This window comes from Prosopis cineraria, unplaced genomic scaffold, assembly GCF_029017545.1.
Source record: "Prosopis cineraria cultivar Desert tree isolate PC_DT_omini unplaced genomic scaffold, ASM2901754v1 PC1, whole genome shotgun sequence".
Classification (NCBI taxonomy): domain Eukaryota; kingdom Viridiplantae; phylum Streptophyta; class Magnoliopsida; order Fabales; family Fabaceae; genus Prosopis; species Prosopis cineraria.
In genome coordinates this window covers 36,482,520-36,554,608 of record NW_026555332.1, presented here as the reverse complement: position 1 = coordinate 36,554,608, position 72,089 = coordinate 36,482,520, and the positions used below count along the sequence as shown (strand labels likewise).

General features: G+C 28.9%; 5 protein-coding genes across 11 annotated transcripts; 3 read left to right on the top strand and 2 right to left on the bottom strand.

The window, feature by feature from the left end:
* Positions 1 to 6,059: 6,059 nt before the first annotated feature.
* On the top strand, positions 6,060 to 14,524 carry LOC129321755 (uncharacterized). The gene is given in 18 exon segments (XM_054968014.1): positions 6,060 to 6,324; positions 7,244 to 7,358; positions 8,587 to 8,771; positions 8,947 to 9,026; positions 9,118 to 9,213; positions 9,331 to 9,454; positions 10,471 to 10,532; positions 10,632 to 10,694; positions 11,233 to 11,294; positions 11,427 to 11,523; positions 11,924 to 11,998; positions 12,483 to 12,581; positions 12,720 to 12,860; positions 12,949 to 12,978; positions 13,331 to 13,393; positions 14,098 to 14,107; positions 14,110 to 14,174; positions 14,264 to 14,524. Coding segments are annotated over 17 exon segments (1,410 nt in total). The 5' UTR covers positions 6,060 to 6,324; positions 7,244 to 7,257; the 3' UTR covers positions 14,321 to 14,524.
* Positions 14,525 to 32,831: 18,307 nt separating this feature from the next.
* On the top strand, positions 32,832 to 36,434 carry LOC129319842 (protein REVEILLE 7-like). 5 transcript variants are annotated; one of them, XM_054964925.1, is made up of 7 exons: positions 32,832 to 33,022; positions 33,202 to 33,280; positions 34,047 to 34,184; positions 34,286 to 34,397; positions 34,489 to 34,550; positions 34,779 to 35,204; positions 35,306 to 36,434. In XM_054964925.1, the coding sequence occupies exons 2-7, from the start codon at positions 33,269 to 33,271 to the stop codon at positions 35,849 to 35,851; spliced, it is 1,296 nt and encodes a 431-aa protein (XP_054820900.1). In that variant the 5' UTR covers positions 32,832 to 33,022; positions 33,202 to 33,268; the 3' UTR covers positions 35,852 to 36,434. The 5 variants fall into 5 exon arrangements, with proteins under 5 accessions (XP_054820900.1, XP_054820914.1, XP_054820907.1 ...); XM_054964939.1 differs by having other exon boundaries at positions 33,187 to 33,280; XM_054964932.1 differs by having other exon boundaries at positions 33,172 to 33,280.
* A 923-nt stretch (positions 36,435 to 37,357) lies between these two features.
* LOC129319867 (organelle RRM domain-containing protein 6, chloroplastic-like) lies at positions 37,358 to 39,836 on the bottom strand. Its single transcript, XM_054964966.1, has 4 exons — positions 39,527 to 39,836; positions 38,431 to 38,499; positions 38,135 to 38,241; positions 37,358 to 37,605 (listed from the first exon to the last, which is right to left on the bottom strand). Exons 1-4 carry the CDS (start codon positions 39,774 to 39,776, stop codon positions 37,522 to 37,524), a joined length of 510 nt encoding a protein of 169 aa, XP_054820941.1. The 5' UTR covers positions 39,777 to 39,836; the 3' UTR covers positions 37,358 to 37,521.
* Positions 39,837 to 60,655: 20,819 nt separating this feature from the next.
* On the top strand, positions 60,656 to 67,435 carry LOC129286636 (uncharacterized). 3 transcript variants are annotated; one of them, XR_008587495.1, is made up of 7 exons: positions 60,656 to 60,854; positions 60,958 to 61,496; positions 62,294 to 62,428; positions 62,716 to 62,801; positions 63,507 to 63,612; positions 63,704 to 63,896; positions 66,650 to 67,435. XR_008587495.1 is itself a non-coding variant. In XM_054922619.1 (7 exons), exons 1-7 carry the CDS (start codon positions 60,703 to 60,705, stop codon positions 63,779 to 63,781), a joined length of 987 nt encoding a protein of 328 aa, XP_054778594.1. In that variant the 5' UTR covers positions 60,656 to 60,702; the 3' UTR covers positions 63,782 to 64,165. The 3 variants fall into 3 exon arrangements, 2 of the variants coding, with proteins under 2 accessions (XP_054778594.1, XP_054778581.1); XM_054922619.1 differs by lacking the exon at positions 66,650 to 67,435 and having other exon boundaries at positions 60,958 to 61,059; positions 61,169 to 61,496; positions 63,704 to 64,165; XM_054922606.1 differs by lacking the exon at positions 66,650 to 67,435 and having other exon boundaries at positions 63,704 to 64,165.
* Positions 64,483 to 68,033, bottom strand: LOC129286652 (NAC domain-containing protein 54). Its single transcript, XM_054922631.1, has 3 exons — positions 67,789 to 68,033; positions 67,045 to 67,322; positions 64,483 to 65,064 (listed from the first exon to the last, which is right to left on the bottom strand). Exons 1-3 carry the CDS (start codon positions 68,021 to 68,023, stop codon positions 64,780 to 64,782), a joined length of 798 nt encoding a protein of 265 aa, XP_054778606.1. The 5' UTR covers positions 68,024 to 68,033; the 3' UTR covers positions 64,483 to 64,779.
* Between the last annotated feature and the right edge of the window lie 4,056 nt (positions 68,034 to 72,089).

Below are 72,089 nucleotides of genomic sequence, written 5' to 3'. Positions count from 1 at the left end.
ATATTTATCATATTAACAATTTTACCTTTGTTATTGACAACTTTAGTTAAGGTTTTAACAACTATGTTGTCTATTATTTTATAAAGGGTTACAAACATAATTACTAACAAAATTATTTCATTTCACAATACTGTTTTGTCATTTAATTATTTTAAAGAAATTTATTTGTCATTTTTCAAAAAATATATTTATGTATGTATGTTGTACTTATATTTTAAATTTTTTGGCTCCATCACTGGCAAAACTGAATTAGTTATTAACTTGATTTATGCACTAAAATCAAGACCAGCTAACTTGATATAAAATATAGGTTTTGTCTTCTTTTGAAAACATGATCATTATCAAACAAATTTAAAATAACAAATAAATTTTATATACTATCTCCGTCTAAAATTATTTTCTCTTAAAAAATAATATTTTTAAATTATAAAAACTCAATGATTATATATTATTTCAGAAAACAAATTAAAATTTTGAATTAAAATAATATATTTTTAATTTTTTATGATAATAACCAAGTAATTTATATTAGGTATGACACATGAAGAAAGATAATCTTATAAATTCAACTAATATTAATAAAAATTCTAAATAACACTCACCAACAACTTTTCTTCATTTGATTATTAATGTCTTAAACAAACCACTACATAATGGATATGATAACGATATTAAACATTATTAAATATTTTTTTAATTGCTAACAAGTATTTTTTTATTGGAGTCAATCTTATTTGTTGCATAGTTAGGCAATAAAATTGGACATCTCTCCTAGTTGAGATTTTAAATATAACACAACTACGATTATCTAATAATGAATCTATCAATTTTTTTTAACAGAATAAAAATCGATAGAAGAAGAAACGTTGAGGTAGACAAATGAAAGACTAAATAAATATTGGTAACATAAATACATGATGGGATTGAATGATAATTAGAAAATTAGGATACACCTATCTATACAATAAACTCATGAATGATATAATTAATTCAAGCTTGAATCGTGAAATAAAATCATAACCAAACTTATGTTTATTAATTTATAATTGGCATAGTATCTATGTTGGAGGAAATTTTGAATTTAAATTGTCAATTTAATTTAATTATCGGATATGCTTGGAATTTAAATATAAAGACATTTTCTTAAATAATAACATAATTCTTTTTTTCTTATTTTATTTCTTAAACATTAGAATAAAAAGTCAAAATTACCCCCACTGATTAATTGCATACTTTAGATTTTTAAAGTTTAAAATTAGTACCTACTGACAAATTGCATAGTTTAGATATTTAATTGCTCTTTTTACAATATTCAATGTCCTTCCATTTAATTATGAGATATTAGATATTATGGATCTCCATCCAAGTCTAAACAATTAAAATTTAAATCACAATACTTCATAATTATATAAAATAACTTGATAACATAAAATGAATTAGTGTTCAAATAGGATTGTTTGAATTAAGGAAAATAAAAAATTAAAGAACTTTAACAAAATAAAATAAGTGAAATAAAAAGCATAAAGTATAAAACCAAACTGATATATAATATATTAAATAGAAAAAATTTCATATGCCTTTTTACTTTCATATAATATAGTATACAACTATATATTGCATAGATATTATATGCATGGCATTAGATTAGAATTGTGTAATCTCACACCTTTTTTAAATGATGTTGTTATTACACTTGAATGATCATTTAAACTAATACGTTATTTCTTAATTATTAAAACTAGTGTTATTTAGAAGGTAGAATAATTATGACATTTTTAGTTTGTATGATTAATTTAATAAAATAAATTAGAAATGTAAAAAAAATAAGTATTTGTATTTGAGTTGATAACAATTTGAATTTAGTCTCAAGATATTTGAATTTAAAAGGCTTATTTATATTATGTAATTAAATGATGTTATTTATATGTGCTGATTAAATAAATATTTTTTTAATTTGAAACATGTCAGATTTATCAAAATAGATTAAAAGAAAACAAAATTAAAATTTAACATTTAATCCATTTTAAATTCGTTCAGAGATTATACGATTGATTAAAAAATTATTCTAACCATGCATTTTATTTTGATTATATGGTTTTTAAGTTAATAAGCTACCAATTTTAACTTTGGAAATGGCACACATAAATATTAAAATTTGATTATATTTAGCATAAATAATCATATATATTGGATATTATCGAACTTCATCCAAATTTTAACATTTGAAATTATTTCATAATTATATAAAATAAGTTGATAGCATATACTAAAGTGATGTTCGGTAAGAAGCTCATAAGAATATTCAAGTGACCGGATTTGAATCTCAAATATTCAAATTACATCATTAACAACTTTTTTTAGTTTATATAAATAATAATTAAAAAATCAATTTAAAAACTATACCCACCAATCAACAATCAAACTTAACTTTGAAGCATAGAATTGCATAAAAGACATTGCAAAACAAAGAATTTTGGGATGCATAGATAATTTTTTTTAAATATATCCTAATTTTTATAGTCTTTTCTTTTCTTTTTAATTTTTTTCATTAATTTTTTAATTTAGTGAAACGCTAATTCAATGCTATTTGAGTTCTCAAATGCATCTCTACTTAGCATTTTTCAAACACCAATCACTTAAACCATAATATTTCACTTTTTTTTCATTGTGTTGATAGTACAAATTGTGTGAATATCACATGTCAAAGCCACAAATAATATGAAAATTTAAGATACACATATTGCAAATAAGAAAATAGATAAATTAAACTCTAAACAATATCTAACAAAACAATTAGCTTAAAAAATAAATTGAAGAATACTTGGCAGCAAAATAAAATTAAAGAGGTTATAGCATTGGTTAGATTCAGGGACATATGAAACACAATATTAGCAAACTTAGTAACCTTAGTTATTTATAATTAGTATAATATAAATTAAATTTAAAAAATTAATTCAAATTAACGTAAAATAAACGAATAAGCTTTTGTGGAAATAAACATATATTAGTTATTAATAAAAATCACATTAACTAAATATCATATTATGGTTTGAAAATTTGAAATTACATAGAATAACATTCACATTAAGTATATCATATTATCAAAAAACTGTTATAAAAATAAACATATATTAAATATATCATATTTAAAATTCAAATTACATTAATAAAATATAAAATCCAAACCATATTTGATGAGCCCATGTTTTCATATGGAAGCATTGAGTATGCATATTTTAGTGAAAATAATACTGTAAAGTACAAATAGACTTGCTGTGATTATACATATTTATTTATTTAACTTTCATGTTTCCATCATATCCGCATCACTCCAACATAGCAAGTCTAACTTAACATGCTTCATATAAATAAAGTATAATGCTACGTATATATTTCATTAAATAAAGTAAAAAAAAATAAAGTTTAAGATAAGAAAAGTTTAAGATGAGATATTATTGTAATCTTGCTAAATAAAGTTTTTGAATAAAAAATTTTAGAAAGTTTAATAATATACCTACTAAGTAATTATCATTTATTGCCTCTTTATATACAATATATGAAATATTAACAAAATTGAACCTAAAACAATGGATGGAACTTGTCTTAGGATACAACTTCATAGTAGTCAAGCGTAAAGTTAATCTTTATACGAATGGTTTGTTGTTCAATATGATCCAAAGCACTAGGAGATCTCAAATTTTAAAATTTCACATATCTTAAATGACTGCAACCTATCTCTAAAACATTTAAAAAAAGTATGATATTATCTTAGTCTAGTAATTTATAATTGAATAAGGTTGAATTGAGAGGGAAAATGAAGGGGGGATTTTTTAACATTAAGATTATATATATTAAATATTAATTTTTGTGATGATAGATATCTAAAGTGATCCCAAATTAATTTAAATTCAAAAATCAATTATCACCTACCCCTCCCCCAAACACACACACATTGTAAATCCTAAACGGTGTTAATATCTTTAAACCATGCAATACTAAACACTAATATCAAACCATTGAAATTAATATTTTTAAACGTAAATAATTGATAATATATTGTTTGTAAACCTATAATTGCATATTAAATATTTTGATAGATTGATATTAATTTTATTATATTATACAAATTTTTTGAAATCATGAGAATAAATCTAAATATTCAAACACATTATTTTTTCAATATATATATAGATATATATATATATATTAATTTAAATTTGAATTCAAATAGATAAATACACATATACAATCATATGAGCCTTGAGTTTCGGCAAATCTTTAGGATAGATGGAAATTTTTTAAAATGATGATGACAGATGAAAATTTTAAATAGAGTTATTTTTTTAAATTTTAAAATAAATAGATATTAATTTGAATTCAAATATGATCATATTTGAATTTTAAAATAGGTAAAAATGAATTTTCTATATGCATATAAAAATTAATAATTTATCTCGCACCTAACTCTAAATTTGAATAATATATTTTACAGACATTAAAAAAAATAAATCATCCCGAACCTAACCTCAGACTTAATTCTGAAGTACATATTTGCAGGAAAGACACCTCAAAGTATAACATTGTAGCAAACCTAAAAATGGATACGTGATAAGCTTTTAACCCTATCTTTACATATATAATGATGTTTGAATAATTTTTTGCAAAATTATGATTTTGATTCCAAAATTAATTCAGTAATCCAAACAGGCTCTAACTGACTTCACTTTCTTTGTGTTTTTATTTTTATTTTTTTACCCTTTTCCATACGCAAAAAAAATATGTGACCCCTGAGGCGGAAAATGCATGACTCAACTGGATGGGAATTGAACAATCGATGCCCTGTGGCTTCTTTCTCATGCCGTTTGAACTTTGAACCTTATCATGAAAAAAGAAAAGTGGCTTAGTTCTTTTTGGGTGATGTGCTCAATTTAAATGCGTTTCATATTTTCACTGAAAAAATTTGTTGAAAAATAATTATCTATTTAATAGTAAGTTGTGTCATTTTTTTAACGAGGGGAAAGAACGTTAAGAAATAAGATTTGCTTAATAAAGATTGTATTTTTAAGATAACGTTTTTAAAAAAGTGGTCACCTTAACAAAAATGATTTTTCTTATTTAGTAATAATATTTTTCCATTTTAATTTATTTTCGAAGGTTCTGTAGTTTTTTCTTTTTGATTTTTTTTAAGCCATTGAAAATTTTAGATGAAATTAAAGGAACCGATTTTTTTATATATTTTTATCCATTTTTCTTCATTTCATTTCATTTTTTTAAAAAATTATTAACTTAATAAAAATCACATCAGTTTACTGTAGCATATTTGTCATATGTAAAATTAAATTGGGGGCAAATTTCCCAATAATATGTCAGCTAAGTCCTGGAGACTATATAATAATTATCACATTACAAAACAATTTTTCGTCGTTTGTATATTTTAAGAGTGTCGTTTTGTCATTTTCTTTATTTCTTCTATGTTTTATAATTAAATTTATAAAAATTATAATTTAAAAACATGTTTAGAAGAATCTAGAAAATCATATATAATAAATTTAAGGGATAACATAATTATTTATCCCTAGAGTTTTACCATTTCTATTATTGGTTTTTTACTTTATTTTTGTTGCCTTATGTGTATTGTTTTCCTTAATTTGTGGATCTCATTTCGCATAACTTATAGACTTTTGATTAAATCAAATCATATATTTTTTTCCTCATAAATAGATATTGATGTCAGGATACCTGTTGGGCAAAAAAAAAAAAATCATGATAACTTGCTGATCGAAAAAAAAAAAAGATATCATGATAATTTATATAAAGAAGATATTTTTACTCATAATGGTAAACAAATCAGTATTAATGCATTATATCAACTTCATAGACTTTTTTTTTTTTTTACTTGAACATAATCATATATTTAGCAGCTTACTAACCAAATAAATACAATGTTTTATGTTTTATTTTTATTTTTTTGCGAATATTTACTAAGTTATGGGTATGAGTGATATGATTACCGAGAACAAACAGCAAATCCTATAAAACAACTTTCATCGATCAAAAGCGAGACATTAGATATGATTTGAAATCGTATCTTCTAAACGATTAGACATCCCTCGTCCCAGTACAAGACTCGGACGCCCAATGTATCTACGTTGCGAACGGGAACACGAACCAGACGGCTTCAACGACGGTAACAGCGGCTGACGGAAAGAAAGGCGGACGGCAGACGAAAATCAGCGGAACCACGATCAAGGGCACTCACGGCATCGCAAGTTTTAGGAGGAAAAAGACGCTGGGGGTTTCAGAGTCGGAGCCACACTGTCAAAGGTATATTTGGTAGATTAAAATTGTGGCATATAATAATGGGTCCAACTATTATAGTCGACGATGCGAAACAGGTGAGATAAGCTTATGTCATAACGTAGTTCCAAGAGTAGAATCGATTCTTGAAAAATTTCGGAGCCTCCATTCTCCCCCTAGTCTCGTTCGTCGCTCTCTTCTCATTGAATCCCAACTCGCGCCGTCGTGCTCCTCCGTGATCCGTGAAGGCGCCGCCGTTAACCCATTCTTGTTTGCTCAACTTGCGGGTCGTTCTGTGGTTGCTCAGCTCTTCGGCGTCCAGTCCATGATCTGTCGTCCTTCACTCGTCTTCTCTCTTCTCTGCCTTCTTGTTAAAATATCTGATGCTCTGTTCTGTGTAACACGTTTATTCTCGCTCTTGCTCATCTCTTATTTTATATTATTATTTTATTATGTTGCTCACTTGCTTTGTTATGAAAGTTTGACTATTGTTTCATATTATTAATTTATTATGTTGTTCTCCGCAGAACCTGTCGCTCACTTGCTCCCCATTTTTGTATTATTAATATTTTGTGTTTTGTTGGATTGCTATTCACTTTTAATACTTCAATTGTTGCTTAAATTTATATAAAAATTTTATATATTCTCATATTCATATCCTAAAATTTTTAAAATTTGTTATATTGTCAGTTTGAGCCGTGTCATATCATAGATACTAAAACTTATAGGGATATATAAAAAAATTATAAATTCAATAGTCAATCTATATCATCAATATTTATTAGAAAAAAGGACCATTTACGGATTTATTAGACCCCACCTCGCTCTGAGCCTTCCTTATTAGTTATTAGTGAACCTCAGACTCACAGTCTTATTTCTCTCTACTAAATTTTTTAACTCACTCAATTTGGTTGACGTGCAGCTTTTGATTATTTTGATTTTGTAGCTGTGCCTGTAACGATGATTTCGGCCATTGCTTGGGTCCCTAAAGGGGCCTCAAAGTCCCAGCCTCTTATGGCTGACCTTCCTTCACAGCAGGAAATTGAGGAATTTATTAACAGGTATTTTTATTTTCGTTCTGTGTTCAGTTATATTCTTGATAAGTTATTGGATTCAATTCAATGATGGCCAGTTCTTTTGGCTGTTTCTGTTGTGTATATTCATGTTCTTCTGTGATAAACCTTGCATGGCATTGTTGACTTTTAAGTCTTCAGTTAACAAAGCCATGTCAATTGCTATTATCCTTCCCTTTGATTAGATTATTCTGTTATAGCAGAATCTTTCTTTTTGTGCATTATTTAATTCATATAGGAAGCATGTATAGAGTTATAAATATTTGGTTTGTGTATCACTGAATCAATAAGACTTTCTTTTGGACTATGTAACCCTTTCTTCGATTTGTATTCAAGTGTTTTTGTGGCAATGGGATAATGACAAGTAATGAGAAATTAGTGGTTCCTTTGTTTTTTTTTTTTTGAATACATCTTTAGTCCCTTATTTTATAGTTTCATTAGCGCGTCTTTTATTTAATAAAACACTTTTGTTATACAAAGTGAAAGTTCATTGATCTGCTTTTGAATTAAATTGACTAAAATTATTCTACCAAAAGAAAACACTTCATTTTTTAAAAAAAGATATTAAATTTACTTATTTTGAAGTTGGACAAATTGTACAGGTTCTTATGATTAAGTGTGACACGATGAACTGGGATCCTTTCAAATTCAATTGAGTTAATAAATTGTTGACATGGTAAAGTGCTTGTAAGTGGAAAGAGGGTTATGGATAGTGCATAATAGATTTATTTTTTCTCTTTCACTCATTTATGTACTGGACTCCCTCAGTTAATTGAGAGAATTAGTTGAGGAGAGAGAAGAGATAAGGGATGGAGCCTATCCTCTATCCCTTGCCTCTTCCAAACTATCCATTTCCTCTTCTCCCTTCTCTATGCCTTTCTTCATTTAGAAGACACTTTGATATTTACTTAGGGGGATCAAAATCCATTATAGTGAAGTGCAAGCAAAAAATTCAATAGCCATTAAGAGATTTTATTGATAGCTTGGAAGGTGCATGCCTTGTATAAATTGCTTTGGCTTGCACATGTACTTGTATATAGCATTTTAGATGTGGCGTCTAACCCCTAATATGCAATAGATTATATGAACTCAATTTTAGAAAGCACATATTTTGTTGGTTTTGTTGCATATACAAGTTGTGTCTTTGCATTTTGTTTGGTGAAGCTGATTATCACATATAAGTTACAAATACTTGAGGCCCTTTTGATTTATATAGTGGAGGCAGTGAGAATGAAGAAAATGATGAAGATATGGATGTTGGTGCTAACGAACAAGATGGTGACGTTGCTCAAGCGTTGTCTGTAGCTGATGCACTTGGAAAGACAGTAGGAGATAAATGTGATGATATAACCCTTGGCTTAGAGGAGCTTGACATGGACAATTATGATAAAGAGGATGAAGGTTTGCTGAATTGATTTGTTCAATTAATGCAGAGCTGATATTGGATGATCTCTTGTTTCTTCCTTTGTTTAACCTTTCTTCTGTGTCTTGGTGTTATATTGAACACTATATAATATTCCTAATTCATAATATATCTATTATTCCCTAAATGAGTTGTATATTCTTTTGAATATAGGAGTTGAGCTACTTACGTTAGGGATTGGTGATCTTTATTATCCAAGTAACGATATAGATCCATATCTCAATCATGAAAATGTAAGTTAAAAAACTTGTGCACATTGCTTTCTAGATTTCATGCCTTGCCTTTTGTTGATGCTTAGATATCATTTCCCTTTACATAATTCAGGATGATGACTCTGAAGAATTTGAAGACATGACAATTCATCCAACAGATTCCGTAGTTGTTTGTGCATGTATAAAGAAACATGACTGTCATCTTGAGGTAAGAAGAATGCTAGCCATGAAATAATCTTCTCTTCCTTCCCCCATCTCCAATCTTCCTTATCAGATGGTGTTAACAAATGGACCATTGAAAAGTCATTTGTATCTTCTATGGTAGGTTTTGATACTTGAGGACTCAAATTCCAGTGAGATAAACCAGTATATTCGCAATGATATCATGATTACAGCTTGTCCACTCTGCACGGCTTGGTCAGATTTCCCCCTAAAAGGGGGAGAAAGAGGTGAGATCTACTGACATTTTCATTGATACTTAAGGCTTGCATGTTAGTGTTTATCAAATGCATTTGTGTGGTGCAAATGGGATTTCTTGACAAGAATATAATGATAAACACTGCCTTAAAAAACTCTTATTTAGAACATAATGATGCAGTTTTTAATTAAAAGTTTTATCTTTCTAAGGTTCTTTGGGAGGAAATTACTTTTATGTTTTTCTTGATGATTTTAGTTTAGGTTCTTCCGGACAATGTTCCTCATAGATATACAAAGAAATTGCAAGTATATTTTGACTGAGGAGGATCTCTTTTCCTCTGCTTTTGTACTTATCTCTCTTCATTAAAAATTATGTTTCTGTCAAAAAAATATTTATTGTTGCTTTTATAATTACTTTAATATGCTCTTTTGTTTCAAATCACAACTACAATTGTGGTTGCATTTTGTAGTTTCAATGATTACCAAAATACATGACTGATATAGGCTGCAATTGTAGCACAGTGGTATTATTGTGGCTGCAGTTGTAGATGTCGCTCACTAATTCTTTGTTCATGGGGTCAATTTGACATCTTAAAAAATATATGCCTTCCCATTCCCTTCCTTTCCTCAATAAAAAATACATACAAAATCGAAGTACTGCGTACTTCTCACTCCGCACATTTATAAATCATTCCTCCCCCCTTCTGAAATATAATCTCAGGATCTATAGGGAAACAAACCTTCTAGAATCATGTTTTTTATAAGTGATAACCATTACTTTAGTAGGCTGCACAAGTGAGGAATTGAAGCAAAAAATTCAACTATAAATTCCATTCTACAAGCAACTGAATAAGTTTATATGTGCTTTTAATCAAAGTTGGTGCAGACCATTAAACAATTTTTTCAATAGTTTGGTAGTAATTGATGTGTTGGCATTACCTAAAATCACCATTATAGATAGCTTGCCATGCTCAAAAGTTGATTTGATGTCTACTTTATGGCTTTACTCTAACTGATTCTCTCATTTGTAACTACAATATGTTCATAGGGAACTTCATAGCTGTTGGCTTTGAGGATGAACCTTCCATCGAGATTTGGGACCTTGATATTGTGAGTAGATTGTATATATGAAATCACTATTGTCTACTAAACATGCTAAAACTTGGAGGTTCTTTTGCAGAGTCCCATTTAATTTTTTGTTATTCTTAGGTTGATGAAGTAAAGCCATCAATGATTTTAGGAGGCCTTGTCGACAAAAAGAAAAAGGGGAAGGTTTGTTTCAAATTTATGATAATTGCAGATTTTCAATCCCTATAAAATTGTAATTGCTTCCATGAATCCCCAAAATGCAACATAGCATTATAATTTAATATTAGGAAAAGGCATATAAAGGGAATTTAGGTGGGGGGAAAATGATTATGCTCTATAAGTGATCATTTTTCAAGTATAGAAACCATGTGATGACAGATAGCTCAGAAATACATGTTCAGATGATTGAATCTTCAAATGTTCCTTTGCCTAATTTTGCATGGTCCTGTTGAAATTAAGGTTTTGACACAAAACCACTTAATTGCTCATATACATTTGATGCTTTTGAGCTTCATAAAATGAACCTTTGGCCAATGCATATTATGAGATGCAAATCAAAATACATATGTCATAATGTGAGAAACTAATGAAATGAGTTTGAGTATTGATATTATACTTTTTTTGATTCTTTTCAATGTAAATTATTGTTCGGCAATTTAGTTTTTTTCAACATTGAATTTTATTTCTCTGATGTAGTTGAAATTTTTTATTTTGGTTGCAGAAATCCATTAAGTATAAGGATGGAAGTCATATTGACTCAGTACTTTCTCTTGCTTGGAACAAGTACTGCTTCATTAAATTTAAATTTAAATTCCACCGTTATTTCTTCTTTTGTATGCCTTCTTTAAGAAGGGAATTTTTTTTTCCTCACTGGGATCCCTCCTCTTCATCATGTTCCCAAAAATAATAATACAGGTATCTACTTGCAAGTGCTAGTGCTGACAAGCAAGTGAAGATTTGGGACGTGGCTGTTGAGAAGTGTGAAATTACAATGGAGCATCACTCAGACAAGGTAAGAACTGGAACTAAGCTTAAGTGGACTTGGTTTATTCTCTTAGCTCATTTTTTAGTTATTTTGAAGAGTTTTCCCCCTTCTCTGTAAGCATATTTGGAACAGTTTCATATGTAGAATATTTGTTAGTTTGTGGTTATCTTTACCTCACAATTTTCACACAAGTCCTCTATCATCATCTGAAATGTTACACAATATTCTTCATATCTATAGGTTTTCTTAAATCTGAACATGCAGATATGACTAACAGTTTTATAAAACTTTTTAGGGTGTTGTGGTCAAGTTCTAGATTATTAAGGAGGGGAAAATATTGCAATTTAACTTTCCATGATTGATTTAGATGACTTGTGTAGATATCCTGATGCCTTTCAAATTTAATCTGGTTGAACTATCCTATTAGGTTCAAGCAGTTGCATGGAATTATTATGCACCACAAGTTCTTCTTAGTGGGTCTTTTGATCAAACAGTGGTCATGGTAATGTTCTAATATCTCATGTTACTTCTATTTTGTCTTTTGATGATACAATGAAAATTTATCTTGTCCTGGTAAAATTTATTTCTATGTCTTATCTTCTAGGAGCCTGTCTCATCCTCCTTTCCTGTCTATTAATTGATTTGCACATGAGAAACTATAATGAGGAATTCAAATGCTTGACTTTCTATTTCATTTCAAATTGGAACTATTGATTCCTTGGTTTGAACTTTGAAGGATTATTTGAAGTTCAAAGTTCAAGGTCAAGAACTTCATTGTTATTTGCAGCTTTGTATCATTCAATTAGTTTACCATAGTTGTCTGTCTCATATTTCATCTTCTATATCAATTATATCATTGAATAAACAAAATGGTTTCTCAGTTATGTTAGCGAGTAAAATAGAAACATGATTTTCTGTACCATTATATATCATCCATTTTTTATTCCTATGAACTTGAACTTTCTAATGTTTGTTACACTTAGCAGAAGGACGTAAGGATACCATCACATTCTGGCTTCAAGTGGTCAGTTTCAGCTGACGTAGAGAGCTTGGCTTGGGATCCGCATGCTGAGCACTCATTTGTGGTTTGTTACTCAATTGTAGTTCCTCCTCCTATTATTATTAGTATTATAAATATTTTATTGGCTACAGATTTCATGTAGTTTTTATTTGATTGTTTTCGACAAATTTCTAGGTAATGTTGACTTGAAGTTTCATTTTAGGTGAGTCTTGAAGACGGCATTGTCAAGGGTATTGATGTTCGTGCCATCCAATCTAATTCAACATCTCAATCAACTATTTTTAATCTTCATGCTCATGATAAAGCCGTTACCTCAGTATCCTATAATTTGTCAGCAGCTAATGTATATATCTCTTGTTTTTTTTCTTTCATAATTCCAAATTCTTGAGTTCTCTATTGTAACTATGCCCTCTTGACATGACTTCTTGCAGCTTCTTGCAACTGCATCCATCGATGAGACGGTAATTGTGAAGTCATTTTGTTATTATCTTGCATATGTACTACACTTTTTTCTAAAATGTTATTTTAAAAAAAGTAAGGCATTTTGAGTCTTGCAAGCAAGATGTAATTAATTAATAAGGTTAATAAGGTTTTTCCAAAAAAATGCCCTTAATTAGAGGGTGTAATTACCAATTAATAAGGTTTTCTATATGAGACACTATTAAATAAGAATAAATATAGAAAGAATGTGCAACTTTAAATGCCACTAACTAATTAGGAGTGTAAATTAGTTAAAATGCCTTATAATTCTATATAGAGGGAATATCTCATATAATGGAACCTTATATAAGTGACACTCATTTTATTTTGCAGGTAAAAGTTTGGGATTTGTCAAACCAAAAACCATGTCATGTAACATCCTATAATCCTAAGACGGTAAGTTACTTGGTTTTTTCCCTCTCCATGCTATTGCCCTAAATGCCTTATCTTTTTGAAGTTTAGTCCAATAACTTGTATTGAAATTGAAATTCAAATTGTTATGTTATGTGCTGAGTGTGAAATGCATATTGAACAGGATATGGATAGATTATATAGTAAAAATCAATTGTTATAACATATTTAGGATTTAGATACTTCTTAAAAAATTAATTTAATATATTGAAATTTATTTTGATGATATAATTCAAAAAGCAAGTTTAGATATGTAATAATTGAAAAGGACATAAATTTTTGATATCTTTAAGGAAAAATATTAAATTTTAAATTAAATTTTTTAAAATAAAAGTAGTCCATATATAATTGAGAAGCATTATTTGTAAATTCTAAAAATCTGAAATAAACTGACAAATAAGCACAAAAGGCCAAAAGCCATAAAAACCAGCTTATACTCTAACCTTAAATTTGAATTAAAAGCCATTTTCCTACAATTTTTATCCAAACAAGAGTTTTTGTAGCCAATCTGACTTTTGAGAATGGAGAGCCAAACTTCAGTTTAGCACTTTGGGCCGTCTAATCCTACCCTTAATTAATGATGTTGCTTTATTGAAAAACTTCATTTGTTGCTTTACTGTGCCCAAAATAAATAATAATAATAATAATGTTGCTTTATGGCAATAACTTTTTTCACTTCTTGTTGTTAGGGACCCGTCTTCACATTTCTTTCTCAAAGGACGATCCTTTCTTGTTGGCAATAGGAGGCTGCAAGGGAAAATTGAAAGTGAGTGTAAAAGCATCTTATTATGTTTTATTTTTTTGATGACCGTTCATTAATGATAATAACTTTATTTAATACTTAAAAATTTGCAGGTCTGGAACACCTTGTGTGATACTGGTGTCTCTCGAATAGTGAAAGAAAATAAATAATGGGATATTAGAAAGGATATTTACTAATAAATAATTTAGGATATTAGGAAGGATAAATTGTGAAGGAAATTATTTAGGATTTTTTTTAGGAGAATTTTAGTAGTTTAGTTATCATGGCTGTATTTTGTTTATTTGTTATGATTTCTTTTACTTCAAGTTAGGTTTTATGTAATCTTATTTGTGATTGAGTTATTATTATTTTAATAATTATAATTAATGCTCTATAAATAGCATGATTATCATGCTTCATAATTATACTTGAAATTTAAGTTACATTGTTGATAATATTTTTTGGGCAAGCCTTTGTAACTCATACCACACCTCCAAGACAGCAGAAATTGCATTTTCTACAGTTAAAAGCTGTAACAAGTATATTACAATTTTGAAATTATGATGAATTACATTCAACGTAATTCAAAATTTTCATTTACAAAATCACAAAATTAACTTCAATGTTTAGATACAGGTCAACTTTTGACTTCCCTCTCTAAATTTTCAAATTATGCTAAATTTGGATTATACGCATATCAATCATATTGATTTGATTGAAATGAGTTGAACAAAAGTCTCATTGCAATTTGTTGATAAAAAAAAAAAGCTTTGAATATTTCTAATAAACAGGGTGGCCACAATGTCTCCAAGAAATTGTAAGGCACTTGTAAGTGAAAGTAAGTAACATTTTACGTCAAAGACTGCAGGATTTTGGCTTTGTAAGAACAATAACATCGGCGAAAACTTGTATTGCCTAAAATTATATTTTTTATTTTTAAATATAAGAAAAAATACCCTATGTTTTATTGTTTTTTCTTATAAGAAAAATTATAAATTCAAGAAGAATTAATTACTTTTTTCTCAAGCTGTCCCTCATAAATGAATAGTATTGTTAAATTAGAGGAACAATATTAATTACAAGAGCGTTTTAATCTAAATATTTTAATTTTAGATTATTAAAATTAATTAATTTTTTTATAAATTGTGTCAGTTAGTTAAAATTTTCTTAGATGGACGAAGATTAAAAAGATGCCTATTCAAGCATTATCAATTGTCCAACAAAACAGTTATTCTTAACCGAGAGGCTAGAGCTTAGAGCTACAACTTTTGAAAATTGTTGTATCTGCTATGAGAGTAGACAACACAACAGTTTTTACTGATCTTATAATTTGTTATGATGTCTTGATGTCTCCAACAATAAGAGAAGACATGAGGTACTAGGGACACATTGAAGAGAATCAGGGCGTTTGTTTAAATTTTTTTTTTAATGAAAAGAATTACTTTTTTAAAAAATATATTTTGAGCAATTACTTTGTGTTGGTTTAAAAATAATATAATATAATAAATGATAAAGAAAATCAAAAAAATATGAAGACATGTGAAGATTTAATAAAATTTTAGGGTAATTAAATAATCAATCATTTTTATGAACAAAGGTCCACGGCTGCCCATGAATATATCATAAAATTAAAAAATTACTCAATAATAATCACTTTTTTAATGCAACCAAATATACAATGTTTTCATCTTTTTACAAAATTTCTATAAAATAAATTTTTACTGTGAAGCGTTAGCTTTTCTCAATCAATGAGAATAGACAGGAATTAGGATTGAGAAAAATTCTGCCAACAAAACCACTTTATCAAACACAATAAAAAATATTTCTCACATTTTTTTTTCTTTCCCCATATATTATATCATAATCAATAATCATTATAGAATTGAAAATCACCTATAGTTAAGAGAGGTTCAAAATTCAAACTCTTCTATGATTTAAAAAAATTAATCAATTGCAAGGATCTTTCTTTATATAAAATTATAAATTATTTTTGGTAGAATATTTTCAATTTTCTTCTACTATTATTTTTCCTCGTTCAGTTCTCTTGGCACTCAACAGAGTCCATATGATTACGGATCCGGTTTTTGTTCAGGATAACCGGTTCATCATACCTGCCCGCCCAATACATGCAACACAAAGATATTATATCATATGGGCTTTATGTGGCAATTCTTTTCAACAGTTGTAGTCATACATTTTTTTCCTTTTCTTTTTGCCGACAACAACAATATTAAAGTTAGGTTGATTCAATTAATAATAATTTAAATCATAACTCATGAAAAGTTATGGATTTAAAATTTACTATTTATGTAAGAATTATAATTGAGAATAAGGACCAAGCCTGAAGAGTCAGGCTTGGAGACCCTGTTTAAATAAGAGTTTGAGTTTTAAAAATTAAATTTTTTTAAAGTAACCGAACTTGAGAGCCTGATATTAATGAACCTTGTGAAAAATGGCTCGAGTTCGGGTGGCCCTTTAAGCCTTAATAAATCTAGTTATCTTATACACACACATATTTGATTGATAATAATATAATTTAGTTAATATTATTGTAGGTGATGAAAAAGAAGAAGTTGTAAAGGTAATTGACATTGAATCTTCACCTCATTTTTAATAAGTAGATCTATTTCTGAAGATCTATTATTTTATTTTTAGATGATGATGGGGAGGATTTAGATTTACATTGATAAAATTGTAATGTTTATCTTAAATTTAAAATTTTAAATCTTTGTTGAATTTTATTTGAGATTTTAATTTGTTTCGAATTTTAAATATTTATTTAAATTAAAATGTTGAAGTTTTTTTTGGAAAGAGGATTTAGGGGCTCAGCCTTAAGTTTTTAAATAAGGGCTAGGCCTCAAAAATAGACAGGGCTAGACCTCAAAATTATGTCTAATTTGAGTAATCAAATTTTAGACCTAAGCCCTTAAGAGCCAGGCCAGCCTTGATTCCCACCTTTAGCAAGAATCTTGTTAGTGGACGTTTTATAAATACCTTTGTAAGTATTATCTGAATTTGGAGGTATATTATAATCTTAGTGAGTTATCCAAACTTAACTCACCAAAAATTTTCTTTACCAAACAAAACAAAAATAAATTATCCAAATTAAGCCTCTCCTATATCTGCCTCAGCCTCAACTAAAGACTTGATACAATCCTTTCATTTCATTTTCACTTCCCTTCTCAGATTTTAATGTATCCAAAAGTAGACCCACCCACCCACCCACACAATGCATGATTGATTGAGTTTTTGATAACTAGGCCCTAGGAGAGAGAGAGTGTGTGTGGAGATATTCTTGGGCCATCTTGTGGAGGTTGTGGCTGCTTCTTTTACACCAATCAGATATTTTCATCACAATTGTGGTTTTGGTTCACATTTCTCACCAATACTTTTGTCCAACATGAAAACTACTTGCACTTCTTCACACACCCAACAGGTTAGGTCGGTTGTTATGTTAAATCAATTTAATTATTTTGTTTTTCTGTGCTAATGTCTTTTTTTTTTTCAATTGTCTCATCAAAATAATTTTAAATACAATCAACCAACGTATGATTCACTGGGTATATATTATGTTAGTTTAATTAGTATTCTTGAATTTGAACTTTAGATATGCAGTGATGTTAAATATTCAGTTGAAAAAGTTTTATATCCTTGTGATCCTTCCCAACTCCACTTGAACTAGTTGGGGTTCAATGTGATGGCTTCAAAATGCCAAATTTTTTGATGCTAGAAATGCAGCTTTAATTATAATAGTATGTCACTATGATTTTTTTTTTTAAATGAGGAATTTGCTTTTAGTAACCAAATGGAATCCTATGCCTCACTTATAAGTAATCCCGCTTGCATAAAAAATGAATTGTGTAATGTTTTTATATCTTTGTCAAGGAATCTGTTTAGTCTGTTAAGTTTGAGACGAACCGAAGTATTTATTATTTATAAATAGTATATGACAAAACTTATCTAATTAAGATGTTTGTTTTTAATTAATTAATATTTGAGTTTTTTATATCTATAAACTTATTATAGAACAAACTTGTGTTATTAATATTTTTAATATTACAAGATTTAATTATTTTGATTTGATTAGAGAAAAGTATATTAAGCATATAAAATTAAGTACTTAAGTTTCTGTTGAAAATTTAAATTTAGTTAAGTAAACTATAGTTTAACTTATCATTTAAAAAATTATATATTATAATAAGAGAAGCATATTCAGAGCCCCTAGATGAGAAAAATAGCAATGAGAGCCCAGAACAACAAAAACTTCATCATGTACAACTAAATTGCTGAACATTATCTTGTGCATTGTTGAATCTTTTGTTGTTTTTAGTTCTCACTACTATTTAGAATATCTTGCCCACTTGATTTAGGTGACTTGAGTCTAAATTCATTGAGTGAGTTGGGTAAGTAAACTTGTTTAACACATCATGAAAAAGATAGAAAAAAATATAATTAAGCTCTAGTCACTTAAATAAGTGGTTGAGAGTTTAAATTTAACTCTTATATAATTCAACATTTAATATTACAAACATTCAAATTTAAAAAATACTAACCAACCTTCGAATTTCTGGAAAAAAAATAGAAAAATCATATTAATCACAAGCCAACTTTGGACTGAAAATGAAAATATCAAGAGACATAATTAGTATGGAGGGCCCCATGTTAGCAAACAGGAGGAGGTACAAAGGAGCTCAGAGTCAAAAACATGTTGGGATTCAATTCCTTTAAATGTATGAATGAAATGAAACGATAGAAAACAGTCTCAATCAATACATGCTCTCTAGAACATGATAATCTGTCAACTACATGTATTCTTCACTTTCAATTGTTGTTCCCTTCTCCCAATATTAATTCTTCATCAAAATATCTGGCTAGTTGTGTCCAATTTCAGGACTTCAATATGGTTAATTTCTTATAATGTGATGAACTAAAGTTTGAATTTTCATAAAAAAGATATTTATATTTAATATTTAACCATAAGGTCAATAGAGGGATCAAAGACAGATTGGGGGGTAAGCATCACAATTTTTAAAAAAAACTTTATTTTTATATGTAAAAATATCAAAACTAATTTTTGCCCTTATTATTATGTAATTTTATATTTTGCCCCCATAGAGTTGTTTTTAGATCTGTCCTTAAAAAGGATACTTGTATGATGTAAAAAAAGGAAAGAAATACTACTTTTAGTTTCTATATTTTGCTTGTGTTTTATTATTAATTTTTATATTTTTTTTTGGTTGTTTTAGATCTCTCTATTTTTTCTGTCTGCAACATTGGTCTCTATCATTTTAACAAAGATATTGACGTGGCATAAATAGTGTTATAAATGCTAATGTGAACTCTAACACCATTAATTATGAGTTGATGTGGATTGTTAATAACCAAAAAAAAAAAAAAATGCTTCAGCAAGCTGACTTGGACCCTCCTTAAACAAATATGTAGTTATAGGCATCTTCTCTTCGATGATATCTTCTCTGTAGTTTTATTGCAACTATTAGGGGTGTTCAACTTAGACCCGTCCCGATTGGCCCGATATCGTCCCGATCATATCGGGACGGGTCTTGTCCCGGCCCGAAAATAATCGGGATGGGACTTTACGGGACGAGACAGGAAAGGGGTTCGGGACGGGATGGGACACGAGATTACCATCGGGACGTCCCGTCCCGTCCCGTCCCGAATATTATATATATTATTTTTTATTTTAAATATATTAATTATATTAATATAATTTATACTTATATTAATTATATCAATTATAATTTTAATACTTGCAATTCTTATTTAAAACTAAAGTTTTTTTATATTGATAATTTTAATGGTATGGAGTAAATATGACGATATCTTTCTTTATAATATATTAATTATATTAATATAATTTATTCTTATATCTATCTATTTAATAACCTTTATTTATAACATATTTCTTGCTTATTTTTAGAAGAGTAATTAGTTTAGTACATGTTCACTAAAGTAGAAGAATAATGATTTGATATTTGTTTGACTTGCTTGTTGTTGCTAATCTTATAGCATAAAGATCACTTGTATTTGTTATTATAATATGTAGTTATGATTAATATAATTCAAAAATTGATTTTAAATTATTGTTATTTATGTGCTTGTGTTGTTTTGATTTTAAACTTATTAAATTATACGATTTAAAATTTTAATGAACGTTATTATCCAGATCTTTTTTCGATATTATTCAATTTATCGGGACGACGGGACGTCCCGATCTTGTCCCGGTCCCGTCCCGACTCTTAACGGGACGGGACGACTTTCGGGACGGGACGGGACACGGAACCAAAATTCAGTCCGATTTTTTTTTTCGGGACGGGACACGGGACGAGGGTGTCCCGATCCCCTTCCATCCCGTGAACACCCCTAGCAACTATGTTGATGCTCTCGATCACCGATAAATGTCATTTTTGCAACAATTGAAGGAAATGTCTTATTAAATACTGAGGCAGGCCTTACATACATGCATAGCGTCTCTTCCTATCAAATTATTCTTGCATTTTTTTGGGATAACTTTCATTTTAAGGCATCTCTATCCTTATGGTCGGTAATTTAAATAGATTAGGCTTATTTAAGTTTAGTTCAATTCAGATTGAACTTAGCTAAAATTATTAACTCTGTATGCATATAAAATCAAAAATTCTATTGGTAGAATTTATTCAAGTCAGGTTCGGGCTGTGTTTAAAATATCATACCTTTTTAAAAAAGTTCGTATAGTCAAGTCTGACTTTAATTTTTTTTAATTAATTCAAGTTTAGTCTTAAATTATCAATTCTATTTATCCTTGTCCCTCTCACTTTTTAATATATGAGCACTAAATATTTTTCGTACAGGTTATATTGGCTCACTTCTGTCCCTTCCAACAGAATTCCCTCTCTCGTCCAAGAGGTTATAATGGTCAGTTAAACTTTGGTGTTATCTCGTCTACCCACCGCTGTTGACTATTCCGACGTCGTCCATCAGTCTTTTCCTGTGGGCTTGTCAATCCTAATCAAGTTTTCTTTATTTGGACCTCCGCTGGTCGTTTAAGGAGGGTCCGAGTTAGGCTGCTGTTGTGTGTTTTTTTTTTTTTTTTTTTGTGTTACTAAAAAATCCACACGAGCACATAATTAATGGCGTTGGAGCCCACATAAGCATTTTTAACTTAGTTTGTGCCACTTGACCATTCTTCTGAAATTACAGATATCAATGTTACAAAGAAAGAAAAATATAAAAACCTGTAATAACAATAAAAAATATAAGAATTAATAACAAAATATGAGCAAAGTAAAAGAATTAAAAGTAGCATTTTTCTCAAAAAAAAAGAAGGAAAAAACACAAATGCATAATAACCATGAACCACAATTGGACTCAAAATGAAGGGAAAAAAATCCACACGACTAAGAATGGAAGGGCCACATGTTTGCAATATAAGGAGGCACATAAAGTAGAGCTTCAAGAATATGTCGGGACCTTCATTCAAATAGTGATAAATAAAATGACAGAAAACAGTCTGAACTCCGAGTGCATGTTAGCCCCATCAGCCACTAAAATATCTGGTTGGATCAAATTTTGTTGCTTCAATCAACAATTTATAATCATGTTAAAAGAAATTATACAAAAATTAAGGATACGTCTACTTCAGTGTGTGAAACGCTTGCTCATGATTTGTTTCAATCAAAATGTATATCCTCTATGATCCTATTTTTAAGAAATAATTAGGAGTATTTTTCTAAACCTAAAATATAAGAGGGCCTGGATGTGATGTTTGGTTTTCATGTGATTCTACATAGTACTCTAGAACTTTGGTTGATTCAGGAAAAGGAATGTGTGGATGTAAACAATCAAGTGTTGTGGTGTTAAGTCCAGCTTGTTATTTAAAAAGGAAAAAACAAAATCCCTTTATTTAATATTATAAGGCATTTTTTCAAAGTATCATGTTAAAAATATAAGATATTGAGTCTTTCATGATATAACTAATGAATTTTTTTTAAATTATTTCTAATTACGGGTGTAATTAATAATTTTTTTAATCAAAACACCCTATTAAAGGTAAACACGAAAAGATTATAAAATTTTAAATATAATTAATTAGCTCATTGGGTGGGTGGTGCAATTCGGTTAACAATATCTTATAATACTAAATGAAGAGAGTAATAATCCAAAATGGGAAAACAAAAATTTTTGTCCCTTAAATTTGTTTTGATTATTGATTTGGTTCTTTAAATTTAATTTTGATCAATTTAGTCCCCTTACATTTTCTTAAATTATTATGTTAGTTCTTTATATGTTAAAACACAAATTAATTATAAATTAATATAATATATAAAGTATATTATTAACCTGTCATATATATGTAGTTAAATGAGAATAAATGAATCCTTAAATCATATTAACTTTTATCAATTTAATCATTTTTATTGTGTTTTATTCTTTTGTTCCTAAAAATTTAAGTTTTTTTTTATTTCTACTTAAATAATTACATTTCTTTTCATTAATCTACATGATACCATCAATATTTCCTTATCTATATCAATAAATTTTAATTGTGTTATCTCTTCTTTAAATAATAAGAATCAAATTAATAATTGAGATAAACATAAAGAACTAAATTAAAAAAAATTAAATTTAAAGAATTAAATTGATAATTGAAATAAAGTTAAAAAACTAATCCCATAAAAAATAACAACCTGCTGTCTAATGTATTTATTAAAAATTGTTCACCCTCATTGAAGGAAATTGTGTCAAGGCACGATGCCTAAGTTGGTGTCATTAATGAACCACAATGTCAAACATTTAATATCAGCATTTTTGGAAAGAATTTTAAACCCGTAATTTGTAAGTTCAAAATTATAAAAGAAATAATATGTAATTTTTGATGATATTAATAATTCATTTAAGGAAGAGAGTTAATTAAAAATATATTATAATTTTAAAGGGAGTGAGTAACATATTGAAGAAATTTAATAATATTTTCTGGTCTTGACAAAACAATTTTGTATTTCTTATAAAAAAAAATAGAACTCGGAATATTAATATAGATTGAGTGATGGATTTAGCAAAGATATCTACAAATAATTCCAACGATGCGATTGATTGGCGAATGATAGATCTTTAGACATAGAAACATTAGAGTTGAGTTAGATCGATAGCTTTGTCAGCTCCATTTCGCTTTCAAGTTATTACATGATCATTAAATTTGATTTTGATCGTACCACGGCGGCGAAAATATCATTATAATTATGACCGATTAAAAGGAAAAATGTTATCTAATTTAGCTTATACATTTAAGCTACTCTATTATTCAAATAAAAATAGGATAATTAAATTTTATGCATCATTTATTCTAAAATAATTTTTATTATTAATATCATTATCTTATTCGAAATTCACATTTAAATTTGATTTTATAAATTTAAGTAGTATATAAGTCTTCCCACACTAAAAATTAGGAGAAACTAAACTATTCATAAACTATAAAAAATTACCTTATTTGTCTCAATTTATAAGATATTTTTTTGGCAAAATTATAAATACCAATAAAATTTATTTTTTTAATACTAATAAAGTTCATCAAATATATTTTAAAATCTTATTTAAATGAAAATATAAATTTTTAAAAATACCCTTCATTTTATATAATATTATTTTTATTTGTAAAACATTAAAAAGAGAGAGAATATAATAAAGATAGAAGGATAAGATTCAAATAATTATAATTAATGAAAGGGAGAATGATAGAGAGATTTTAAGAGGACCAATTAATTTAGCTTAGATCCTAAGTCTCAAACCTCAAAAACTTGCAAATTCAAATCTTAATTTTATAATTTTATTGTGATAAATTTATAATTTATATTTTAAATTTTAATAAAAGAAATAAATTTATTTATTCAATTATTTTACAATTTGAAACAAATTACAAATTCATTACAATGAAATTGTAAAATTGAGAGTCGAACTTATAAGTTTTTGAAGTTTGGGATTTAAAACCTAAGTTAAATTACTCTTTGTCATTCTCCTTTAATGAATTCTTATAACTTATATGGTTTTAGTAAATTCAATTTATTGAATGAATTTATTGGCATAAGCCTAATAATGACAAAAAATTGAAATGAAAAAACGAAGGCAAAAGTGGAATTAAATCGTGGGGAATCAAGTGGAACAAGTAGAGGATAATATGGAAACTTAGGTGAAGATATCAAAGTTTGGCAATGATATGATGTTCATTCACACACACCATGTGAAGATTTCATCACTTGCCCATACTAGTCGGTTCTCTTCCCCACCCCACACAAATACTGGAGGTCTCTATTCATTCTCTGGATCTCCTAATATCTTTTTCATGTCTCCTAATAATTCCCTACCCTAAATAGAAAGAAATATAAAACACTAAAATTGTCAAATCTTTTTTTAAAATGGAAAAAAGCTGTCTACAATGTCATGTGATTCAATCCGAGCCTCCCGCCTTGGGAAGGCAAACATTAATATAATTGTTTCACTATTATAAATATAAAGAAAAAATTTGGTAAAAATATACTAGTAATGGTAACAAGAACATTTTTGTTGTCCATTAGAAAAGAAATGATATTATCAACAAGAATTAATTTTAATAAAAAGGGCTATGATCATTTAAATATAAAATTTTAAGTTCGAGTCAATATGAATGTAAGAAATATTTTTGAAAGAACTATATTCAATTAAACCTTATAATGCTTAAATGAATCTTATTCAATCATGTAGTTACGTGAGAAAAAAAGAAAAGGAGTTAAATTATTGCTACTACTTGAAAATTGAAGTGAAATTGTCCATTCAAATAAATTCAATTGTAAAAATAAATGTGCACAAACACAATTCTGTTGTGGTTATTATAATGATATTATATTAATAATAATCACAAGCCAAACTCGTACTCAATGAAAAGGTAAAAGGCATCCATACGTGTTTTGGAAGGGCCCATTTTTTCAATACGTTGAAGGAGAGGCACACAGAGATGAGTGCCAAAAACAAATTTGGACTTAATTCCTTTAAAGATAAATAAAAAATATAAAATTATCGGGACAAAAAAGGACGAATTACTTTGAGGCACACACAATATAACTAAATATTATAAGGTACTTTCACAACTTTGTTAAACTGTCAAAGAATCTTATGACATTTAAATATATTATATGTGAGACTTATATGTAATTCTTGCAAAAAACTCCTTGAACGAGAATCTCAAAGTACATATTTCTCTATCAACTATTGAAATATCTAGTTGCATATATTTTATTGCTTTAATCAGCAACATATAGCCATCTTAAAAGAAATTATTATAAAATTAAAGATAAATAAACCAACTTCAATGTGGAAAACGTTTTGCACATGGCTTGTTCTGTTTCTTTGTTTTCGCCTAATTTAAATTATTTACATGCAATTTTTGTCTCATTCGTATTACTTTCAGGATATATGATTTAAATGAAGGTTTTTATTTTTTAAATATAATTACTTTGTAATTTTTAAAATTTAAATTAAGTCATCCAACTCACTTTGAATTTAGATCTAGTGAGTGGCACAAATCCACTCATTTAACGAGTTGGCACAAATGGTTAAGAAATTTGATGAAATTAAGACCTCTAAATAAAGGGTGCAAAATCTTAAAACTCAATAATAGTTAGAGCCAATAATTTGAGCCATTTCGAACATGCTCGAAAAAAGTTAGCGTTGGGCTTAACTATATAAGCTTTTTAAAAATAGTAAAATATTTTAAGTTCGATTTGAATAAACCTATCCCGAATTGAGCCCGACCTAAATAAGTTTAACCGCTGAAATTTTTAACTCTCTATATATATGTAGAGTTGGTAATTTTTGCCAAGTCCGACGGGTCAGCCCGAATCGAGCTAAAAAAAGTTAAGGCCAAACTTGATTATATAAACTTTTTTAAAAGAGTATGATACTTTAATCTCGTTTTAAATTGAGTTCGATCAAATAAGCCTAACCCGCTTGAATTACCAGCTTTAATAATAGTAGTGCAAAATAGTAAAACTCAAGAATAAATAAATAATTTTTTTAAAAATATAGGCTTAAAATATTAAATCTATACATCAATTTTATTTATTTATTTATTTTTATAAAGTTAGGTGTGCATTAGTGCCCTTGCTACATGGCTCTGCCACTATCTATGTTTGGTCTTGGATTGACCCACCCAAGTGCACAGCTGGCATCTAGGTGGCTAACCTTGTCGGTTTGAATCCAAGACCTAGTCATCGATATTACCATAAATTTGCCAGACGAGTCAATTGAAGTCGTGGTTGATCTCATCATGAGTCAAAAACCAAATGGTTCACTTACATTTTGCTATTGTCTTTGCTAGAAAATAGGTTGATCCACTTCGACAAGTTCATTTGGGCACAAAAAAAAAAAAAACAAAGAAAGAAAGAAACTCTCGAGTTTGGCTCGCCTTGGAATGTTAACCCACCAAAAACATAATAAGAAACTTATCCATATCAATATGGAGTCACAAATCTGCCTCTTACATTCTACATAAATACAAAATCAATTGACATATGTTAGATCTAGACCCGCAAACACTAAAGTTGAATCTATGATAATATTAATTACTTTTCACTCTGAAGTTGTCACGTGAAGATTGAATTATCAATATAAAATATAATAATAGTAAACATTAACAAATCATTAGTAAATTAATATTATTTAACCCTACAAATAAAGATGTTAAACGATAATTGATCAACTAAACATTGAAGTTATGAGGTAGATATCAGAAGTTAAGTCAACTTATTCTAATATCTTGAATTCAAGTTTTAAGATATATACAATCACATTAAATAAGAACATAAAAAATATCCTCACTCAAGTAGTGGAAGAAACATTGTGATGAAAAAACTTAGGTGAAGAAATAATAAAAGTTTGGCAATGGTGTTCACAATCCCACGTGAAGAGTGATCAAATTGCCTTACTAGTTGGTTCTTTCCCCAACCCTTCAAAAAACTTGAGGTCTCTATTCACTCTATTCTTTTTTCTGGCTCACTATATTTCCCAAACCAACCCAAAAATAATAATAATAATAATAAATGATAATAAAAAGCTGTCTATTGTGTCATGTGAAATGTGATTCAATCCTAACGGCCTCTCTTGAGAAACCTAACCAACGTTGATGTTATTAATGATAAATTATGGGCCCCATGCTTCATCAAAATTATTGTGTCGATGACTTATGAGCAATATAATTTTTTGTAAATTTTATATCGACATGTTATTATATTAATTAACTATGATTATCAAGACTTGGAGAATTGTTTAGAAAAAAAAATGAATCATACTATTTATAATTGACGTGTAATTTTATTTTATAAATTTAATTAAGTCCTTTATATATTGGGAGGAATTCGAAAATAATATGTACTCTCTCCGTTTAAAAATGTAAGGTATTTTTAACCAAATTTTACCCTCAATAAAATAGTTATCTACTTTTAAACTATCTCTAACTTTTCATATTTATTCATATTAAATATCCTATAATAAATATAAAATTTTTATCAACAGGGGCACTTTTAAAAAAAGACAATAATTACACTTCAAAAAATTAAAAATATTTTATATTTTTAAATATTTAATTTTTTAAAAAATATTTTATATTTTTAAATAGAAAGAGTATTATTTATATTAATAAAAGAGTAAAAGTATATTATTAAATAATGACCGAGAAAGGTTGGCAAGAGGTTGATCCCTCATTCATCCCTACCCTTAGCCTTAAAGGGTGTATGATATCTTGAAGGCAGGTCTGTGCCCCACTATGCGTCTGTGTATAAGTTTTGAAAAATAAAATATTATCTATCAAAATTTAACGTATAAGAATTTAATCAATTTTTTTGGCCAACTATAAGAATTTTAAAAATATACTTTGAAGTTTAGACTATAAACAAAATATCTTCTAAAATTTGAAATAAAATTATTAAATTCTAATTAATATTTTTATTTTGATTTTATAAAACATAAATGAATTAACCTAATTATAAATCGATTTGAACTTTTAAAATATGCTATTTATATTTCTAAATAATTTAATCACTTGTAAATACCCGAGGACAGTTGATCGAATTTTTTTTTAAAAAAAAAAAAAACACGCACACACATACAAGTATTTAAAAATGATCTTCTTTTTCCCCAACCAGACACAACTTCAACTTGTGGCTGGTATTTTTTCATAATTTTTAAAATAAAAATGATTGTAATAATTAACACTAAGGAAGACCCTTGGCATGAGTTGGGTCTAACAAGCAAAGTTTCGATGATTCATCAAGTCAAGTCAAATAATATGCAATCTACTCAGACTACATTTCGCATTTTTCATTTTTATTATTTTTTCAAATTTAATAATTGTTACCCCTTTCATTTAAAAATATAAAATATTTTTTAAAAGTTAAATATTAAAAAATATAAGACATTTTTAATTTTTAAGATATAATCATTACTTTTTTTAAAAAAGTACCCTTATTGATATGACTTTATATTTATTATATGGTATTTAATAGAGATAAATATGAAAAGATAAGGTTAGTTTGAAAGTAAGTAGTTACTTTTTTTTTATAAAGGAGGTAATGACTTTATTAGGTGGTAAGATTCTATTAAAAATATTTTATATTTTTAAACGAAGGAAATAAATATTAAAATTCTTTTCATTTTTTAGATGTTAGAAATTTTTTCCATCAAACTCTAAACACAGAAAATCACCTAATAACCTACTTCCTCTTCTCCTATTTATAAATTATTTTTAACATATTTTATTAGAAATGAAAAAAAATCAAAACTCATAAACTCTATAAGTTTTATTAACATGTTTTTCCTTACTAATATTTAATGGGTAAAAATAATATTTATGATAAAAATTTAATGACATAATTAATAAATAAGATAAAAAATTATTCTCTCTCTTATAAGATTGAAATTTGAAGGGAGTATATTTTAAGGTCTAATTTTTTGCTAATGAAAAATACCACCACCAGATTGCATGAAGACCTGTCATATTACGTTTTGCTTTTTTTTTTTTTTTTCATGCCTTCATTTTGAAGAAATTATGACGTAGAAATGTTTGACTTCATAATTTTAAAAATCCTCTAACATGACTTGATATCATAAAATGATAATATACATACTCCTTCTATTTATAAATATAAAATATTTTTAATTAAATTTTTTTTTTTAATTAAATACTTTTAAACTAACTCTATCTTTTTATATTTATTCCTATTAAACATCTTATAATAAATATAAATTTATTATTAATAAGGATATTTTAAAAAAAGATAATGATTACACCTTAAAAGACTAAAAATACCTTATATTTTTTAACATTTAAATTTTTGAAAAATATTTTATATTTTTAAACAGAAAAAATATATATTATTTTTATTTTATTTTACCTTAAAATATTATATTCAGTGAAAAAATATTGTATAGGTATTAATTTAAAACTTGTTTCTTTAATAATAGGGAAGCAACGAGGCTTAGCGTTGAAGGTAAATAAAGAGCAAGTGGAAGGTGAGGTGGCGAAAAAGCGCATGGAGACTGGAGAGTATGGTGGGGACCACATGGGCAAATAGTATGATACCTAATTAGAAAGGTCAGTAAGATATAATAAATTATTCACATCGCTTTGAAATTTTAATTAATTTTGAATTTATAATGACTTGAGTCATAAAAGCTCAGAATTAAGATACGTCCCACGCCAAAGAATGCTGACTGAATTTGAACTCATAATATTTAAAATTATTTTGAGCTAACTCATTATTAATTAATGAGACTAATTTTTGCTAACCATTTTTTTAGGCCATAGTTTATTTGGTACTCTGTATTTATAAGTTTATTTGGTACTCTGTATTTATAAGATTTTACCTAAAGATATTTATTATATAGCCATCTACAAATTTCAATTGAACATTTATAACTCATTTGAATAATTTCGTAATTTCTTTCACTCCGAATTAATGGACTTTTCAAAAAAAAAAAGAAGGAATTAATGGCTTTTCCATTTACCAATCAAAGGATAATTTTAAAAGGTTACAAAAAGTACATGAAATTTAAATAATTTTTTTTTTGAAGTTGCAGTTAACATGACTTTATAAAAAGGATCAGAAATATATTGTGTAGAAAAATGTACTAAAGTATACCCTGTTGTTTTATTACATTCGTATTTTTAGAGGAAAAAAAATTATTTCAAGTTATAAATATTTTTAGAATTCTAAAGTAATACTATCTAACAACAATTCTCTTGTTTTACTTTTTGGAGTACAGTAATTTACAATTTATTGTTAAAATATTTTTAGAGACATTAAATGAGTGGAAAATTTGGTAAAATGTTTCATATTTTTATAACATTTTTTAATCTGTGTAATATTTTTAAAAAAGAAATATAATGAGAGGTGGGAAATAATAAATAAATGCAAATGGAATTTATGACAACAGCCTCCTATTGTCCTGTCCCGAGTAAGATATTTCTTCATTTTTCTCTCCACTAAAAATACCTCAAAAATATTCGCCTTTCTTTCCAAGGAATAGCCTAGGGCAACACACTCTCCACAAAAATACTATCCGCAAATAATAACATTTTTGTATTAAAATTGCTTCATAAAGTATTATCAAATACCCGTATAATACTGTAATAAAAACTGCAATTTTCAATATCATTTTATATTTTTTTACCAAAAACAAATGAAACTGATATGGCCAAATCAACCCCACCTAAGTCAAAAACACATTATACAAGAGAATTGACTTGTGAAATTAGGCAGGGATCAAGCACTACAACTCTTCAAGGGCACTTAGTCCAGTTAAAATTAATATATAAATATATATCTTAATTATCTTTATTTTTTTATAATCTCTATTTACAATATAATTAATGAGAACATTTTTTAAAAAAGAAGAATCTAATGTTATTGATCTTTCACAAAGTATTCTATATTTTAGACTATGCTAGTTGATAAAAATTATCTTATATTTTGGATCGAAAGGAGTAGGCCAATAGAAACCATATCTAACTTACAATAAATTTTCTGTGTTTTTATATTAATATGTTCTATTGAAAGTTTTAAAAATATACTTCCTCCATTTTCAAATATAAGAAAAACTACCTTATCTTTTATTATAAGTAAAATTATAAATTTCAAGAAGCATTAATTAAATTTTTCCAAATTGTCCCTCATAAATGGGAGAAATATTTAGGTAGACCAGATGTATCACATCATTTGTGATCTGTTCAATAAAAACATAACATTTAAATGACATTAAATATAAATTGATTCTGATATTAGTGATAGCAAAGAGAGAAGACAAGAAATTAAATATGCATTTTATTAAAAAATAAAATTAATTAAAAAATCACACAAGATTTTATTTATATTACTTAAAATATTTTAATTGAACAGACTACAAATGATGTGGTGTAATTGATTTACCTAAGTATTTCTCCATAAATGGATAGCACTAGTATATCATTAAATTAGAGAAAAAAAATCTCCTCTAATTTTTTTTGTAAGTTACTTCTAACTAATTCACCAAAACTAATATTAGTTAAAATAATAAATTATCTTTAAAAATAAATAACTTCTTATTTTGTCCCTAAGTTTAAGAAAAGGATAATTTGATATGTGGAAAGAGTTTTCTTAAGAGTTTAAATATTGCACTTCTTTTTAAAAATTTTTAAAGGGTAAAAAACAAAATAAGGGGAAATGACTTATATAAAAGATCAATAAAATTTTTTAGAATGTGGCTAATTAAAAAGACTAAAGGGAATAAGTATTTATTATAAATATATTTTAGTTTAACTATTTTAATTTTAAACATAATTATTGAAATTAATTAATTTTTTAAATTGTAAGAGTTGGTTGAAATTCTCTAATATTTAAAAAAAAAGGAAGGAATACATGCAATAGCACTAACATAAAATGATTACTGAAGTACAAATTCACACAAAATAATTGAACTAATAATTATCCCTGTTAATTAGTAAATTCCATCCACACACTTAATGAAGTGTGTTCTCGAAGCTTTAGTCACTATTATTGCAAATGGTACTTCAATTATTCTCTCACAAAAATGGAGTGTTTGATATGATGCTCTTATGTGATGAGAGAGATAAAAGGAATAATTATTTCAAATATCAAAATTAAAAAGATTCCCAACTTTGTCCGTGACGTGGTTAAATATAGCAATAAATATATTTATGCTCCTCTTGAAGCATTAACCTTATCATTTTTCCTATAAAAATGAAAAAGAATGAATGAATACTGTGGCATGATTGAAGCAAGCATGCTCAAAATCACGCGCATAATGGCGCGTGAGATAAATATATAAACAAATACAAGAATAGGTCAAACAAAAATATCTAATTTTTTTGAGTAAAATCTTGAGAATTATCTGCCCGGCTCTCATATGTTCCACAAACAACGCAGCCTTATTTTTCGCTAATTTTACGAAAGTCGAAAAGAGACATTAACACCAGACAGAACAAGCATGCGCCACGTGTCGCGAGCCCCGGTGCATTCTCAGCCACAAGAGTCTCACGCCTTCTGGAATCCTCCAGGGGAATTTTGAAAAAAAATTCGAAAATATTTACGACATCTGACGTGGCGCCCTCTCCTTTCTAATTTTTATTTTCTCAATTTATTTTATTTATATCTCCATCCTCCCCTTGGCTTTTCCTCCTCCCCCCCCGTCTCTCTGCTCCTGCCTTCCTCCATTTTCCGTTAGATTCATTGCTCTTAAAATCTCTCCCTCTCTCTTCTGATTCTGCTTAGTTTATCTTGGAAACGGGAATTTATTTTCCCGGAAAAGTCATATCGTGGTCGTGGAATCTGTTTTCTCAGGCAAAATCTGAGGTAGCTATTATTCTTAATTTACTCCCTCTCTTTCCGACTGTAGACTTTTTCAGTTTCGGCCATTGAGAATTTAGTTGATCTGATTTCGCAATCATACTTGAAGCTGTTTTCATTTCACAAAGCTGTTTATACACTTCCAACGAAAACAGATAAATTGTTGTTAGCAATGCTTGACTTAGGCTACGGGGGTCGCTCTCTATAAAGATTGGGCTCTTTCTCCGGCAGGACTGACTCTGGTTGGCTTCAATGGAGATGCAGGTATAGAAGCAAACAGTTCAAAGGGGCTCAGTGTTTTGTTTTGTTTTGTTTTTTGGGGTTTTGTTTTGGTTCCTTTTGGCATTTCCTGGGTAGTTGTATGCTTAGAAATATGGAGCTAAGACAAGTTCAAATGTTCGTCGCATTGAAGCAAACTGATTCACTAGTTTACCTGAAACTACGTTAGCTGCCATGCAATGGATAGACTTCTTTGCTTTCTTCTGATTGTTGAGACTCGAGAGAACAATTCAGTCGTCTGAAATTTTAATATTTTGTACCGTTGTAAGCTGTTACTGTTAAGTGGGAAGAGTAAGCATTTCAAACCATATCACATCTGTAATATTGAAAGGGCTTCTTCTTTTTTACTCCTGCTCCAAATGAAATTCGTAGGCAAGGTTTTGATAACCTAAGATACAAGGAAGGAAGATACAATATAAGTCTTTTCCTGCATAAATTGACGATCCAATATCAGAGTAATACTTGACTGGGTGTTGTCTTAAATATAAGTGGAGACTTGGCTTGGTATTGAGTATAAATGTACTGGTTGCCATGTCTATTCTTGAAGCGATGGCAATCGATCTCTCATATGCTGCTGTAACAAGCTCCGATCCAGTAACTTTATTGTATCTTAAAAGAAGAAATAAATGCCCCTTAGGAGCTGAGTTGAAATCTAGGAAGCATCTTTAATGGGGAACTTATTTCCAAACCCTCTCTTTAATTCACTTTGTTTGGAGACATCTTTTAACTCATTTTATTATTTGGTGCGTAGAATCAAAAAGAGAGCACAAAGTCAAACAACTGTGGCATGGCCAGTAGCTGCCTTCCAGACGGCAGCACAAAATCTGAAACTGTTATCTGTAAGAAGGATGTGACTATAACTACTACAGGAGACAATTTTACTCCCAAGGTCGTTTTACCTTTCCTATTGGAACATGATTTCCCCCTTACAGAAACAATATGGCTAAAGAATTCATGTTCATTTTGTTCAAATCCTACTTTTTATAACAGGCAAGGAAACCATATACCATTACCAAGCAAAGGGAAAAGTGGACCGAGGAAGAGCATCAGAAGTTCCTTGAAGCTTTGAAACTGTATGGCCGTGGTTGGCGTCAAATTGAAGGTAAGCTCATTCTGCTGCTTTAGTGATCTCATCTAAATCATGAGTTGTACGCATTGTCAAGTAAGATGAAGTTGTTTGTATCTTCATGCAGAACATGTAGGTACCAAAACTGCAGTTCAAATTCGAAGCCATGCACAGAAGTTCTTCTCTAAGGTTGATTTTTTATAATTTCATAGATGTCCTTGAGGGGGATATGTATATTAATATAAAATAATGATAGTAATAAGTAAAATAAAACAATTGGTTTTGATTGATCTTTAGGTCTATTTGTTGTGGAGAAGCCAAGATTTTGATTAATATACAACTTAATGGCAGTAGAAAAGTTACTGTCGTACTGATGCTTTATTCTCCTAATATTTCTCAAGCATCTTATTCTCTAAGTTGTTTCAGGTTGTGCGGGAATCTGATGGTAGCACTGAAAGTTCTGTAAAGCCAATTGACATACCTCCTCCTCGGCCAAAAAGGAAACCATTGCATCCATATCCACGCAAATCTGCTGACTCGTTCAAAGGACATTCAAATGAGTCAGAAAGATCTCCATCGCCAAACATGTCAGCTGCAGTGAAAGACACCCAATCTCCAACTTCAGTGTTATCTGCATTTGGTTCAGAAGCATTCGGATCAGCATTCTCTGAACAGACGAATAGATGTCCTTCCCCTAATTCTTGCACTACTGACATCCACTCGATCCACTTATCTCCAGTCGGAAAGGAAAATGATTGTATTACGTCCATTTCGTCTGAGGAACAGACGGGATATTTAGCTTCTGTCCCTTCAATTGCTGATTTGAAGAAAGATCTCTCCCTGGTATGATAAGCTTTATGTTATCCTATTCTACATAGCTTATGTCATGGAATGAAAGTTTACGAAATTCTATTCACTGACTTGAAATTCCACTGTCATTTCAGAAGGTTGAGTTGACTTCAGAGAAAAACGAGAATTCTACTGAAGATGATACCAAAATGCCACAGGTCACAAGCATTAAACTTTTTGGAAGAACTGTCTCCTTGACAAATAATCAGACGTCAGTGAATATAGATGAGGACAGAATTCAGTCAGTTATATGTAAGGAAAACACTTGCTCTGTTGAGTCAGGATTTGATGATTCTTTACCAAGCTGGAACTTACACCAAAGTCTTCCAGACTTCGACCTTGGGCTGCGAAACAAAATTTTTAATCTTGCACCTCATCATACCTCCCTCAAAGAGAGAGTGATTGAGAAGGAAAGTCATTGTATAGATTATAACACTGAATCAGTTAGTGAAATGGAAAATGGAGACAAGTTGGATGCTTTTGATTCTCAATGTCAATCATCCCACCATCAGGGAAGAACCTCCTCCAAATCTCCACGAGGGTTCATGCCATATAAAAGATGTTTAGCTGAGAGAGATGTGAATGCGTTTGTTGATGGATTGGAAAAGAGGAAGGCGCAACGAACTCGAGTGTGCTCATAGCATTGCTTTTCATTTCTCAGATTAAGAACGAATACTGACTCTTGTGGATACACTGGGTAGGGAGGTCACTTCGTAGATAGCCATTGTGGTGTTAGAAAAATACGTTGTTGCGAGGCTTATTTAAGTTGTCGGTCCAGGGAGCTGACATGCACCTGATTACCAATTCCTTTACCCCAAATCGCCAATCACATTACTCGAGCATTTTTCAACCTTCAAGAAAGCACGGTTAAGTCCAATAATTGAGAGGGAAAGTCTTAATGTTTTTCATTCCCTTGTGATGGTAGTTTGACCTATAGGAGCCCAGGATCCTGGTCTACAAGAAAGCGGTTGATCTATTGGTATATTTAGTTTTGGCATGATCATGTCATTGTAGCAGGATGATTGGATCTGAAATGAAGTGCTAAAAACGAAATGGGGACGAGGAACATCAACCTAGTTCGCAAATATCAGCTATTTGTTCTTTTGACTCATCCATTTCGAAGGACCATGTGTTTGAGAATCTACCGAGCAGTTTGTATATCAGGATTTTCTTCTGTATCCTCATTTTTTGACCGCATATATAACATTGCCCCTTCGTTCATTATTCTCGTGTTTGAACCCTCTCTCTTCTGAGGTGTTTTGTCCATCCTTTTCCAACATCAATGAGTTTCAAATTATAAATGTTCCAAAATTCAATAGAATAATTGTTACCATCCCTAACAACTTATATGATAACTGCTGCAAGAAAGCCACAGCATTAATCAACCTTCTCACTGTATTTGATAAATTCATTCTCTCTCCTGACTTGAAACCAGAATAATAAGGCTTAAAAGAATTCAGCAAAATAAAAAAATCTGTATGTGTATGCTCATGAGAAATAGTGGCTACAACTCTGTATTAGAGACTCTTTCATCATGCAGGGCTCGATATGATATAGGAGAGCTTAAAGTAACTTCATTGTTAACATATTAAACAGGATGGGAGAGTTATTTATACCGGCGAGATTGAACTACTTGAAGCAGAACCAAAAGGACATTGTCCTCAAATAAAGTGTTCCTAGATTGGAGAGAGAGAAGTTAAATTTATCAAAAAGAAAATAAATAACGCTTGTTGGTTCACTAAGAGCTTGAAATTTTTCAGAAAGTTGGAGGCTCAACTTCCTTAGTGAAGAGAAGTAGCTTAAGCAAGTTATACTTCTTCCCTGGCACTACAAGATTTTTCCAAACTTACTCTTAACCTAATCTATTAATTCCTTTTGGCCCAGAAAAAAAAAATCCTAATTCCTTTATAAAATTACCAAAAAAAAAGGCATTTACTATTTAAAGTTTAAAAGATCATATCTTTAATTAGAAAATAACTTGACCTTCCTAATAAATGGAAAGTTAGACCAACTCCCTGATATTTTCCTAGAAAGCACAATAAATAGAAACAGGCAATACCTAAATCACCAGGCAAGCATCAGGTCTAAGAACATAAATGTTAGCTGCGCTGGTAGCTGAAAGCAGTTAATATTTTTCAGTACCAAAGTTTCATCAAGCAGGCATCTCTCATATATTACCGTCAAGTAAAAGGTAGGACCGTAGGAGGAATTAGCCCAGGGTTAATTATGTGTCTCTGCTCTGCAGCATATAACACAATAAGACGTAAACATGAATTCATTGAATTGTGCATATTTCTCTTGATGCTAATTCCTATCTAGGTTTTTGGTTAAGCCTTTGGCGCAACTCTGATCTTGGTTTTGCGACTTCCACAAATATGACCCTACCATCCAAGAACTGCAACATCAACCCTTTGTTGTCAGTATCTTACATAGCTTCAATGTAATTTAATTTTCATTAAATGGAATGATTATTAATAAATCAAAGAAAGAGGGAAAAAATCCTTTTTAATATCAAGGCGAATCTGGTTAGTGAATAAGATCCTTAATATCTAAAATTGATCTTTTAACAATGGATAGTAGAGAAATCAGTACAACGGCCTAAAAATTCATCCAGAACTCCAAGTTTATTGAAGAAACGTATCCTTAAGACATAGCAAAACCCATTCACCTTTAGGAATAACTGTGCAATACTTTTCACTTGATAGCGAAGAAAAATTATTTTATGATTAGTTTATAATGTAAACATAATCATTGTTGTATTTTTTTTTTTTGGCACAAAATCATTATTGTATTTTGACTAGCTTAAAAGTTCCATCAGTGTTAGGCCCGAAAAAAAGTACAAGTTCAACATCGTAGACTAGCAACATATGTAACTGATGTTCCACATACAAACATGCCAGGATAAGAAAAAGGAAATAGCATACCTTCCCATGCATTCCATCAATAGCCTTCTGAGAATCCTCTTCAGTTGCATAACGAAGAAAGGCAAATCCTCTTGGTCTATTTGCTATTTTATCCATCACGAGGTTGACTGCTCATATAGTTGAGTGAACGCTTTAATAAGAGAAATGATTTACACAAACTGATTTGTAAAATAATTTCTTTTGCCAAAGGAGGAATTAAGGACTAGCAAATGAATGAGATGACAAATTATGAACACTTAGGTATGATCATATTACATATCAGACAAAGAGGAACATGACAAAATAAAAGTTCTTACCTTCCACAAGTTCACCAAATTTCTTAAAGGCATTTCGCAAGCTCTCTTCAGTTGTGCGAAAAGATAGCCCTGCAAGGAACAGGAAATTCTAGTATGAGGTGAAACATGAATAGAATACCTGCAAAATTTTATAAATTCATGCAATAAAATGTAAAATAAAATTCTAACTATGTTGCAAGCATTTCCACCTAAAGTTATGGGAATGCATGCAATCTGTTGCCAAGATGCCCAATGTCCCAATGGAGAAGAGATTAACCAAGACATATGAACCGACACCAAGTTCATTACAAATGAAAAGCTCATGACATTGTCAGTAAAAGGACCCAACGTACACCCTTTTTCTCTCATGAAATTGTTTTGCTAAGTGAAATGAGGTTCTTGATTATGAAAGTTAAGATTTATAAAGAGCAAAAAGAATGAGTGGAAAGAAAAGTAGGATTTACAATACATTTCAGAGGTTAAGGCACAAAAGGGATATACATTTTGATAAGGGGGTCATATAAGTTGACGCCAAAGTTTGTTTCTTGGCTCTGGGAAGATTTGTGAGCTCAGTTGCTTTTCCTCTCTTGGCTCCCACCAAGAAAATAACACAGGCATTGCTACCACTCTGAGCCTAAGAATTTAACCTCTTTTTGAGTTCCGTATGTTAAAAATAATTGAACCGTATGACTGCGACAGTTCAAAGCCCAGGTAACAGGTAACTTTTTGGCATCTCATATCTCTTAATGCAGTCCTTATTTTGCACCTAATAAGGCTTAAACTGATCAAACTTTCTGGATTTGAACCTAAAAGGCAAAACCTTTTCAATTCTGCAGATAAAGACCATGACGCCTACCCTTGCCTCTGGTTTAAGCTACCAAAGAAAATTCCGTAGGCTTCCACTGTTACAAGCTACTATCACTTGCAACAATTCCAAGAACAAGAATCCCAGGCAGTGAAGCCATACATAACAATCAATTTCTAGATTTTCCAGTAACCTATTTGAGTCAATAAAGTATTGTTAATAATCATCATATATACCACCCAAAGGAGGGAGCGACGCAGAAAATTAAAACAGGAGGAAGTTGAAATTATAAGAAGAGGAGAAGAAGCTAACCACTGACGTAGAGCTTAGTTGAAAGATAAGAAGTGGGTTTGGTATCGGAAGATGAAATTGGAGATTGAGAAGCAGGAGGATGAGGCAGACACGCCAACACGAAGGAGAAGCCATTTCTGAGTGATGATGAGGAAGGGAAATTTCTCTTGCTTCGAATGTTAACCACACAAATTGTGTTTCTCAGAATCTTGTTGCTGAAAGAAACGGGCAACGAAGTTACTAGAGTAGTCGCTGCAACAGTGGCTGCCATTTCTTCTCTGAGAACTGAGCTTTAGGAACCCAACCGGCGAAGCCTTCCCAAAGTTCGGATTTCGAGGATGGTCTGTTTTAAACTTCGGGGAATGACACTTTGAGACCATTATATGAATTTAATTTCATTTTAGGACCAAACAATTTCAAAATTCCAATAGTAGCCCTTGAATCCTTACTATTCATATATAATTGCATAATTATTAACTAATTAATCTTTCTCCCAGAATGTTCCAAGTGAAATTTTAGAAGATTAGTTGCAAAATTGTGAAAGGTGAGTGTCAAGTTTTTGCAACAATTCTTTCCAATCTTTTATGTTAAAAGTAGGAACATCAATTGCAACTTTGTATGTATCAATGTCAAATTTTCCTTTTAAAAACTCAATGTGAGATTTTACAACCATGTGTATCAAATAAAGATTTTTCCCCCAATTTTTATGCTAAAAGTGGAAACGCTAGGTACAAATTTTTCAAAAGGACAATAGTAATCAAAGACTACAGAAAAAAATTTATATCAATTAAGAATCACTTATTATTAAAACTTTAATGGATAATTTTATAATAATTTATTTTAAATTAATAGTAATTTATTTGAGTTCGTTTTTCATTTGAGTTTTTGATAATAATAAATTCTTAATTGATATAAATTTTTTTAATTGTTATTCTCCCTTTTTCAAATATCTGTGTCGACCTTGGAAAACTCAATATGAAATTGGGGTAGTGCTTGCTTCCACAATTTACTACTACGTATATAATAATTTGTAATTAATGTTCCAGAATTTAACATAGAACATTTTAAGAGTAAGGTTAATTACATAATTTTAAATAGTAATTCTTAAAGAGGAAAGGTTTTTTAGGAAAGTTTTTTATCCCAATCTAAAATTAAGTCCTTGTGTTGGTTCCCAAGAATTTTAGGTTGGTTTTGATGAATAATATTCTATGAAATCCTGATACTTTAAATTATCTCAAGTATCATATTGATAGTGTATATCAATACTTTTTTAATATGTATTAGTAGAGATTCAAAATATTTTTTAATTTTAAAAAAATTATTTTTGATATGTATCTGATAATTTTATATTACTAGTTTATACTTTAAAACCAATAATTCAAAATTATTTTTAAGAAATTAAATTTTATTAAAAATTGTGATATTATTTTTTTTATTCCTAATATATTTTTGTGATTTGCTTTCAGGGTTAAAGGTTAAATTTTTCATTAAAAATAAGTTTTAGATATAATAAAAAGATAGACATTATACTTTCTTAATTATATAAGGTAGGAATATAATCTTTTGGCATATATACTCTAAGTAGAAACTATTAACAGAGACTAAATAGTAGACAATTAGATATAATAGAATAAAAATATAATTAATGAATAAAGAACAATAGAAATTTACTAATTTGAATACTTTTTAAATTGAAATTAGATTTTTAATTTTTTATAAATATATATGTGTGTGTACGCGCGCGCACTATGTATCATATCTTATATTTTTTTTTAAAATAAAGGTATTGACGTATGGAATATACATCTGTGCATCATAGAACATCAATTACACACCTAAACTTGTTGCTTAATGCCGATACTTGTTAGCGCATGAGCCATAAAGTTTTCACAACTTTTCTGTAAATATAAAGATAATATAACTGTTAGTGTTAAATAATTTCACTTCAAAGTGTTTTCGGGTAAATTTACTTTTTGTTCTTGAGGTTAACTAGATTGGTGTCCTTAAAAAAAAAAAAACAAAAAAGAAACAGCTTTTGACTTCACATAAAATGTTGTAGTTAATGATGTGACCTTTTTTTATTGAATGATTACTGTATTTAAATTTGTCATGGGGCTTTTGTTTTTTTTTTTTAGATTTTACAATTACTATATTTGAAGTTGAATTAGCTGTTTGAGTTATCAAATGACAACGGGAATTACATTTAACAAAAAGGGTTAATTTATTGTAAAGTGACAAAATTTAAATTCTTGTTAAAAAAGGTGATTATATTTTGTGCCTTCTCATGTGTCAAAACCTAATTTTTAACACTTTTCCTATGCAATTAAAAGTTATATAGTTAAAGCAAAATGAAAATTAAAGCCCATAAATTAAAATTCATAAATTAGTCATTGAGCTACTGCTCCATTTGGTAAGTTTAGAATTTTTGCTAAATTTTAAAAATTAATAACTAAATCTATAAAATTTGTATGAGAATGATCTAAAATTTTCTTGAAAGAAATTGAAGTACTTTATATGGTGAAAATAAAGTTTAAACCCTTTTTTATTTCAAATATTATAGATTACTTGTTTTTTCAAATCTACTCTGTTTCTTTGACAAAATCTGTGCCATAACTTAAAAAATTCATAATTCAAGTTGTACATGTCCAAATAATTTGATTTAGTTGAAAATCTTCAGGTGTCTAGTTTGGTCATAAAAATTCTCATGAGTATAAGTTATACAATAAAACAATAACCTTTCTTTGAAAATAGCCTAAACTAGATAGTTACAATCATGCATATTAAAATCATGATTTCAAGGCTAATTTAGGATTTGAAATTGGCCATCATATAACACCACATATCACTTATACATACTAAGGTCTCATCATAAATTTACATAACTTATGGACTAATTTATACATTTCTTGTTCTATAAAAGTAATGCCATAAGAAAATCATCTCCTACTTTACTTACCTTTGCTTCTTGATTTGGCTCTTTTTTTGGAGGCTTATAACCTAACATGGTTAATCATTAAGGATGAGATTCAAGAGAACCTCAATAGTAAACAATATCATTTAACCTCAAAAGATTCATGATTCATATAATCAAGGAAACAAATCATACATATCATCATGCAAGCATAAATACCAGGCATGTAATGAAGGGTAAGTTTATTACCTTTTGGCTTTACTATTCTTCTTTGTTTTTCATGCTTCCATTTGATCCCCCATGACCAAGCCTCCAATTCCTTTTTCATGACACTCATTGACCCTAAATATTTGTCATAGAATATTTATAACAATTGTTAGAGCCAACAATCATATTGTCAATAAATGACAACTTACTCTTTATTTAATTAGATCATATTTTCATTATTTTAATTTTTCATTTTATTTTTCCTTTGACATAAAATTCTTATACCGTTATTTTCCCACTCAATTTTTCATGAAGAATTCATTTTTGAACTCAAGTTTAACAAATTCAACCTCTTTCCTCTTGAACCATCCTTGATAGTAGGCACTTGAGACCCTATATTGTGCTTGCTTTCAAGCTTTTTCATGCTTCATATTTTTCATGGCTTGAGACTAGGTTTCAAATCATATTTCATGAACTTAAATTTGATTAAATTCATTGCTTTACCGTGAAGAAATTGGACAGCACCCCCCCTTAAATTTAAGCTTTCAATTTTTTACTAAACTTGCTAAACACTTATTCTATCATGCCTAAACCCCTTTCAACATCATTTTCATGACCTTAATATCATCAAAATCCTAAGTCTCCTCATTACAAAATAGGGCAAGAGCACAACTTCATAAAAACTTAATAAATCCCAATATACTTAGCTCAAAATAAAGTTTGTGCTTACATCTTTCCTTCGCTATAACTTTTTCTTGGATTCTCCAACTTCCACAAGCCTTGACTACACCAAATTCCTCCTCTCAAGAATTTAAAACCATAGGACTGTTGTTCTTGAAGAGTAGAACAACTTTCATGGAGGTACTTTGAGGTAGAAATGTGGTTTTAATGGTAATTTTGCTTGATTTTCCTTTTCTCTCTCTAAACCTCTCATGCATTCACCATGGAAGAAGCTTAGAAATTCTCTCTCTTCTCTCTCCTTTGTCTGATCGAAAATGAGGAAGATAAAATGGTTATTATGGTGTTTGATTGGAAATGTTAATGGAATTGTAATATTTTCTCAAATCCACCAATCACAATTTTCACTTACCACTTTCCATTCCTTAATTCCAAAATATTGTTAACTAATGTGTGGTTATGTAAAATTTGAATTTCCTTCCCCCAATCTGATCCAAAAGTGAGACACCCTCTTCACAATTGGGCTCAAATTGGATTTTAATAAATTAAACTCTAGATATAGAAAATTAATATATTATCTTGATCCAATACAATTTAAATTGTAAAGTGATTCTTTTGAGCAATTCCTAACCAATAAAATTGGTATAATTCATCCAAATATTTCCTCTTTTCATATACTAATTTTCTTAAACTTTTCCTAAATATTGGGTAATTTTATGTAATTACACTTTAAGACCCAAACTTTTAAAAGTTACCTTTTGACCTTGGTTTATCTTGACATTTTCAGGTCAATATTCAATCTTATTCATTTTTAACTTTATGTAGTTTTTCATAATCTTATCATATTATGTACATATAATTAGCCTTGAACATTGATAATTACTATTTGACTTTGGATAAGTTATTACTCTTACTTATTTTTTTTTTCTCTTAGCCTTAATAGTAGTTAAGATATTTAAGAAAAAGTTAAAAATACTTTCTTTGTAATAATTAACTAAATTTTAAAAGGTTTTTATATTTTAAACTCATCCTAAGCCATCGTCTTCTTGGAGAACTGTCATATATTTTGTGACTCAATAACTTTCTACTAAGTTTGCTATGACCATGAGATCTAATTGTGATCTCAAGATCTAACTATGATCTCATTGAGTCCTTTTTGAATCTAGTATGATTCTTAGGATCTAACTGCGATCTTTCTATATAAGACTTAGACATAAAGATAAAATTATCAAATAACTATATCTATGTTTAATCCGACAGTTTTAATGATTATTTTTCAAGAATAATCTTAGATACCTCTGTTATCCTTTTAGGCCTCATTTATTCCTTCTTCTTTTTCTATCCTAGCCACTTCTGGAATTTAATTTGCTCTTTTGTCAATTTTGGACACTTCTTTGAGGTCTCTAAAATATTACACTTTTGCCCAAAAAACTTTAAAATTATAACTTAGTCCCTAAGAATTATTCTATCCTTTCATAGCACTTTAGGGACTCTTCATTACTTGAGCTTAGTAGCTTCTTAAATTCTTGCATATTCTTGAATTGGTAGGCCCTAAAATTCAGGATGTTACACCATGCCTTGAACATGAATTGATATTAACCTTTTTGTCCTTTCTTCTATTGGTTTTCATAGACAAAAACAAGCTAAAATAATATTTAATAAAAAAGTTAATTAATTAAATCATGGGAGTATCATCTCCAATTTCCATTTCTAACTCTAATGAATTAAGAATATTTAGTGCCCATTTGATTAAAAGTCAGTTTAGTAAAATTTAATTATTATAATAAAATTTGTATTTGACTATATTTTTTTAAAATTAATTTATTAAACTAAAAGTTGTTTGGATGCTATGCAGCGAAAAGTATTTTTAAATATATAATTATTAATAAAGACATAAATTTTATAACATGAAACTTTTAATATATATATATATATAAAGTTGATTAGTTGAAAAAATATATGAATAATGTTAAATTTACAATAATATAAAATGATATAGGCCGAATAATAAAAGTAAAAAAATATAAATAATGTAAAATTTGAAATGCTGAGAAAGTATAAACAGTTCTGTATATTTAAAAATAAAATTTAAGATGATATAAAAATGATTCTGTTAAACATTGTGGATAGCATGATATATAAATTGATTATATGAAGTGCTTATAGAAATTTGGTTAACAATGGAACCCATTTATTTTTAAATTTTGGGAGGTACTGGATGGCCCTATATATTTTGATTTTAAATTGCAAAAAAAAAGTGAATTTAAATTACAAACATAAAGAGAGGCTCATGGATACACAAAAAGAAATACGAAGCTAATGAGACTAGAGAAATGAAATGGGTTAGTTTAATATTTTTAACTCTCAACAATTTAGCATATGTTTGATTTTCAATTTACATTCCCAAAATCCATTTACAAGAAAAAAAATAATTTATTGGATTTAATAAAAGTACATTCTAGATATAGACATTGCAAAATTATTTGTTTTGAAGGCAAAAGAACAAGAAAACCAAATTGACCCTCAAAATCAGTTGTTGAATGCTGATGTTGCGGATTTAGACATAGAAAAAAATGTTTCACCACTGAAACCATTACACCAACCCTCTAAATGATGAATGTTTGTAGATAAAGGTTTCTAGCCACTTGAACTTGAAGTGTACGCCTTTAAGAAATTTATTAATTATATTTAATACAATAAATATTTAAGATAACAACTAATATGCACATATTTAGGATAACTAATCATGAGACTGTAATTTTTTTCCAACATGACAAGGTAAATATAGGAATTTTTAATTTCAAATAAAACACATATTATAAAGAAAAATAAAAAAGATTAGTTTGATTGACAAATAAAGTTGTTGAAACAACTTTCAGTCAAATATTCATCATGATAAATTCAATGTTCTATTTATTTCCCTATCTCTCTTGGCACACCTATACATAAAAGAAGTTGTATTTTACAACTAAAACAAGGGACATTTTAAAGTATAGACAAGTGTCACTTTAATTATAAACAAATAAGTAAATTATCTTTTAAATTTTAAATCTAGTAGCACTGTAAATCCTAAACTTATTTATTATGTAAATTATTTCCTCGACTTTTGAAAATAGTACAATTTGACCTCTGTCATCAATAAAAGTTAAACTTTAATTATTAATTAACCATAAAATGACAGAAATAAAACAAACAAAAAATTGGTCCTTTTCTATAATTTTTTGAGTCTTTGTTTGTAATTTGTTATCCTTTTGTGTAATTATTGAGGTCCTTTTTTATCATTTTTAGTGAATTAATGGTTGATATTAATTTTTGTTAATGACAATGACCAAATTATATCATTTTTAAAAGTTAAAAAAAATATGTACAATAAACAAGTTCAGAATTTATGGTGCTATTGGACCTAATGTTGGGGTTAATTACCCTTTAATCATTTCCCACTCATGTTAACATTAAAAAGAATGGAATTTTGTTGAATGACAATTGTAATGGTAATTAACTCTCAAAAATATAAAATAACTAGACTTTTCACATCTTTAAGTAGAGTTTTCCTATCATGTTTAAATATCTTTTTGTTGAACAAACTAACATGTTTAAATATCTGTTTTATATTTTGTGTCAACAATTTTGGGGGAGAATCATTTTTTAATACATAAAACAAAAACTTCTTTTTGCCATTGAAATATCAAATTATTTATCAAAAATTACAAAAAATTACGTTTTACTCGGCCCATGAAACTAAGCATAGGTGGCATCCACTTAGATAAATTTTAGGTAATATTTGATTCATAGATTTGAATTTGATTTTAAAAATTGAAATTTTGTATTTAAAATTTGTTGATTGAGTAGTTTAAAAAATTTTAAATGAAAAAGATGTATGAATTGAGATTCGAAACGAAAATAATAAATTTATCTTTATTTTTCAATCAATAAAAGATGAGAAAAAATATAAAAGTAGTAGAGGTATCAATAGTCAAAATAGAAAAACAAAAAATTTGTTTGAAGTGACTAAAATTTTAAATGATTAAGGTATATAGTGAATTTAAAATTATAAATAAAAAATAAATTTGAATTTAAATTAAATATAATTCATAAATTTTTGTGTGTTGAAATAAAAGATTTGGATGAAATTCAAATTCAAATCCAAATTTTTATTAATTGAAACACACCATTAGATAATGGTAAATAAAAGATGGCACTTAGGCCCAAATCAATTAGCTTATCTATTACACACTTCTCTAACGCTGACATGATACATAAAGTTATGGGCATGATTATCTCGGATCCTCTCAATTAAACTTTCAATCAAGAGATATTAACCATCAAATTATGATCTTATATTGCTGAGGTTAAGGGGGAGTTTCGTATTAAAAAAATTAAACAAACGTATTTATCATTAAGAGATCCAAATCCATAATGTAAGGTATGACGTTAGAAGTCTAGAAGAATCCAAGCATCTACTAATGCCACCTTGTCACTTTGAGCCTTTTAAATGACAAATGGTCATTCTATACGGGTCTATAGATAGTTTAAAAAAAAAAATCCAATCATTTTTAAGATCAAAGGTAATATACAACATTTTTTTTATGAAGTAATTTAAAATGAAGTGACAATAATATTATATTGAGTAAAATATGCTAACTTCTCATATATAATTTATCTCAATCATAAAAGCATCTCTTAGATTTTTTGAACTAGTAAAGTACCCGTGCGATACATGGGTTTTATACTACAGTTTTTATAAATAGGTTCGAAAGAATAATTTGTAAAAGAAATTTTATCTATATATCATTGTATATACAGTGGAGCTATATAATTATAATCATTAATATATACATAATAAAGTAAAGCAAAATGGTAAAAACTAAATGTATATTGTGTAAATGGATAAGATGGAAGGTAAATTAACAAAATTTTATAATTATTTAAATCAAATTATCGAAGACATCCTTATAAGCGACATTAAAAGTTATATCTCTATAGTGACTATCTTCATCAGGAACTAATATTTTTAGACTCTCCATGCTTTGAACATGGGAAACAATAACATATAATTGGTCATTAGTGAAAAACATATGAATTATGTACAAACCAATATGACACGGGATCAAATTCTAGCTCTTATTAATGGGCAATGCAAAGGCTAACATAATGAGAAACTATTCCCTTCTCGTAATAAATGATAACCCTAAATCAGATAAACACATAGCAATACCTGGTATTCATACTTTCATTCTCATTGTTGATCCAGACATTTATTGGGTTTCAATAACATGATTTTTAGCTCGTGTAACTATAAGACGTGTACTATTGCACAACTCAGAAACTTATCAATATTTCGATTTGCATTAAAATTAGGGCACCTATTTTAAGCCTTATTTCATAATTTAGGAGGCCTGACATTATAATTCAATTTAAAAAATGTGTAGAGTGCAGGTCATGAAATAAATTTATATTTCTAGCATGTTTAATAACACTATCAAAGCTCATGTGTATAACTTTCTCTCAGGAAGAAAGGATAATATGTACTTGTTTACTTCTTCAATCACAACCTACATAAGAGCCAGTATAGCCCTATCTCTAGAATTTTAATATCAATAAATCCTCTATTAGCTCTAGCAGTAATTTGATTACCAATTGAGATAATCCAATCAGCAAAATTCTAGAGAGCACTAATAGATATTCTATTATTTGTTTCTAGAAATCTCATGTCTATTGTTAGTGTCAAATGTTGACAATTGTCCCAAAACAAAAGTTAATAGTTACAAAAATAATGTCTTCTCTTAACCCACCTAAAATAACATAAAGGCTTGAAGTCTCCACCAAACATAGCAACTTTTCCTTCAAAAAGAAAATCACCAGCTAATAGGCTACTTAACTTTAAAATATCTTTTAGGCATTTGTCAAGAGTTTCAAAACAAAACTTGTGCACTATTGGAGCCTCATCTCATATGATCAATGATACATGAACTAATAATTTAGCCAAATTGCTCCTATGTTTCATGCTATATATAGTGTTTTCAATCCTAGAAAGAGGAATACAAAATTTGAGTAAGTTGTATGTCCTTTGGGTAGGCTATCCCGCTTGATGCTATATTGAGAACTATTTTACCTCTAGATTTTAATGAAGCAGAAAGTGTCCTCCAAACATATGTCTTCCCAACACCACCATATCCATACATGAAAAAAAAACATCTCCTTCATCAAATTCAACGATATCATCATAAATTTTCTTTCTTCTCAAAAGTTAGGTTTTAAAGCAATTTTATCAATTCATCATATAATGCAAGCTTATAATAATTTAGTTCGTTTCTTATTAATTTGTTTCCACTTGCATCCAAACTTAATATATCAAGTAAAAATATAAGCTCATAATCTTTGAGACTTTGCCCATTAGATTGTAGTATTTTCTCAATTTCAATTAGAGCTGATAATATTAGTTAAGCTCATTGGTCAAACCTTGCTAAAAAGTGATAGGTTGGGTTGTATAATTTAGAGCTCGATTAGATATTGGCTAGTTTTGGCTTGCACCATTTAACTAGACTCACCAACCTGTGAGCTAACTTGCTTATAATTTTTTATTGTTTAATTATTCATTCCTTCTTCTTCCAATCTTTATCATTTTGTTCCAACACCTAATTAAATTAATTTTCCTTATTTAATTACTATAGTATATAGCTAAAATGAAGTGGTAGCCAATACCATTTATTTTAATTAGAGTAAAATCTCCATTTTGCTAAAATTACACAAACTTGCCTTTTGATTTTAAAACCTACATTGTAGTCCAATTTTTAGACCTGTTAAGAATATTCAATTACATATTTTAAAATACCTTAATTTTTCAATTTTAATTATATTAAAAAACCTAAAAGTACTAATTTACCCTTATAATGTATTTCTATATTCTCTCCCCTCCTCAAGTTAAGGAACTTTAAATAATTAAATGTGAAAATTTTAAAACAAGTGATTTAGAAATTTTGTGATCAAACTAATAAAATTTAAAGAAAAATAAGCATAAATTATACTAACTAATTTATTCTCATTATGCATTACTTCCCTATTTCATTAAGCTTTTTGTATATCCATGGTTAAACTATTATTTGAGACAACTTGTGTGTTTATATTTAAAAAAATAATTGAATAAATAAGTTTTCAAAACTAAAAAGTTTAAAATATGATTAAAATGTTTAAAAAATATACGCATTAAACTTTTTTTAGATATATTAAATGATTGCTAGATAATATCTACATTTAAATAGACTATTTTAATCTAATATATGACTTAATAATTAATTAATAATTGGGTGAATGAACATGAAAATTTTAAAATAGAAAGGAGGTTTTTGTTTTAAAACTATTAATTCTTGAAAAGGTTTCATATGTTTAAAAAATAAAAAAGATGTATATTTAATTAAAGTAAATTAAAAGAGAAGTCAGTGTATTCTACTTTTTAAATTATTTTAATTATTATAATATATAAGATTGACAATATTTTCTAATCATTATATATTGAAATTTTAATTTATCTAGCTTAAAATTTAAAATTTGAAGTTAAAGACTTTTTTTATTAAGAACTTAAAGTCTTTTTATTATTAACTACATTATATTGGCAATCCAAAATAGTTAAATATATTGACTAATATTATTAACTTATCCTATTCAAATGAGAGTATTGTCAAAATTTTAAATACTCCTCAAACTTTATGATTAGTTTGGGAGAGTTATTTTATCAAAGAGATATTTTAGAGATAATTTTTTGTATATTCAGTTGGTTGATACGTTTTGCACTTTTAATTTATTTTGATATCATATTTGAATTTCAAATATCAATATTTATTAATTAAATAAAATGATTAGTTAATTAAAAATATCATTAAACTAATTAATACTATTTTTAACAAGAAAATACAAATAACATTATTTAATTGGAAAATATGAGTATTTTTAGATTTCAAACTTTATACTAGAAACAATCAATATCTTAACCTTATGAGAATATTGAATTTTATGAAAATTCATCAAATTTCAATATTTCTCAATAATTTGAGTTTTAAAGATTTAAATATAGATGAAGATGGATAAAAAAATATATTTTTAGAAGATATACTGTAACCATCATCCTTTTGTTTTGTATACATAAATACTTAAAAATTGAATTCAAATATATTCACAAACTAACAATCAAACTTGATTTTTAAAGTACAAAATCATTGAAAGAACACTAAAATAAAATCTTACATTTATATAAATAAGTCATGTAAAAAAGACTTCAATTACATTTACAAAATTAATTAAAAGGTTAAATGATAAATTTTCTCTAGAACTATAGGTCCAAAAGCATATAATATTCTAAATTAAATTTTTATGCAATATCTTCCTTCAATATTTAAAAACAGTGTAAGATAACTTCAATTGTTAGTTGAGTAAAAATTATCTCAAAATTATAGAAAAGAGACCAAGAAAATTTTCTTGGTCCTTTCATGTATTTTTTGATCCTTGTCTATATTTTTGAATCTTTTACAATAATTTCTTGTTCAAACTAACATATAAAGTTAATTTTTATTAACATTTAAAGTGACATTGCCCTTTAACACTTAATCAAATTCATAAGTGAGAAAAAAAAATAGTAGGCAACATTACTTATTTGTAATTAATATAATATCTAAATGGGAGGAAAATTTGATTTGAATTTGATAATTTTATCTAAATTATAGATCTTCATAACTATATTTGTTGAACTTTTAAAATTCAAGTAGAATTTTTTGAGATCTATGAAATTATATTAAATATTATCAACCTTATATTGTTTTGAACTTGGATAGATCTAAAAAAGGAATACATTAATTTAGAGTACTCGAAAAGAAACATATGTCACAATTTAAAATATACACAAAATGACATGTGGCATTCAAATGACTGCATATTAAAATAATTATTACTTAGTCAATTTAATAACTTTCTCACAATCTCTTGCTAAAAAATTTTATACATGAGATCAATTTAAATAATTAAAATAACTTTCAAAATTTGAATTATATTTAGTATAAATAATTATTATGAGTAACTTTAAATTTCAAGATTTGAAATTAAATCCATCTTTAAAATTCAAGTTAATACATCTTCAAATTAAATAAAATAAAATTTGATTACATAAAATAAGATGTTAATCCATCAATGTAAATATTTAAAATTATATTTTAAAGTAAATTTAGATATATATTGCGACCACCCTTCTAGTTTATTTATAAATATTTAAAAATTTAGCTTGAAACTATTTACAAACTAACAACAAAGCCTAACTTCTTAAACACAAAATCATGTAAGAGATACACATGAAGTTATTAATATGAATTGGTCAAACTCTTATAAGCTTGGCCTTTAAGGACTCAAGCTCATAAACTAACTTTTCTTGAAATAAGCATTTTTTTAAAATTTGACCTTTATTGATAGGATTTAGGGCTAAGTTCAAAGGCTTCTACAATTTTTTTATTTTTTTAAGAATTAAAAAATAATCATACTATATATATATATATATATATATAATAAAATACCTTAATTAAATATGTAAAAGATAATAATAAACTTTGAAGTATAATCAAAATAATACAAACCCTAGAATATAATATAAACTATATAAATTCTAACTCTCTATCATGCAAAATGTAAACATAATATTAAAATATTTTAATAGAAATGTATTTACAACTAAAACTGTTAATATGATGTGAAATTAATTGGTTATAATTTAAAATATATTCAAAATTTAAACAAAAATATTTTTTTATTTTGATATGAATCATGGAATTACATCCAAAAACTGTTATTATTGACTTTAAAAAATATATAATATTGCATACATAAAATAAAAATATATAAACGAAAAAAAGCTATTATATATATAATAAAAATAAATAAACTCAATTATGAAAAATATATCTTAATAAAATAATTTTTTCAAAAAATATAATTTTAAAACAAAAATTCACGATTGAAAATAAAATAAAAAAATTAAATTAAAAATACTTTTGAAAATCTGTTTAAAAAATAATTAAATTTAAAAGTACTATATTGTAATATCTAAAAAAAATAAATAATATAAATAAAACATTTAAAAATCTTAATTTATTATAATTAATATTTATATTTAAATTGATTAGAATTATATAATATATTTTTTATTTTATAAAAAATCCAAATTCATATAATATCCTTATCCATTTACATTGATTAAAATAAATATATTTCTATATTTTATAATTTCCATATGCATTCACATTTATTCATTAAATTTGAAATCTAATATATTTGCATATATATACTCAATCATATGAACTTAAATTTTTGACATATCTTTAAAGTGGATGAAAATTTTAAATAGATTAGATATTAATTTAAATTCAAATATGATGAAATTTAAATTTTAAATAGGTAAAAAATAATTTTTTATATATATGTATATCTCTCTAAAAATTAATAAGTTATCCCACATCTAACTCCAAACTGAATAATATATTTTATATATATTAAAAAATAATAAGCTGAACTTAACTCCAAACTTAACTTCAGAGCATGAAATCACAAGAAAGACATCTCGAAGTACATAATTATAATAAACTTAAAAATGAATATGTGGCATTCTTTCATAGCCTTTAATCCTATTATATATATATATATATATAATGATTTATATAATTCTATCTTAAAATCAAAATTTACACAATACATGTATTCTCTCTATTTTTAAAATTGTATTTTTAGTTATCCAATCATTAATTAAAATTTAAATAACATATTTTAGGTCAAAATATCATTCTTTAATATAAATATTAATATTAACATTAACGATCATTTAAATTTTCAAATGATAGCTATTATGCATATATTTTTAAATTTTTTATTTTATTCTAAATCTTTGGTTATATAAAATTATTTATATTTAATTTTTTAAATTTTAAATATATAAATGGAAACATAACAATTAAATCTCTCGAATTATGTAAATGACAATTTGATCTTTCAAAATATTATAATTTTAATAAAGTTCTTAGAGACTCTTGTATTAATAAATTTTAAATTGCAAAGATTATTCTATCTTTATTGACAAGTTATGATTTTTTCTTGAATTTTTGCAACTATTTGAATAAAATTTGTTATTTATTAAATAAAAATTATAATTGAAGCTTGTTATTTTGAAAACTTATTTTTAATAACAAAAATTACAATTAACATATTGAAATTTTTTGTTCAACTTTTATGATTTATAGAACAAAATTTGTTAGTCCTTAAGCAAAAGTTATAATTGAGACTTATTATTTTAAAAATATATTTTTTAATAATAAAAATTACACTTAACAATTTATGATTTCTTATTTAATTATTATGATTTACAAAATAAAAGTTATTATTTTTTTAAAAAAGTTACCATTGAGGTTTTTTATTTTCAATTACGGTAAAATGATGTTTTTATTTCAAAATTTATTAATACAAAAGTTCCTAAAAATTTTAATAAAATTATGACATTTTGAGAAACTACATTACCATTTATATAATTTGAGAGATTTTATTATCATTTTTCTTATATACATTGACATAAATAATATTTCAAAAATATATAAATAAAAAATTATGAATTAGAATATTGTATAATTTAATATAATGGGAGATAAATTAATTAATATAATTTATATTTATTTTATTAATATAGTTCATGTTTTAAATTTTAATATTTTGTTAAAAAATATTGATAAAAATAGCCATCAAAATTTTTTAAAGTGGGAGGAAAGGGAAGACAATTAGATTATAGAGACAAATTAATAATTTCAAATTTTTAACATAAATTTTATTAATATAATTAAACATTTTATACATTCTAAAATCTTAAACAAAATATTCTATTGGTATTAAAATTAAATTTTTTTTATTTTATAAACAAAGAAAGTAAGAACAACTAACTACAGATTAAGTGTGTGTTTGGATAGGGAAAAAAATCGATTTCTCCCTCCCCAAATTAATTTTTTCAGCAAATTATCCAAACAGTCAGAAAAGGATGAAAATCGATTCTGAGCCCATACGCATGTTTTCCTCGTAAGCTACTTCCGTTCGCTTTTTGCCAAAAATTTGTCAAAAATGTTGGAAAAAATTATAAAGACAGGCCCAAGAAAAAAATTACAAAGAAAGTACATAATTTAATAAAAATAAAATTAAACTCTCTTCTTTTTTCTTTTTTTTCTTAATAAAATTTAAACTTTTTATCTTTAAAAAATTAATATTTTTTATTTAAAAATTAAATTATATAGTAATTTATATAACTAAAAATTAATTTTGATTAAATTATCCAAACATCTTCAATTCTGTTAAAATCAATTTTAGAAAAACAATATCCAAACAGATTACATTATAACATAATCAATTATGATTAAAATCTATCATTTAATCAATTATTTTCATAATCTATTATATCTAACTAAAATTCAAACGGGCACTAAAAAAGGCAGCGAATTGATATCCTCTGGGGAAAAAATTAAAGACCAGGGACAGTCTAATAGCCCATTTCGTCGAGTGACCCATTTCAACATTGTTTTCTCTTAGAATAAACTTGATATCCACTATCCAATCTCAACAAACCATATTGAAAGCATTGAGCACATGTGGACTCGAAAAAATTCAAAAAGAAGAAAGGGAGAAAGGAAAACGGAATTCTGAAATAGAATATGGTACCAAAAACCAATTTGAAATAATAAACCCAAGATCCACTGTCCAATCTCAACAAACCATATTGCAGCATTCAAGCATCATATTCCTATTGTCATGCATCACTAGTATCATCTCTGATCAGACTTAGAGCCTTTAAAAAATCACTTCTCAAGCTCACTTTTCTGTAGAGCCGATGATTCAAGCTACCCACCTGAAAAAAAGGATTGAGCTTAATTATATTGGCTTTTTTAAGAGAATATGATTCTTTAAATCCAGCCTGAATTGAGCTCAACTGTTGAAATTTTTGACTATACATGTATGTAAAGTTGGAAATTCTAGCTGAGCTCGAACTCGATCGAAAAAAGTTAAGGTCGAGCTTGATTGTATAAGCTTTTTCAAGAGAGTATAATACTTTAAGCTTAATCTAAATTGAGCCCAACTCGAATTGAACTCGACCCGAATAAACTTGATTAGCAAGATTTTACTAGCTCTACTTTTCTGTGACCTCCACCATACACTCCAAGTTTAGCTAACAGTAATGAGAGAGACTTCTTTTAAATTCTAAGTAGGGGTATTCACGGGATCGTGACACCCCCGTCTCGTGTCCCATCTCAAAAAAAAATTAAGACTGAATTTTAATCTCATGTCCCGTCTCGTCCCAAAAATTGTCTGATCCCGTTAGGTGTTGGGATGGGACTAAGACAAGATCGAGACGTCTCGCTGTTCCCATAAATTGGATAATATTGGAGAAAGATCTGGATAGTAATATTCATTAAAATTTTAAATCATATAATTTATTAAGTTTAAAATCAAAACAACACAAGTACATAAATCATAATAATTTAAAGTTAATTATTGAATTACATTAATCATAACTACCCATTATAATAGCAAATACAAGTGATTTTTAGACTATAAAAGTAGCAACAACAGGTAAGTTAAGTACAATATCAAATCATTGTTCTTTTACTTTAGTGGAGATGTACTAAGCTAATTACTCTTCTAAAAATAAAGCAAGAAATACATTATAAATAAAAGTTATTAAATAGATAGATATAAGAATAAATTATATTAATATAATTAATATATTATAAATAAAGATATCACCATGTTTACTCAATGTCATTAAAATTATTAATATAAAAAACTTTAGTTTTAAATAAGAATTACAAATATTAAAATTATAATTAATATAATTAATATAAATATAAATTATATTAATATAATTAATATATTTAAAATAAAAAATAATATATATATATATATATAATATTCGGGACTAGATGGGACGTCCCGATGGTAATCTCGTGTCCTATCCCGTCTCAAACCCCTTCTTTTGTCCCATCTCAATTATTTTAGGTTGTGACAAGACCTATCCTGATATGATCGAAATGATATCAGGCCAATCAGGATGAATCCAAATTGAACACCTCTAATTCTAAGCACAGAAGCTTCCAATAGAGAATTGAAATTATCTTTGATAACACCCCCAAAGCTTGTGACACTATTAAAATGAGAATAGCTAGGCCCCATCCACTTGACCATTAACCCACCCTTCTTGCATCATATGAGGATTTCCCACCTCTTTCATAACCCTTGAAATATTAACTTGTTTCATATTAATATGTGCCTCGTTGTAACCTAAAACAATAGCTTTTGGCTTTAAGAGTAAATTTGATGGGATACAATATTAATATTTTTGCATATTTTGTCACTCCTTTGCTTCCAAAGAAGCTTATAGATAACAACAAACAACTCCTTCCAATATCATTCCTCTTGCCCCATTATTGCATTGACATTCAAATAACACCAATCCCACAAGTTGAAATTAAAAAATTTAGGTTGAAGGCTTGGCTTGATAATAGAGATCCATAAAGATTAAATTTCCTCAGAGTCTGGAGGATATGAAGAGAACTTTCTATATGATGATTGCATCAAATACAAGAGGCAAAAACATTCATATCTTTAATCCTTCTAGCTTCATGTGGCATAATGTTAACAAACTAGTGTTATAAATATTATAATATTAAGCGTCTGAATGTCAATAACTTTCTAAGGGTTGTCCTTTGGAGTTCTTCAATTAAAATTAGGTAACCTCAAACATGAATGGTTTTTTTTTAGAGTTTTCCATGATTAGCACATAGTATATTATATATTCTACAATTATGCTCCCTCTATTAAAAAATACAAAGCATTTTTAGTTTTTCGATATGTAATCATTGTCTTTTTTTCAAAAGAGCCCTTATTGATAATAACTTTATATTTATTGTAAGGTGTTTAATAGGAATAAATATATAAAAATAGGGTTAGTTGTAAAGTAGGTAACTACTTTATTGTGGGTGAGATTCGATTAAAAATGCTTTATATTTTTTAACGGAGGGAGTATATATTTATTCTTTGTATGTGACTCTTGAAATAGAATTTAAGAACTTGTGACTTACAAATAATAGGCTATATACCAAATGATTATATGTTTGAAGTGAATGGGAATTTCTCTCTATTTTCATCCCCTAATTCTTCATTGTCTTTTTTTGTGTGGATAAAAGTGCAATTATATTAACAAATAAAATGAAAGTACAAAAACAAAGGTTCAAAACTTAATAGTAAAAACAGAAGTAGAATAAGAAAGTTTGTGGTTGGTATATCTATAACATTATTTCTAGAAAGAAACATGAGTACAATACTAGAGCATGTGCTTTATATCTTGATAAATAGTATTGTGACCAAAAGGACGAAATAAATTTCCTTTGTTGAATTTTAGCACCAAGTCACTAAGCTGGATGAAGGAATCTCGATGATTTTGCTAGAAGCTATGGATCCAAAAGAGTACACTTTGAAGACAAACTGCCCTAAAGATGTCATGTGCTATCAAATCAAATCCAGAAAACACAAGATGCTGAGTTTTGTGCCATTCAAAGAAATGTTCTTTGAACAATAAGGTTTCTTGATGCAATGATGATCTTATCCTCTTATCATTTGCAAACTCTATATTCTGTGTATGATAACTTCAAATTTCTAATCCATTAGCATGTTTCTAATTACAAATCTAATGAAGAGTATATCTTGCTTAAAATTTTGAATAAAAGATTCAGTCATCCTTTTTATATTTTGATGAAGGTAAAGATTCCTAAACAATCAAATTTTATGAAGTAAGAGGAAAATATTTACTAACCAATCTGTTTCTTAGTTTTGATACAAAATCTTCAAAACTTTCAAAATTCATTAAGAGAGACCAATATCTAAAATGGATGTATATTTAATAGATAGAGTTCCAAACCAAATAGCTTTAATGATTGGACATTCACAAAAAGGATGATTTATAGTTTCTTAGGTGTCACAGCCAAAAACATAATGTTGAGAGCAATTTAAATGATGAGTATTTAAAACATCACTGTAGGAATAGCCTTGTGGATTATTTTCCAAATGAAAAGCATAGTCTTTTGAGTAAAGTGCAATTTTCAAAGAAAATTCTAAATACATTCATTTACATAAGAGCTAGTTATTGTAACAAGCGCTAGCCTAGTGAAGTCCTCTTTAGCAAATAATGTCCTGTACACCATATGAGTTTATCCTTTCCATCAGTAAATGATATTGGAGTGCTAAGTATGGACTTAGCAGTTCCTTCATCATACAAAGCTTTGATAGTCTAAACTATTCTAACAAGAAGTAGTGCAAGAGTTGAGATTTTTGATAATAAATCAAATACTTTGTGAGCGTTATAATCCTTTGAAAGATTTGGCTGAATAGGTTTCCATTAATGAGAATGAGTAAGAGAGATGTCTTTTCATTACCAACCTTCCAATGGAAATGTTTTTTTTTTTAATGATGTTTGCAGCCTTTAGACCCCTTTCCAATACCATGAAGCATTGTACGGTAATTTGAAACAAGAAACAATATTTGAGCAATACTTGAGTTTCAAAGTATTACCAAGAAGAGAATTCTCTATGTTGTCGTCACCTTCCAAATTTATTTAGCTAAAAGACTAATATTCACAAGGCTAGTTTTCCTTAAACCAAGGCCTCTAGATTTTGTTAGGCTGAAAAGAATATCCATTTTGGCAAGAGGAATGTTTTTCTTTTGATCACAAATTCCCCAAAAAAAAAAATCAACGAACTTTGGATCAATCTGATTGTATAACCATTGGGGAAGATTAACACAAGAAAGTGTATATATATTTGAAGCAATAACACAGATTTGATCAAAGTAAGCCTTGCGTGAGATAAAAACTAAAGCTTTCAAGATGCTATTATCTTATCTATATTGGTCATTACCTATTCAAAAATTCTCTCTTATTAATATTGTCTTGTTTATTTATCTCATCTCTAACCTCTACATTCTTCTTATTTTTATAACAAAAAAAGGTTATTCTATTTCATTTTATTATATTTTCATATAATTTTTCATGAAGAGTATATAATAACGCATTATTAGACTATAATGATTTTACAAGTTTTTTTTGCAATTTAAATATGATTAATTGATAAATTGCTGAAAAATAAAATTTCTGGAGATTATTTTATAGTTCTAGTCAAAATTGAATAATTTAAAATTTGTAATTTTTATTCATTTATTTTGGAAGTTAGATTAAAAAAAAAAAACTAACTTTGGAAGATAGAAAGAGGCTGACAGTGATTTTTCATTTGAAGTTCTAATAATGGCAACAGCGGCGACGGCGGCGCTATCTCTGAGTTTCGGAATCAAAATCCAAATGATGAATGGCATAAAAACGAAAGCTTCAGCAATTCTGTATCATTATCCTTGTCCTGATGGTGCTTTTGCTGCTCTCGCCGCTCACCTTTACTTCAAAGCTACTTCTCTCCCAGCTCTCTTCTTCCCCAACACAGTCTATCGCCCCCTCAGGTTCATCCCGCTGACCCTGGACTCTCTCCTCTCTTCTCTTCTCTTCTCATTCTTATTCTCGATCTTGGGTATACTAAGTTCATGCCATTACTTAAATGATCAGAGTTGAAGATCTTCCCCTGCATGAAATTAGTGATCTTTACCTTCTGGATTTCGTGGGGCCTCTGGATTTGTTCAGGAAATCTCCACCAAAGTTGGAGCGTAGGTTTCACTTTTCCCCCATTCCCTTTTTGTTTTTGTCATCCTTTCATTTATGCTTATTGGAGGATGATATGTATATTTCATCAACTTATTATATTTTCTCATATGAAGAGTGTCATTTTGGACCATCACAAGACTGCGCTTGAGAATTTAGGCAGTGAGAGCTTGGTTGATGAGAATGTGATTAAAGTGATTGATATGGAGAGAAGTGGGGCAACTATTGCGTTTGATTACTTTAAAGAGAAGCTTCTTAGTTCACGCGCAGATGCTAAGCATCAACCAGTGCTTAAGCAATTTGAGGGTGTCCGTAAACTTTATGATTACATTGAAGATGGAGACCTTTGGAGATGGAAACTCCAAAACAGCAAGGCTTTCAGCAGTGGTTTGAAAGATTTGGACATAGAGTTTGACGCCCGTTTAAACCCTTCCTTGTTTGACCAGGTGATTGTCTGCATGATTGCTTTTGAATTGCACATTTATTTTGCACTTCTTCTTTGGTTGGTTCCATCTACTTTAGATAATTTTAGGTTTGCTACCATCTAATTGAACAGTTTTTTTCTTCTGACACTCGTTGGGCTATAGTATGTGATTTAGAATTTTAGATCCCCTTTTAGCTCTCCAAACGTTTGGACTGTGGCTCTTATGTCTTAGTCGGTACTATAGCCTTCCATTACCTCCCAAGTATGAAATTACGAAGTGTGGTGGAATGCTGTGATACCAGCTACATGATATCGAACCTGGGTCTTACATCTCCCACCTCTGGAGTTAGCTTCTAGGTCATGGCTTTCCAGAAAAGTTCAAATCGATTTTCTTTGCACACAATCTGATTGGCCACTTGGACTTGGCTTATTATTTAAGTTCAGAAGTTGTGTTTGAACTGAAAATAATATGCCTACAATCTTATGTTGTACGAGAGTATGATTTTTATGAGATAAATAACCGGCTTAACTTCCTACACTATACCTTTTAAAACTTCAAGGAGGCACACCCCTTTATCCTGCCATATCTGATTTTTTTTTTTAAATATTTATGAGAGTTGTATTGCTTAGGTGTAATAATTTCTTAAATATGATTATTCTGTTGTTGACAATTAGTGGCACCGGTATTTTCCTTCCTCTTTGATCTGTTGGCGCCAATATCTGATGTACTGACATAGTTTATTTGTCTTGACCTTTTCACTATGATTACATGAATTTTGGAATAGTTGAAACAAATGATAATTTTCTGGGTCTTGACAGTTGTTGTTATTGGATGTTGACTCTGTAATCAGTCAAGGCATGGTGAGCTTATCACGCAAGCAAAAATTAATAGATGCTTGTCTCAGCCGGTCATACAGAATTGCACTCGGCGGTGGTGCATATGGCTCATGCTTGGTATTGTTGAATTTTTCTTTTGACGTCTCTCTTTCCTTTGGAGATCCTTGTAGTTATATTTCTAACAGATTGTAGCCACACATTAGCAATTTATTTCATTTTAAATCCTCATATTGCATGAGGACGTGATGCATTAATACATGCTTCTATGTTCATTGGAAACTTAAAATTTGATTATGATCTAGTTTACCAAGTACAATGTTGTATACTTTTGCATTTTCCTTTGTTATTTAATGCGTTACTAAGTATGGGTCGATTGAGAATATAGTTGCTTCTGTTATTTGTAGGCTATAAATGCAGATGCTGCTCTTTCAGAGCTCAGAAGTGAATTGGGAAATCAGTTAGCTTGTAAAAGCCAAAATCTGAAGTTGAGGTTAGTATCATTTCATTCAATATAAATTCCGAAGTTAACATTAGGGTATCCACCTCCAACCATCATCCAAAAATGACTATTTTTCGTTTTGCTGCTATCATCTGTATTTCTGCTCAGAAAATCCTTGTTGTCATAGCGTGTTGGCTATGACATGCCTCAGTCAATCTGGTGATTTAGGTTATATTGCTCTGGGTAATGGGGGCTCTTGTGCAATACAGCAACAATCTATATGATTGGATGCATATTTTCTCACGAAGATCAGTTGTGAAATATTTGTTAATGACTGTATGAGGACTGAAACATATACATACCATCAGGCTTTTGTTCAGAAGGGAATTTAGTATGAATTTTTGTTTTTTCCCCTTTTTTCGGTGAAGGGGAAGAAAAAAGGGTAATGATGAGAAAAATCAAGAAAGAGCACATGGTAACCATGAAGTAAAAATTCCAAATCCAAATAAACATAATTGCGTTAGCCAGAGCCTCAGATGTTAGGAGTACAACAGTAATGTGATTGTAAACTGCTGATTTTCTTATTGGAGTATGACTCAGTTTAGAATCAACTGTGCAAATAAACTTCCAAATTCCCAGAAATAGGGACTCTTGCTCTCTCCTGAGCAAGCATGCATTGATAAACAAAAATTTATTCCATGAAGTTAATAGTCTCATTGAGATGACAGATTTGTGATGCATCCATTTCTCTCGTAGGGCTATTGGAGCTGTTGTATATAAAGTACCAGAGCTTGGAAATGACAATATGCTGAAAATAAGTTTGAGGAGTTTGGGCAATGAAGATACAACTCCCATCTCTCAGGTTTCTCCTATATCATTATTGCTCATTGCATTTTATGTGCTACTTGTAAACAAGGGATCTATATTTATTTCGTTTCTTGGTCTTTTATTAGGAATTTGGAGGTGGGGGACACAGAAATGCAAGTTCTTTCATGTTAAGCTCTGAGCAATTTGAGCAATGGAAAGTGTGATTATAATTCGAAAGTGCTTCCCATATAAGGAGAGAGAACAGAGAGTTTCCACCACATGTTCTCTGTGCTGCTTCAATCTGGAACTGTCACTTTGCAAAGCTAAGTGATTGTTGAGGTGGCTCTCTATGTGTGCAATTTTTTTTTTTTAATTTTATGGGGTCTCAATGTTGTTGTTTATCAAGTCCCAGGACCAATAAAACACAAATATTCCTATTTAGTCCCAGCATCAAAAGATAGGTTGATTAGTTAGTCGTAAATAAACATGTTGATGTGTTATGGGTAAGTTTCACTGAAAAGTTTCTTTTGTAGACTAAATTTATTTTTGGAGTTTGGTTAGATTGATAACAATGGGATAAAAGGTGAAGGAAAAGAATATTTCATTAAGATATTTTTTGTCATTCTATTTAAATTCATTTTTCTTGGAATGTATTTGGAATGCAGAAAAAGGGTAAAAAGGGGATAAGGCCAAGGCTTGAATTGTTTCTTCGGCCATCCAGTAGTCTAATTATCTCATCTAAAGAAAACCGTTTTTGAACTACATATTAGGTTTTGGTGTTGAAGTCCTAAATAAAATACTTAAACTTAAAAGACATGTTCAGAATATTTCAATTGCCTTTCACTTAAGTTACTCTTAAAAATAGCAAAAAAATATTCAATAATAAGGCTAACAAATATCCTGGTATTTTTCTTTATTCCATATGTAATAACAACCCTGATCAATCCATAAAATTTTTCCAGACCTTACACCAAACCATCAATCTGGGTTTAGCCACCCTTAATGAGGATTATCACCCAAAACTCCAAGATATACTTTGACCGTTATAATAATATTAGAAAAAAAATCAAACCATCTTGATCAATGAAGCATACTATGATACTAATATACAAAAGAAGAAGCAGAAGGAATCTTGCAAACAGTTGTATGTGTCTTTTGTTTCATGAATTCAGCCCAAGTTATTCCCCACCACCTATCTGGCCTGCCACTGGTCACTGGCACATCAGTTTGTGAATGTAAAATGAGAAACTTCTTCACAACCTGCCATGGCTGTATTAGAAGGATACCATGCGTCATCTGTAATGAACTGCATCCATGAATCATCTTTGTCTTCCTCTTCCAAGCATGAAGAAGATGCCCCAGCTGGGTCTGGAGACATGGTTTCACTTTCATTATTAATATTTATGGTTTGTGAGCTCTCAACTAGTGTTAAACTACTCTGCCCTTGATCTTCAATTTCAGAGCAGATTCCATTTTTCTTGAATACACGGCACAATGCATAAGTATCCTGCAAGGTTACCAAACAAATGACTGTTAAGTACTAAGATACCTTGATGTGGACTTTTGTTAGCACGAATAAACTTCTATTTTAGTCCCTCTAAAACACACACACACACACACATTGTTGTGAAGCATCCATATAATATAACCATTCAAATCAAGGACCAAAATAGTCATTTTCTCTCAGAGGCTAATCTGATGGCACGAGAAGTTTTTTGTGGATAAAAATGATAAGTTATCCTCTTGGTTACTCTTCTTTTATGCAGTAATAAACAAACTTTACAGCTAAGAAAGAATAAGAGTGGAAAATGGTTAGTGGGTGTATCCAATTTCAAATCTTTCCCTGAAGCTGCTTTTTGTTTGCTCATGCTGAAAAAGTCAAAACAGAGTAGTCAAAAATTGAGGCCTAATCAGATATACAAAAATATGTTACCCTATAAAGGAAAAAATGTCCTGTTTGGTGGAAGCTAACATTCAAAGAGTTACAAGTCTTGGTCAATGTTTCCTTTGTTTTTTGCAGTAGTTGGACTCGTGATTGTGAGCATAAGCTTTAAGACATTCTCATGATTAATAAAAGGGTGTGAAAGGAGAATTGTATATGATAGGCTGTTGAATCTCCCTAAGCTTAATCATGAGGTTTTGCACAAGTTGATTAATATCTTTTGAATTTTCTTTTTCTGTTTAATTTCTCCCTTTCTGGCAGTATCTATTGGTTTATCTTGGTGTTTGGGAATAAAGTAAAAAGTGGCCGACACAGAATGAAAGTGATGGAGAAGCAGCTATTTATGAATTGCATAAGCCTTCAAATGGTCCTAGAATCTGTAATCCTAGATCATGAAGGCTGGATGAATATCAAATACAGTAATAAAGACAAAATTATATGGAGTTTAAGAAGGCAGCTTTTGTCTCATTTACATTTATTTAAGTTTTAAATAACGTATCTTGTAAACTAATCAAAAGCTTTATCATTATACCATGCGTAGTAACTACTTGTCTCATTAAATAACAACAAAGGACAAGGTACTGTCAGTTAAGAGGTATTCGAGGAAAGCAAGCAACGAATATATCAACCATTTGTTTATTTATACTTCTCCAATAAACAATTATAAAGGAGAGACTTTTAGGGTGGTACCAAATTATCCCTCAAGATACACGTAAACGTGTTAGAGGCCAGATCTCACGTAGCAATACTCTTTGACATATTCACATCATTATTGATCACTAGTATAGTTTATTGATTTTTCTGAGTCTAAAGTTAGGTGTGAGAGAAAAGAGGAAAGAAATAATAAACTTCTTTAAAAGGACAGGCTTTTTCATGCATATCATGCAGATCCCACGTTTCCCTACAGTTCTCAACGGTCATCACACAAGTAACAGCTAATATGGTAATGCATATTGTTTTTCTGCAACTTCAAGGTCTAGTTTCTGTGACTGTGTGGGTGACTCTGGATTAGTGAAGGAGATACACTAGGGAACTGAAGCTATTGATTTCTTTCTTGTCTTTGATGTAAAAGGGTGGTGAAAATAATGAAGGAAAAATGCTTTTGTGACTGTCTTAAGCATGGAACTTCATGCTTTTGTGTTTTTTTCAGGTCAAATATGTGGTGATGACAAGTGTATACACAGGCAAAGGGAAGTTCTGAAAGTTGTCATATGGGGCCTGTGGGGGCACCAACAAGGACTTGTTTTGAAGACGAAAACATCTGCTTTTCTGAGATGTGACTCATGCAATATACTTTTTCTAATGCTTTTGGAATCTCCCACACTAAAATCCATCCCCTGCCCCTCTCTCCTCTCAGCTTCTCCATGCAAGTTATGAAACTGCGATAACTCAAGTTATGAAACTGATGAACATAACTGCTTTACACATTTTAGGATATTTACTATTATGTTTTTCATAAAAGCACTAGGATTAACTCATTTTACATGGTTAATTTTCGTGTTATCAGAGAACTTGATGACAAAGATGTTGGAGAAGATTATTTACCTGTATCCCGGAGATGTCCTCAGATTCTTTGTCGTCGAGGCGGTACTCATGCATGACCCAGTCAGTTCTGATGCCTTGAGGGGCTCTGCCTTTGTAGTAAACAAGAGTTTTCTTCATGCCAATGGGTCTGTTTTGGGAACTGACCCTTCTGTCTTTGCCTGTGGACTTCCAGTACCCAGCTCTAGTGGCTCTGTTAGTTCTGAAACCGTTAGGGTATTTCCTGTCTCTGGGTCCAAAAAAGTACCACTCTGGATCTCTACTTGGCAGAAATGACTTGTCTGCCACACCATCATCATCATCACCATGGCAACAAAATGTCCCACCAAAATCAGCCAACTGAAGAACTTTCCTTATCTTTTGGTACACATTATTAAAACATGCATCAAACTCACTTCAGTATGCTTCACATTTCACATCAGAACACATGTACGGCATTCACTGAATCCACACACACACACACACTCTGCTTTGAGTGCTGGTAATGGCGTACACTTTATTGCATGGCATTGAAGGCACAACGTTGTGCTTGAATGTGTATTTTTATGTAAGACTGACAAATGTGAAAGTGCAAGCCAATGCAGGAAAGAAAACTAAGTCTTTTTTAAGAATAAAATTTTCAATATATTAAGTAGAATAAACAAACACAAAGGTGTCACCAAAATATGATGAAGATGAGTTAAAGGAGCAAATACTAAATGACATAGGGATGCCTTAAGTTACGAGACTTGAGAGAGAAGAACAAACCTGCAAGTTCCCAAGGTTCACATTTGTAGAGATCAATCTCAGGAATGATGTCAAGTTCAATTTCTTGGCCATTGATCTTCCTCTTGAGATAATAATTGACAAGCTCTTCATCCGTGGGATGGAACCGAAAACCCGGTGGTAACCCGACCCTTGCCATGTAGTCTTTGCCTGCCTCTTCTTTTTTCCTCTTCTTCTTGTTGTAGATGGAAGACTCTTCAGTCATCCCGAACACCATTATTTATACATACAAGAGACAAAAATAAAGGAACCAAAGTTCCTTATCTTTGAGTTTTTAATCTTCTTTCTTTTTCTTTTACAGATTTACAGATTCTGGCATAACGTTTGATACAAGCCTTTTATGCACTTTTTTTTAAAAAAATTGCCAATACTTCTATATATGCATCTCCATTTAATTATAAATGCAAGTCTAGCGCGCACAAATGTGTGTGTGTGTATAACCACTGCTTTCCGTTTCATATTTATTTTAAGTAATAGGCCGTTCTATTTCTTTAATGATGTCATTTTCCAAAAAAATAAGAAGAAGAAGAAGCCATGCAGGAGGCTAGATAAAATTCTTGAAAGATGTCAACAAAAATTGGTCAAGTTGGTAAAAATTTGGTTTATAACTCACAAGATTGTACAATTAAATCTCTTTATCAATGTGAGGATCTTGTTAATATATTATTTGTAAGTATCTCTATAAGCACTCTTTAAACTTAGAGGCATATATTGGCCCTAGGGAGTTATTGAAACCTAACTCACTTGAGCTATATAATTTACATTTATGTTTGTTAAACTTGTTAATATATAAGATACAATAACAAGCTTTATCCCATAAGCTATTAAAAGGGGTCAGTTATATCATTGTGTCCAAACCCGGTTTTGGTGCTTAGCGCAAAAACACTGTCATTTTCAAGGGACTGAAAAATGAACCAGTCATTAAACTGGTTGAGCCAACAAGTTACAGGTTAGTGATTCAACTTGGGTTGAATCAGGGGTCAACCTAGAAAGCAAACCGATCATGATTAAAATAATACAATTTAAATAAAAAGACATTAATTATGAAAATATTCAACCAAATCTAAAATTAATCTCTAATACAAGATACAAATACAACAATGATTATAAAATTACAACCACCTAAAAGTCTAACAATAATAAAATATAACTTTTTAAATATTCATTCTTACAATTACAATTTATAGCTCTTCAATCATTAAAAAGTCCAAAATTAATCATCACTAACACTAAAATCATCAACAATGATAGTTATAATTCATAAATGCTAAGCAACAATCAGACAAATAAACAACAGCAAATAATAAAAGATTAAAACAATTAAGGCACAATTAACTTAAAAGAATACTGTATATTTTAAGTTTGAACTTACAATTAAAGCCCTTTATTCGAAATTTAAACTACAGACAATAAAATCTTGTTTAATTGCATTACCCTCCATTGCCTCGCTTTTTTAATTTTCAAGCTGAATTTTTTATTGTTTATTTAGTTTTTACAATTTAAAAAAATAAAAAAAATAAAAAAGTGATCCAATTGACCCAGCAACCCGATTATCAAGTTAGCCGGGTTATCTCGAGTTGACCCTGGGCCAGCTGGGTCACACTGAGTTAGTGGTTGATTGGTTTAGATGAAAACTCAAACCAAAAAAGAGACCAGGTCACTAGTTCACAGATTAAACTGACCGGTTCAACCCAGGTTTCCATACAATGGTCATTTAGTGTTAATTTTTTTTTCTTTTTCTTTTTTTAAACCATAGAGTTATTTTTATAATAATAAATAAATATTATAAAAATTTTATTTTAATATTTAATAAATAAATAAATTTAACTTGTTAAATTTGACTTGAACAATTTAGTTATAAATTTTGACTTGAATAGCTGTTGCCTAAATAGTTAAGAACATGAGTTGGTTCCATCAAAATGAGTTAGTTTCTTATGAAGTGACAAATTAATATTTGAATTCATGGCAGGAGAAGTGCCTATATCTATAACCAATCATACTTTGAATGATATTAACTCTGATTAAGGCTACACAAAGATCAGGCTAGACCAAGTTAAGCATCAACCCGAGGTCTGGTGTGAAAGACTTTCGAGTTAGATATTTTGGTATGAGGCCTAGTCCAGTCTGATAAAACTTGAAACCAAGATCAGGTTGGACTTGGTCTATTGGGTTATTGGTAGAGCCAATAATTCAAGCTAAACCCGACGGGTCAGCTCGAACTTGCCCTAAAAAAATTAAGATCAAGCTTAACTAAATGAGTTTTTTTAAGAGAGTAGGATACTTCAAACCCGACCTGAATAAGCCTTGTTCGAATTGAGCCTGACCATTGAAATTTATAACTCTATATGTATATAAAATTTGTAATTTTGTCCAAGCTTGACGGGTTAGCCCAAACCATTCAAAAAAAAGTAAGGTTGAGTTTGACTATATAAGCTTTTTTAAGAGAGCAGGATACTTTAAATCCGATCAAAATAAGCCCGACCCAAATAAATTCAGCCTGCCCGAATAACCGACTCTATTTACTGGACCATTCACCAATTTTGTTGGCCAGCAACTCCTTCATCCCACTCATTGCACCTCATCCCCACCAATAATATCACTCTCCTTCTTCATGATTTCTTCCTTCTCTCTCCTTTCAATTGAAATCTAATAACCAAATCTGCTTGGCAAGAAGCCAAGAACCAAAAATAAAAAAAAAAGACCTTCTGACCAATAAATCAAATGAGAACTATAAGTTAAAAAGAAAATAGAATAATGAGAAGCTCTAGATTGAGCACGGTGAAAAAAAAAATATCCACCACCATAAATAAATACAAAAAGTTTGAGAAGTTGTAGATCTAGGAAGAGGAGAACAGTGCCAAAGATGCGACGGGGGAGAGAAAAAAATCTAGGAATGGTTGATGGAGTGTAGCAACAATGAAGGGTTGCAAAAATGTGCCGATGTCGAAGTGAGAGTGGAGAGGAGCGATGGCTAAAGCTTGAATGGAGGTGGAGCATTTCAGTCATTGGACGACCAAAGCTTGAAGATGATCGAAGAGCAACAGCACCCAAAAGTCAAAGTCAAAGGAGGAGGATTGGAGAGCGTTGAGCAAAATGAAAGAAACACTAAAGAGGCAATGCTTTCTAATAAATTACATATATTTTAAAAAATTAACCACCTGAACAGAGCTAGACCAAGTAGTCTCAAATATCAATCTTGAACCTAGTCTTACCTATTAGTTCGATTTGACACAATTAGCTTGGTCTTCTTTTCCAGCTATTTTTTAGGACCGAGTCAAACCAGGTCATGCTAGGTTGGACTGGTCAAACTAGGCTTTAGATTTTTTTATAGCCATACCTCTAATATATGAACAACTATGCAAAATCAATCAAATTAACAAAAATATTTTAAATTACAATTCTAATTTTTTTTAATACAATTATGAACTATTGGAAGCCAAAGCTTGAATGGAGGTGGAGCATTATCAGTCATTGGATGGTCAAAGCTTGAAGGCAATTAGAGAGCAGCGGCACCTAAAAGTCGATGTCAAAGGAGGAGGATTAGAGAGCGTCAAGCAAAATAAAGAAAACATTGAAGAGGCAATGCTTTCTAATAAATTACATATATTTTTTTAAAAAAAAAATTAACCACATGGATTGAGCTAGACTAAGTAGTCTCAAATATCAATCTTGAACCCAATATTACCCAATAGTTCAGTCTGGCCAATTAGTTTGGTCCTTTTTTTCACTGTTTTTTGGGGGCCGAGTCTTATCGGGTTGGATTAGGCAAACTAAGGCTTTAAATTTCTTGTACAACAACCTTACCTCTAATAGATAGACAACTATGTAAAATCAATAAAATTGATGAAAATCTTTTTAATTATAGTTCTAATTTTTTTTACAACAATTATGAACTATTTAAGTCAAATTTTAATGAGTTAAATTTATTTATTAAAATAATAATTCTATAATATTTATTTATTATTATTATAATAACTTTGTGATTTAAGAAAAGAAAAGGGAAAAATTGACACTAAAATGACATGTTTTGGCATTGAGCATGATAAGCACCGAAACAAATCCCATCATATCCTCTCAACCATTATTTAAGGCCCAGACTGACCCGGATGGTCGGACCAGTTGAATCGTCACTCGAAAAAGAAAACAATCTAGTTCAACTATTTGGCTCATTTTCTAACAGTTGATCCAAGTTGGCCCATTTTGATTTAGGCAGTTCTTGAAGACTCAGAGCAAAAACCCGAGATCTCGAAATGGTTGAACCATTTTGACCCGTTTTTTATATA

Excerpts from the sequence above, each read along its gene's own strand:
- LOC129286636 (XM_054922606.1), top strand. The coding sequence starts at position 60,761 with ATGGTGCTTTTGCTGCTCTCGCCGCTCACCTTTACTTCAAAGCTACTT. Across the intron at positions 60,855-60,957 it reads ACAGTCTATCGCCCCCTCAG|AGTTGAAGATCTTCCCCTGC; the intron begins GTTCATCCCGCT and ends TTAAATGATCAG. Across the intron at positions 63,613-63,703 it reads ATACAACTCCCATCTCTCAG|GAATTTGGAGGTGGGGGACA; the intron begins GTTTCTCCTATA and ends GTCTTTTATTAG.
- LOC129319867 (XM_054964966.1), bottom strand. The coding sequence starts at position 39,776 with ATGGCAGCCACTGTTGCAGCGACTACTCTAGTAACTTCGTTGCCCGTT. Across the intron at positions 38,500-39,526 it reads AACTAAGCTCTACGTCAGTG|GGCTATCTTTTCGCACAACT; the intron begins GTTAGCTTCTTC and ends TGTTCCTTGCAG. Across the intron at positions 37,606-38,134 it reads TTGATGGAATGCATGGGAAG|TTCTTGGATGGTAGGGTCAT; the intron begins GTATGCTATTTC and ends TTGATGTTGCAG.
- LOC129319842 (XM_054964925.1), top strand. Across the intron at positions 34,398-34,488 it reads TGGTTGGCGTCAAATTGAAG|AACATGTAGGTACCAAAACT; the intron begins GTAAGCTCATTC and ends ATCTTCATGCAG. Across the intron at positions 35,205-35,305 it reads TGAAGAAAGATCTCTCCCTG|AAGGTTGAGTTGACTTCAGA; the intron begins GTATGATAAGCT and ends CTGTCATTTCAG.
- LOC129286652 (XM_054922631.1), bottom strand. The coding sequence starts at position 68,023 with ATGGTGTTCGGGATGACTGAAGAGTCTTCCATCTACAACAAGAAGAAG. Across the intron at positions 67,323-67,788 it reads TGAACCTTGGGAACTTGCAG|ACAAGTCATTTCTGCCAAGT; the intron begins GTTTGTTCTTCT and ends ATGGTGTGGCAG. Across the intron at positions 65,065-67,044 it reads AGGACATCTCCGGGATACAG|GATACTTATGCATTGTGCCG; the intron begins GTAAATAATCTT and ends GTAACCTTGCAG.